We start from the raw sequence: 60,948 nt of genomic DNA, 5'->3' as shown, positions 1-60,948 counted from the left end.
ACTTCAAGTCCAACTTTCAGGCAGCCCTGGAAATCTGCATGAATAAACAGGCTCCCCAAGTGACTGGGGCCCATTCAGGCCTGAGGGCCACTGTTCCCACCTTAACAGCTTGTTGCTATGTGTTGTCATCTCACTGGATACTCTCATGGCTCATGAATTAAGAGGCATATCCAAGTCTCCAGTCTCTTCCTGCTTCCTATATTCCTCCATCCCCCCATAAAAACCCCTTCTTCTAGCAAAAGGAAGGAAAGTAGGAACCTTCTAATTAACTTCACAAAGACAGCAACCAAATGATGCAAGAAAATAGCTGTTCAAAGACTTTGATTTCATTTTGTGATCTGTGTTAAAACTGCCTCATTTTCAGTGCAGGTGACCCCTCCTCCCCAGGAGACAAGAATGGAAAGTGGAGGTCTTTTGTGAAGTCTCAGCCTCCCCCAAAGCCCCAGGGAAACGCTACACAGTTCTGAGTTGACAGGAATCCTGGCAAAGACTAACATGGGTGGGAGGCAGTGACAAGTGGGTCGGCAGACACCAGTCAGGAAGCTGGGGGTGGGAGAACCCCATCCTCGGTCCTGCTCAGCTTCAGGGCTGCCATGTGCGTGATGGTGAAGGGAAGTTTCCCCTCGACCTTGAAGCACCCCTTGGCTGGGCATGGCTTTGATTCCGCTCAGGTGAGAGAGGATCAGGAAGCTGTCGTGGGCTGCCTGCTTCATAAGGTGCTGCTGCTGGTGCCCCGGAGTCCAACGCCACGGACAAACTGCTCCAGGAGGCCACCGATGGCACCAGAGGGACTGGGGGCTGCTGCACGGAGCCCCACTGTGCTGCTATACGCAGCCAAGAAGGCTGAGCGCACCTCCTGTAGCCGGGTCTCCCGTTCACTCAGGGCTGTAAGTCTGTGGGGAGGGAGGGAAAGAGAGAATTAATGCATTATCCCGGGGCAGGATCCATCATCCTCATCCTTACGCCCCACTGCCTATCCTTCTGCATTCGCCAAGGCCAGCATCTGCCCCTGGCCATGTTGCCCTTGTGGTTCAGTCCTGTTCCCATCTTAAACTCTCCCTCAGGCTGCTGTTTCTACCTGGAGAGGCCAGAGCCCTCACCTTTAGTCACTGCAGTCCCCAGGGAAATGTCTAGGAAAGGGCTGGCTTTTCTAGCAGGATTTCCGTTCTGATTCTATCTGCTTTTCCTTTCCTGGCCTCTACAGGTACTTATCACAAGTCAAGAAGGGTAACAAAAAGTGTGAATTTCACATGAGGCTATCTGATAACCTGAAGGGTCATTCATAGAAAATGGCTGAGGTACCAACCACACAACCTCTGGACTCAAAGTTATAAGTCTAGGGGCAGGAGGGATGGAATTAGGGAAAAAGTCACAGACCTACATGAGATGAGCCCTCATGTTCCTATCCACCTAAGCAGCAAGACCAGCCCTGAACACCAACTCCCTCCAAAATTTCCCCTAAGAGACCAACGCCTGGGTAATTCCTCCTGTGAATCTGCCAGAAGCAGCAGCAATATCCCCAATTCCCAAGCCCAAATGACTTGTACCTGGGGCCTGGGGAGCCCATGGAAGTATGAGGATAAATGACAGTCCAGGGCTTAAGTATGGAGGCAGCGGACCCAGGAAAAGCAGACTGGTGGGAGTGGGAGGTGTGTATGTGTGCTTGTATGTGTGTGTGACAGAGAGAGAGAAATACCAGCAATAGCAGAACTAGCAGCAGGTTCTAGGGTGAAGAAAAGTCAAATAACTGTAGCGGCAGCACAAAGAAATGAGGCTGGTCCTGGACTCCTGCAATACCATGAACAACTCCCAAGTCTCTCTTGGCATGTGGGGGAGATTCGTGGCCCTAGATCTTCTTTTACTTCCTAATTAGTTTTCACATAGGCTGGAGACCATGTGTGCCTCTTTAGCTTTCCCTTAGAGCATATAACCAGGAGAAATTCAGAGTAGTAGTTCATATTCACAGGGACTATCTGAAGGTCCATTCTCACTGCCCCCTATTTTGGGAGGCAGAAAGGGGAAAGATCACAACCTCTTTTAGAAACAAGATACCTGGAGCCCAGAGAGGATATGTGATCTGCTTGAGGACACAAGGTGGGCAGAGCTACTACAGTGTCATTCCCTCTCAAGACATGAGCTAGCAGGCTCACCGCAGTCAAGGGTTCAATCCCAAGACAGAACTTGTAAACCTAACAGCTGAGATTTGGATTCAATTTCTTTCAGACACCAAAGCCAAAGCACTGAACCAACATACTATGTGATCTCACCAGTCATCAACCTTGAGCCCATGCCCACCCTGCAATCTCAGAGGCCATGGGATCATGGAGAACCTAGCCCTCCTCTGGGAACCACCCAGAACCTGAGGAATGGCTAGGAGCACAGAGAACTACCTAAGGCATTAATTACAGGATCCAGGGCTGAAGCTGCCCATTTCAGTGGCTAATGCCAGGTAAGTGAGGGTGCTATTATGCAGGGGCAGAGATGTCAGCTTCCTCCAGCTCTAAATAGCAAGAGCCTATGGAAACACGAAGAGAACTATGTCTAATTTTTCTAAGAGATCTTATTTCTGGCTTAAGGGAGTGGCTATAGAGAGAGCTGTGCCAAGCCCTAGAGGCCTTTGAAGTCCTTGGGCTACTCCTGAGCTGCAAGGCCAGGGCTTGTGAGGACCATCTGGGAATCCCAAGGTCTGGCCCCTGCCTGCCCTAGGCAGAATCCGTCTCAGCTCCCAAAGGCAACCTGCCTCCAACCTGTCAGCACTGGAGGGTGTGAGCTGATCCTGAAGGTGGTGACAACCACCCAGCACCTGAAGTTCATTCAGTCCATGTCAGGGGCAGTAGTGGGCAGGGAGTTGAAGGTCCTCAGGCAGCCACAGTCAAGAAGCAGATCCTGCTCCCCAGGCCACCGGAGGCTCCCTGCCATCTGACATCCGTCAAACAGCAGAGCAGGAAGGGGGCAGGGCAGCCTGAGAGGCAGCTGCTCAAGTAGATGTACTGCTTGAGTTGGAGGCCCAGTACTGGAGCCTTGGAGGGAGAGGAGTTTACAGGCGTGGGCTTTAGTATTCCCGTCCAATTTTCTTTCCTGACCAGAGGCAAAAGCAGATGACAAAAGGGGGCAGGGAACAGCAAGGAACCCTCGGTTCTGCTTGGGAGCACAGCCCTTGGGCTAACCCAGCTCCATTCTGGCTCTGTCTCCACCATACACCTACCTTCACTACCCCACTGTTCCGCTTTCAAAGGATTCTCATGTCAGGCAAAGCCTTGGACTGAAATAGCATCTTCTATAGTTAGAGTCCAGCCAGCTTTCCCTAAGGGTGTGCCCCAAGACATCCATGGATGGGTTTCCGAGGCCGGGGAGAGTGAACACATTCCAGCAACCTTCCTGAGCAGCCCATCAGCCCCCTTCACACCTCAGGGTGCAGGACCAGTGAGGTATACTTAGTGGAGACATTCAGGAGGGGCATGGAGCCCAGGCCAGCTCCCTCGGGCCAGCTGCCACCTCATTCCTGGCCAGCACTCGACTGCTTGCCAGCTTCTGACACAGGCGGGGGAAGGGGCATCCTGTCTTCTCAAGCAAGACACTTACAGACAATTGTTAGGGAGCTCATCCGGGAAGCTGAAAGGGAGAGAGGAGTCTGTGTGCAGGACAGCCCGTTCCTGAATACTGCCACAGCCTGTTACCATCTGCCAGCTGCCAAAGTCTGTGGAGAGAGAGGATCCGGGCAGGGGATGGTCCACTGATCTGGGGCAAAGAGGAGAGAGGGGAGATGATGTAGTCAGTCATATGCCTGACAGGGGAGGCCCTGGAAGAGTCGGGGTTGGGGTAGGGCTATGGTGGCCCTGGGACCTGGCCACAGGGGCCTACTGGAAGAGCATCTGTAGAGTCAACCACTTTCTCCCAAAGTGCAAAAACTGCTGCACAGCTTATGACCAAGAAAGAAGAGTCAAGACCATAAGGGAGGCTTAGCTGTGAGGACAAATACTTCATGCAAAGATTTATAGGAACAAAAGAACAAGAGCAAAGCATGGTGACAAAGGTGAGCAAGCAACCAAAGCCAGGGACCAGCGCATGCCTGCTCTGCTTGACAAAACAAGCAAGATCTCAACAGCACCACAAGGAGGGGAGCAAGACTGAATGCTCCAGGAGCCAGCGAGGCAGGATCACCTCACACTCCTGGCATGGAGAATGGCAGGGTGGGCAACGTGGAGCCCAGGATCACTGAGGTCCTATCAAAGAGATGAGAGGAGGAGTCTCCTGGGGATGGTGGACATGGTGACCTAGATGGGTGCCCTGAGCCCCACCCTCTTCCTCTGCAGTGCCTTCCAGGAGCCAAAGTTTGTATTCACAAGCATCAACCCAGCAAACTCACTGCATGCCCAGAGGGGAGGGATGAATCCGGCAGCCAACTTGACAGCTTCATCAGATCTTTTTCAAATAGAGGTTTGCGGGATGTGGGGAAAGGAAAGCTGCACTGGGAATATACCACTGCCACCAGCTCCCCACTCACAGCCAAGCCTTCTCTGCTGTCTCTGGACAGTGGCCCAGCTGGTGGGGGAGGAGGGGAGATGGGGAAACATCAAACAAGGCCCTTCCATCAGTGACACCAGGTCCCTGTCCCCAGAAGTGTATCATGTTTGATGCCTGACCCTTTATCCTTTAATTCAAGAACAGCAGGTATTCCTGAGGGACCCAGAAACAGAGCAGAAGCATGAATCGTGGTATAGGGAGTGGAGAACTGAAAAATGAACTGACCTTGGCCCACCCAGCTGGCTGGTGTAGAGGGCTCCTAGACTGAGGTGACAGCACCCCCGGGTCCCCAGGCCAGCTTTATCCGCAAGCAGTGGCCAAACTGAGTGCAGCTCTGGCCAGTGCTACATCTCTGCTGATCCTAAGCCATCTTCATCTTAGAGGCAGGGAAATGGCAGCCCGGGCAGAGGAAGACACTCGCCCAAGGCTCCAATACAGTTAGTGAGTACAAGAAGAGATTTTTATTTTTTAGAGCCAAGTTTGATTACAGATTTGTCATACAACAGAATCACCTTGAGACCAGGGAAAACAGATGGAATCTCCTGCAACAGAGACTTGCCATATTCTTTGCTCCTGGTCTACCCTGGAGGTGTGTGGCAACAGGACGTGGGTGAGGACAGGATGGGCTGCCTGCCGGAAGCCCTGGCGATGACGGAGCAGGCTTCCTTCTTCCTAGGTGGAGATGCTTGGTGGCCAGATGCTGCATCTTTGGTGATCCTTAACCATTTATAAATCAAACAGCTGACTACACGTAAGAGCAAGCTGCAGGCCACAGTTGGGGGCCGGTCCTGTGCCTCCTCTGGGTCATGCTGGGGTTCTCATGTTGGTGCAACCCCTCTTGAGGTTAGCCTGGCTCCACAAACCTTATCTATTGCTCCAAGTTTAAGATAGACATTCTTTTCCAGTTTTTGGGAAAACAGTTGTTAAACAGCAAAGTGTTGAGGGAACGAAACTAACGTGAAGTAGAGGAGGCTGGGGAAGATGAGGGACTTCTAGAACAGGGAACGTGGGGGTTTCCACGTTCCTAACTCCACTCCCCAGGGCTATCACAGACTCACATTTCCAATGGGAAAAAGACAGCCAGGTAGAATGTGCTTACAGACAGGTTCCTAGCAAGGGCTCCTGGTCTTCTAAGGCTGCCTTCCCTGTACTTGCCCTGTCCAGCAGGCAGCAGCACCAGGCAAGAGCCATGCTTGAAGCAGCCAGGGGACAGCTGTGGCATGGAGTAGGCAGCACAAATAGCAACAGGACGCATGGTCCCAGGGGTCACAAAGTCATCTCAGCAAGCAGCCAACCATCTTCTGCATCTTTTCCAAGAGTTGAGTACACAGGCTCCAAACGAACCTTTCTATTTGAGGCTTTTGTCAAAGAAAGGGTTGCAAAGTAACATAACCACTGAGTTTCTGGGTTTGAGAGCAAGGAGCTGTACGAAGCACAGAGGTGCTCCTAAGGGCCAATTTAAATTAGCTGGCAAGAGGGGACACCCTAAAGATGACAGGAAACAGTCACCAGAAGGAAGAAACTGCACCTGCCAAGTGAAAGGAGGGAAAACCTTCAAGTTAGCCCCAGTGCACAGGTAATACAAGCAGCTTTAGTAAGCCCCATGCCCTTCTGCCCTACACCTTAACTCAAGTACACACACAGCATCCACTTCCACCCATCTACCTACAGGACTGGAGGGGACATCGGGCCAAGCCATCCTCAAACTGGAAAATGGTAGAGCTGACAGTGCTTCTAAGGTCACCTCACTTAAACCCAAACTCATGAAGACAAAGATCACTATTCCTACTTTAATGATGGGATGAAAAAAATGAGCTCAGAAGGGAAGTGTTTGACCTCAGCAACAGCTAGGACAACATTTATCAGATTTGAAAGATCATCAAGTTTCCCCCAGCCTGGACTTCAAGCATTGCTATGTGTGTCTATGTGTGTGAACCAGGGACCTCTGCATTCATGCAGCAACCCAAGGAGAAGTTTTTTGAGGCTCCAAGTTTTCTCTTATCCATCTCAGTCTCAAGCTGGCAATGCCTTAACGCTCCTCACCACTCATCCCTGGTCTGGACCTGTAGCCCCAAGTGAGAACCCATCAAACATGGGACAGGAACCCTATGTGTCACAGAAAGCAACCTGGTTTTCCCACCTCATTAAACACAGCCGGGAACACAGCACATTGCTTGTAACAAGCAGTCAGTAGGTGGGGAAGGATGGGGGAGGGGCAGCTATCTGGGTAGCAGAGTTGGTGCCTATGTTGTCACTCAGCTATTCAACCAGGCTGCTGGATGTCACTCAGGCAAATTCATCTGCTCTTCAGGCAGCTTGGCCTCCAGCTGGGTTCAGTGATAGCATCCTCCCACCCTAGGCATGTACAGTGCTAGCAATCCCTGGCCCCCGAGATGTCTGACCCTGGAGCAGAGACCAAGACCATACGGAGAGGGGTACCTTACTGACCAGGCCTCAGCGAGGCGTCCTGCCTCTTGCCAGCCCAGCCCTGCAGATGATGAGAGATTTAACAGTGGTCCAGAAACACAACTCAGAAGCTACTGTAGTGACAACTAAGGACACAAAAGGGCCACCAGTCTTGCCAGTGAGGGGTATGGGGTTCGGACTGGATAAGAATCAGCACCCCACAGAACCTTCTTACTAACCCGACACCTATTTCTTAACTTTGGACAAAGCTCCCCCAGTTTCTTTGCCAGCAGTCCTACCTTAAAGGAGATATGCTAATATGGACATGGTGGGATGTGGGTGGGGAGGAGAGGGTGGGATGAACTGAGAGACTAACACTGAAACACATACATTACCACGTGTAAAACAGGCAGCTAGTGGCAAGCTGCTGTATCGCACAGGGAGCTCAGCCTGGTGTACACTTACAGCTGGCTCACACATGGCAGTATGGGAGAAACCAGCACAGCACTGCAAAGTTAACTATCCTCCAATGAAAAATTAAAAAAATTTAATTAAAAAAAAAGAGATACACTGGTAGAATTTAGGACTCTGCAGCATATGAAACCCAGAGAATTCATATTATTAGGGGAATTTCGGCTGTCACACATAGCTTTCCACACAGTTCCTCCTGCTGCATTAAAAAGCTGATTGGTTATTGTTACCTAAGAGTAGCAGGAAAGCTAATGACAGGATCCCTTAGGCACTTTAAGATAAGAAGGACTAAATTAATTTTCATGTTAATGGAGATATATAATTATAATTAGAATGCTCTAAATCAGAATCTAGTCTTTCAAGACCCCTGGCAAACAAGCATCCAATCAGGAACCCTGTCTCCTAGCCCAGCCTGTAGCCAGTCCAGCCTGGCTACAAGCAAGCACTGCCAGAACAGCCCAGCAGAGCCATCAGAAACCACACAGCAGTCCACCCCATGCCTCTCCAAGGCCTTGTGCCCCATTTTGGACCAGTTATTCCAGCCTCCTCCACCAGGCCCCAGTTCACAGGGTCCCAAGTTCAGGAGGACACCCCCGATTCTCCTCAGCCTTCTGGACCATCCTGGACCAGCCATAGCATTTGAGCCCAGTGCAGGTAGATAACCACCGGGGAGAGAGGGAAAGGACCACAAAATTGGAATGAATGTCAGGAAGAAGAAAATGATTAAGAGCTAAGGTGAGTGGTAGGGTGCTGCCTCAGTAGGGGAGCCCTAACAAGTGGACACTTAAGACCAGGAGAACCCAGGAGACTAGGGGAATCTTCTGGTTTCCTTCCTAGTTGTCCAGCAATGTTGCACAGGCAGAAAAGGAGGGATGGTGAACAGGAGCTCCAGCCCGCAGGAGTGAGGGTCACACCGTGCCACAGCAGCCCCACAGCAGCCCTGAGGAAAGCTGACACGGACATGGGGCGGCACCAAGGATGTGAGCGAGCACAGCTAGGGGGCTTATCTGCTGGGTGCCACCTCTGCTCAGCTGCTTCCACCAACCCGTGGGGACAGAGGGGTTGTGGCCTTTGCTTACCAGACTCAGCTACAGCACTGGCCGACATGGCAGTGCTCGGAATTGAAGGGCTCACCTTCAGGTGACCCCTCTGGACAATGCAGCTCCTACTCGCCTAGAGCTGACCCGCTCAGCCTGCGGGGGGAGGGTGCTCTTCCCCACCTCCCTCCATTGTCTGTCTTTGCCCAGAAAGGAAAAACCAGAGGATGGCGAAGGAAAGAGATTTTCCAAAGTTTCAGGTCTTTCCTTATATAATAAGTTTGACACCTTTGGGCTCAGTTTCCTCTTTGGTAACATGTCTGCTACAAGGAAAGACCTGAAATTCTGGAAAACCTGACAAAGCTGGGCTTGAATCTGGAGTGGACTTTAACACTTATGATCTTTCTGCTAAAGGTCTTTTCTCCCTGGCATTTGTTAAGGACCTCTTCAGTCTCACACTGCTTTGTTCTTTCCAGATGAACCAGACATTCTCAAGGCTTTAGAAAACAAAATAAATCACAGGGTTTCTTCCCTGGCTATGACATGGAAGGTATGAGGTCAGTGAGGAAATCCTTTCCCCAAATGGCAGGCCATCCCTCAATCCTAAGCCTGCCCGGTGCTCAGCTTTAATCTCACCAGAGAAACATGATTTCTGCAGCACATTCCAGGCCCACCTGTCCGTCCTGGCTGAGTTGCTCTCCTGCTGGGTGTACAGTCTCGTGAGGTTTGCCCCAGCTACACACATCTAGCCTGACGCCCTACTGGCCATTCTCTTCCATGGCCCATCAATTCAGACAAGGAATGGGAGAACCAGAAGCAACTCAAGAGGATCCAGCTCCATCTCTTTAATCAGAATGTGGCATTCACAGGGGCTGAGACCTAGCAAAGGCAGCAGGTGGTGGCAGCCCCAACTCCCTGCCCATCACATTGCAACTGCCCCACCTTCTCGACTCCCCATCGGCCAGGGCTTCAGGAAGGAGGAGTCTCAGACTGCTCCGTGAACCTGCTTTCACTCTGTACCTCCTAAAGTGGGTGAGCCTGCAAATCTGTCAATCCCCTCTGGTCTCCTGGATGTACCACCTACCAGGCCGTGTGCCCTGGAATCCCACACTCCAGCTGTATCAAGAGGGAAGAACTTTGGAGCTCCTCACCTGGGCTTGGGGACCTCCAGGGGACTGCTACCCATCCTGAAAAAGTTGTCAGAATGGTTCGAAGACGAGGAGCTGGAGGACTTGGCTTCCACCAGTCCCTGGTGGGGAGGCAGGCGGTCCTCGGAGGGCTGTGGCCGGTTCCAGAGCATGCTCTGTGGAGAGGAGGAGTGGCTCTTCCTCCTGTGGTGTGAAGACAGGGCTGCTGGTGAAGGGCCACCTCAGGCCCACCCTCTGCTCACCTGAGCTGAGTCTCTGGGCCCAGTTTTTACTTCCACTGGAAAAATGCCACATGGGAGTGGGCACACCCAGCACTCCCCTGGGCTTGGCCATGGGCCGCAAGAGCTGGGTCTTCACAGAGGGACTAAGCCGTTCACACACACTGACCTACTGGCCTCAGTGCACATGCTGGGCAACAGATTCTGAACTAACAGTTTTAAGGACTGCCCCTCCCTCCAAGTGTTGTACAAAATCTCGAGCCCTTTGTCCAGGGAGAAAAGTCATCTGATTCTCAAAGGAGCTGAACCTCAAATGAGCTCCCGATCAGCAACTTTCATTTCGTACTAAGTACTTTTTTCTTTTTCTAAGCTTGGCCTTACCTCCCAGGCAATTGATACAAGGGAGTGCCCCCATGAAGTTCCTTTAACACCCTCCCCTCACCCCACCCCGTCTGCCCAGCCCTGCAGCTTCTTCCTTTGTCCCACGGAGAGCACTGGCCCTTGATGCTCTTGGGCCAGAGTGGCAGCATCCCTCCCCAGCCAGATGGCTGGCCTCTGAGGCCCAGTGGAGACAGCAGGGCAGGTAGCTGAGCTCTCAGGCCTACTGTTGGGGCCCCTTTGTTCCTGGGGCTCCCTGGAGCTGGAGCCCTGGCTGCCAGCTGTTAGCAAGCTCAGTGCCAGCCTGGCCCTCACCAAGCTGCCTGAGTCTGTGCTCCTGCAGGGACCAGCTCCACAGTCTCATAGGTGAAGCTCCCGGCGGCTCCTGGGGAGCTCTCCATGACTAGAGAGAAGTCACTGCCAAGGCTGGTGGTGCTGCCACGGTCCTTCCGCCCTGAAAAGAGGCCAGGACCATCAGTTAGCACATTATCTTCTCCTATGAGGGATTCCCCACCTCCTCTACGCCATACGACCGGAGAGAGAAGATTCTAGAACAAACAATCTCTATGTGGTCCATACTCAGAAAGATGCACAGAGAAAGTTTGCTGGGGCCCATGACTCACTCAGCATGCAGATATCTTCCACGGTGAAGCCTGCATCCCGAGCTGGCAAACTCTTCCTCCTATAAACAGAAGCCAGAACAGTGAGCTCCAGATTGGACTGGGGGTATCCTCTGTCTCCCACTATGCTGCCCACCTGGAAAAGAAGCTCCAACTCAGTGGAAACTCATGGAGACAGGTCCTACCTAGCCTGTTGCAAAAGGCCAAGGCCCACTTCTGGGAGACCAGCAAAGCCTGCTTCCTGCCTGTCAGCATGGCCCCTCAGAAGCCAAGTCTGGCTCAACACATTAGGGGCCTGGATTTGGAAGGTGAGGGAACACGGCACAGACACCAACCCTCACAGGGGTCCTAAAGCAATCACCAGGCCAAGACCCCTGTGTGTGCCAAACTGGGAGCAGACTCTGCTCTGTGGTGGGGGGCTGCACAGACACACTTCTGCAGCAACTCAGGGAGGAGAACTTTGGCCTCAGAGGTGATGGCAAGGGCAGCCTGGGGGTCTCCCCATCCCTTTCCTCCAGCAATGAGCCCTGCACCCCTAGTCACAAGATGAGCCTCTTCATCCTCTGGCCCTCCCCAGTTATCCCTACCTGCCCTCAGAGGGAAGGCAGGGATGGAAGGCCAGCCTGCCCAGCATGCAGGGAAGCAGGGTGGGGAGAAGATGGCAAGCAAGACCACCTGCCCTAGCACGGCCCCTCCCAGTACACCTGACTTCAGCAAGAGCAGGTCTCTCCTTACCTCTGTGTCTTCAGAGCAGAGAACTCCTCAGAGATGATATGCTTCAAAAAATTGAAGCAGAAGAAAAAAATCTAAGAAACAGACCAAAAAGCAGCACACATGAGAAGATAGTCTTCCCCAGGGAGAAGGATCTAGGTGGCTAGACTCCCAGGAGAGGGCAGCCAACGACCCTGGTCACCCCTGCCAGAGAGCAGCCCCACTATGGGGACCCCGTCAGATATTCTGGTGTGGAAACAGAATGGGTGCTAGAGAGGGCGTAGCAGTTCGGGCAGGCATGCCGGGGCTGGGCAAGGAAGGAAGGGACTATGTTTCCTTCCTGAGAACACAAGACCATCTTCAAGTTCAACACATGTGTTCTCAAGCTACTGAAAAGGATGAAGATAACAGCCGCTTCTCCCCCTCAGTCTCTCCTGAGAATACCATGGAGAGAGGGTCACAGGGAAGGACAGCTGGGAGAGAGAGGATCTGGAGGCATCAAGACACAGCAGGAACACCACGGAAGGGTAAGGAATCAGATTTCGTAGGGGAAATACCCAGAAACAGTGTGGTTCAGGCCCATAGATTGCACTGCTCAGAGACCAGGGTCAGGATGAAGTCTGAGGCAGGTCAAGGCAGGGGGAGGCCCTGAATTCTGGCCGCACATCCACATCCCCGTCTCTGTAGGCAAATGCTCTCTTTCCTTCCAGCCAGCACCCACATCCATCGGGCCTCTGCAAAGTGCACACAATGCTCTGTCTCTGCAGTGATTCTGAAAGGTGTGGTCCATCCACCCCTCACTTGGGAGAAACACCTACAGAGTATCCCAGAGCCTGTAAGATTTCCTCAAAAAGAGGAGGGAAGGTGCCAAGGTCAGTCCAGTTTGAAAACTTTGTTACATAATTTCTTTTTTTTTTTGGCTTGTGGGATTTTAGTTCCCTGACCAAGGATTGACACTAGGCCCTCAGCAACGAAGGCATGGAATCCTGAGCACAGAGTTCTAACCACTGGACTGCCAGGAAATTCCCTGTTACATAAAATGAAACAGATGTTTTCATTACAGACTTTTCAGATTTTAATATGCTAATGCACTCGGAGAATCTAAAAGGCAAAGGAAGGGTACAGAATGCTGTTTAACAGGTCCTAGCCCTTTGCATGTTTTTAAAGTATGGGTAACTTGAGTGTGTGAAGTAGGAGGGAGGGAAGGGGGTGCTAAGAGAAAAGCCCACCTTCTGCCTGCCCTCCTGGCTGAGGAGACCCTCTTGTTTATGCTGAGACATAGCCAGGGTTTGAATCCAGAACCCACTGGGCTCAGCTGCATCCCCTACCCAGTCTCTGAGGTGAAATCTGGCCTGCAGGTGAAATCTGCTGGTGAGGGACAGCATGGCGGTGGGCAGGCAAGAGGTCCTGCGGCATCGGCACAAGGCAAGTTTCAAAACGAGAGGCTGCAAGGGATTGTGTGTGCAGCTTTCCGTGCCAAAGTCACCACCTCTGACAGAGTTCACGGAGGCCTCTGAGGAACAGGCTTATGAGCTCTGCAGTTCTGGCAGATGCGATAAGTGCTCAGAAGAGATTTACAAGGGGAGAGGAGCAGCTGAGAGGGAGGAACAAAAGAAGAAGGCACAAGATAAGATCCCAGAAAGAGGCAGCCTCAGGAGGGGAGGAGGATGCTTCAGGAAAATGGGGGGTGGGGGTGGGAAGAGAGAGCACTGCGTGCAACTCCCACGCTGGGCATCTGGACTCGTTCTCCTTGTGAGGCAGCAGGACGGACACCAGGAGACTCCAGGTTAATAACACTTTTCAAGATCACCCAGGTATAGGTGGCACGACTAGGGTTCACACTCAAGTCTGACTCTAGGTCTGCGTGTAGGGAAAACAGGGTGAAAAAAGAGTAACAAGGCGAAGGCTACAAAAAGGATGCTGTGTGGACAGGGCAGAGAGGAGGAAGGAGGGACAATGCCCAGACAGGAAGGGACCCAGGGCCCCTGACTGGGCCTGGGCCAGTGGTGAGGGGCAGGCAGGCCTCTGCTTGCATGGACAGCCCCAGGGCTTAAAGTTGCCGAGTGGGTGTGATGAGGACAGAGGACAGGGAAGAGCTTCTGGGTTTCAGCTGTAAGGGTGAGGGGCACACGAACGACTTGTAAATTGCTTCCAAAGCTGAGTGCAGAAAACAAAGTCAGCCGTAAAAAGGATGGCAGAGAAAGAGGGGAGGAGGACTGACACAGGAAGGTCACAGGTAACTGTCCTTCCTGAGAGAGCGGGAGACTGAGGTGCAGCGTGGGGGGCTGCTGGGCTGGATTTCTTCCTGCCACGCTGCCCAGCCCCAGCACACACCAGGCAAAGAGCTGCCCCAAAGTGTGGACACCAAACAGACCGTCATCCTGTCCCTCTTGGGAGTACAGGAGCCAGAGCTTGTGGAGCCCTGACACATGCTCGTGGACTGTGAGCAGTACCCACCTCCTCTCCTTTGCTGAGTCGATCTACCAACATGTGCCTGAAACAAGAAGGCAAGGAAGTCAAAGCCAGCAGTGTGCAGGCAGGAGGACGGGGAGAGCCCATGGCACCGGCCCCACAGCCTCAGGGGGCCTGACCAGTGCCTCCTGTCTTCCCAAGGGGGTGGGACTGTCTTCACCTTCGACCCTGTCACAGGAGCCCCCACACCCACGCACACACTTGGTTCCTGAGGCACTGCCCCCATCCCACGGCCTGCTGTCCGTTCCCCGAAGGCTCACCCAAAGAGGAACCAGTCGTAGGCCACTGTGAGGTAGAGGATTTCAGTGGGCTTCAGGGACGCGTGGATGAGCCCGTCCTGGAAGAGACGTGTCCAGATCAGAGAGAGGCCCCCTCCTGGCCTCAAGGGCTGAACCACACCCATAGAACCCCGACAACCAGGCTGCCCCACAGCCCAGGAATATGGTCAAACTTTACATCTCCTGCTCTGGACACCTGAGGTCCCTCAGGCCAAATCCTCTCTGCTTCTGGGGATAGGCTCAGCGCTTCCCAAGAGTAGACCCTGGAAGGCCCTGAAGGCTCCCTGACCCTCAGCCCAGCCCATGTGTACTCACAGCCCACAAGGAAAGGCGCAGGAGAGAGATGAAGAGGGGGGTCCGGTCCCAGCCTGAGATACAGTGTACCAGCAGCCCGCTGTCGTCTACGCAGGACACAGGACAGGTGGCCCAGGAGAAAAGCAAACACAGGCTGATGAGAAGGGGATGTGTCACCGCCCAGGTCTACGGTGAGATCCAGGCTACCCCAGAACCACAGCCTAGCCCCAGGTGCAGGCATGGGATGTCCCACCAACCCCACCAGAGTTTAAGGATGGGCACTTGACCCAAATGGAGACAATGAGTGTGAGCTCTGGGACAGAGACCGTGTCTCTCTTCTGGAGGATTCAAGGCGGCAAGAGACAAGTCTGAAATGACTGCTGGTTTTGAGCTAACTAAACAATGGATATGAGACAAGGAGAGACTGTTTCTGCTATTTGTCTCCTGGCTCTGCTCTTGGGGCTTCTTGGTTATATTGTTCAAGCAAGTGCAACCTCACACAAGTCCTGACTGATAAGGAGAAGTCAGTCAGACTGCCCTAGGACACTGGGCATCATGGGCTCATTCAACCAAAACAGTCAGACCAGCTGGAGCACCATCCAGAGAACAGGCCTGCCATGGGCTTGTGTGTGACCAAGAAGCAGCCAAGACTGACTTTCTCTCAACTTTCTGAATGGGAAGAGGCCACTGTAGCCCCACACAAAAGGCTGAGGTTCAAAGCTCAAAGGCCAGCTGAGCCAGTGTAGGACACCCTGTGTGTACTTCAGACTGTAGGAAGTTCATAATTTTGTTTTCTAGGGTTTTGAGAACATGGAATAAATCAGCCAATGATAAGCGAATCCCCATATCCTTCTCCCATAGAGCAAAAGGTTCCAATAATCACACACTGGTGCTGTCAAGACCTGGGAACACCCCGAACATCCACTGGCTTGAGGCAGGCCGAGGCGGACTCACCATCATTGTTAATTATGAAAAGCAGCAGTTTCAGGTAGTTTTGTGTTTGTTGCACCAGGTCCCAACTCTGTTGGAAAAGAAAAAAAAAAGGATTCCAGGAAAAGGTATTAACTCAGAATGGGAATTTATACAATATTTAAAAAATAAAAGACCAATAAAAGTTATTTTGGGGCAAAAAGTACCCCAGGTTCATGGTCACAGGCCCAAACCCCAGATTCTCTGTGACTTCATTCCCCACATTTCCCTGCACCCTTTCCCACGGGCACCCCCTCAGTGTGCTCTCACCCAAAGTGAGAGCGAGGAAGGGGAGCCATGCAGAGGCCCAGGCAACCCACACCCCCACACCCACTAGCAATAGCTGGATATTAACCTCCTCTGTGTCCTGGGCTCCACGCACAGCTGTCCAGGGAGTTAACAGAAGTCAACAAAGAACCTCGAGCCTGTGGCCATTGTCATCAAACAGCAAGAGCTACTTCATCTGCCATTATATCACAGAAACTAAGGAAAATATCAGCCTTCTCATCGATCGCTTTTTTTACTGCTACTCACTATACCATCTTTCGATGAATAACAAATGCAGTCTGGCAAACAAAACTTTTAAAACAGGAGACCCATGAGGTAGGAGATAAAAAAATAAGCAAAAGCTTATTAGAGATCGGAACCTCTGTTCTAGCCCAAGCAAAAGGTCTAAACCAGATGCTCTGAGAAACAGCCCACTTTGGAGTCTGGAACTCCACGGAGGGGCCTGACCCAGTTCTGTGGGCCCCGCCTCCCGAGCTGGGGACAGCCTCTCAACACAACTACTTCTCAGTGTTTGGGCTGTGCAGAGAGGCTGCGGTGAATGCCGGCATGAGTGCTCCCACAGGGAAGGTGAACACAGCACCTGTAATTGGAATGGTTTTCCCAGGAATTCAAAACAGGCTCATTTACCTGACCCTCCCACAGACCCTGGAGAGTCCTGACCCACTTTCAGTGGCTCCAGAGAAAGCTGCTGCAGCGCCACATTAATAAAGTTATTACCCATGGCAGCTTGGGGGTCTCTCTGCTTGTCTGGTTCAACATGTCAGACACACCACTGTCCACAGATCTCCTCCTCACTGTGAGTCCCAGGGGAGAAAGAGCAGGAGAGGCAGGAGACTTGCGGCAGATGCGCGGGGTGCTTGGATGGGTGGGGGGAGGGCTGCGGCAGCCAGGAGAGGGCAGGGGGCCACCAAGGACGAGCCTGCAGGGGCCCCCAACCACAGCAGCTGTTTGAAGGGGACACCAACGACCAGGGAGCGGCAGCAGATGCTACTGGCCATGGCGCCTAGGGCGGGGGCAGGAACCACAGCCTGGGGAGCACTGGGTTGGCGGAAGCCTGAGGTCACACAGCTAAGCTGAGCTGGGGTCTGGACCCAGGCCTGTGGTCAGTCACACGCTACACTGTGATGTCTATTTCCTCAGATACTAGAGTGAGGAAACGAACGTCTAACGAGAGTACAGAATGTGAAGAGGACCCTGGAAATGCATGAAAATCTACACTCATTTCTGATTCACTCCATGTGTGTCGTGAAAAAGCCTCCAGGTGCAAAGCCGAGTACCACATATCTGGCTTACATCTGTATGCCTGGAGTAGTCTCCCCTGCCTGGCAAACTCCTACTCATCCTTCAAAGGCCCAGCCCCATTATCTACGTACAGAGTCTTCTGTAGCCACTGGCCAATAATCTTACTACGCAGATGACAATTATGTGTTGTCTCTTCTCTTAGACCAAGTCCAGTGAGGGCTCTGCATCTATAAGGCTTAGTGCTTAGGGACTAGGAGGTACCTTTGGAAAGTTCCTTCACTGCCTGTTCATGGTCAGGGGTCTGTGTGAGGAGAAGCAGCCACTGGAAGGGGTCTTTGGGCACAGAATGAAAGAGCAGAGCTCTAGGAGATTCCATTTGGCTACTCAGAGGGCAGCACTGCTCCTCGCGCGCTGGGAACACTGCTGTGGACACCACTGTGGGCCTGGCCCTGGGACACAGCAGTGAACACAATAATGCCAGCTCTCGGGGTTGCAGGGAACAGAAGCCAAAGTGAACTGCTGCAGGCGTGCTGACTAAAAGAAGCCCTGTAAGATGCTGTGGAACCATGTAATGGGAGGTGAGCCTAGCCCGATCCTTGGGGACAATTAGGTAAGGCTTTTAAGAGATGGTGACATGCATGTGAGAAAAGGGTTTAAGGAAAGCACCCAGTATTTCTGGCATAGAGAAGAGCATGTGCAAAGCTGGAGAGCATCTTCCCTAAGGAAGATGGCCAGGGTGGCTAGAAGAGAGGGAGGGGACAGCCAATGAGTCACCAGAACAAGCTTGGGCCACGTGGAACTGGTAGACCACGTGAGAGTCCTTGGACTTCTGAGGATAACAGGAAAAGTCGGATGGAATTTGGAAGGACGGAGTGACAATGACAATCTTGGCCTGTCACCTAAGTACTGCTCTCTGCCAGGCCCTGTTCACATGCTTTACGTTCCTACTTCCAGCTGGCTGCCCCTCAGTGTGGCCCCACTCTCAGCCATTAGATGATGGTAGCCTGCATTAGGCCAGTGACATGAGACGGGAGCAGGAAGGACTGGAGAAAATCCCTGGGGCAGAGACTTAGAGAACTGATGGGAACTAGCCATCAATGTGAGGGATAAGAGCCACCATCTCCAACATTCTGAGTTTGAGCATCTGGGTAAATGGTAGAGGGCCTGGGGGTGCTCCAGGTTTTGACAATTCCATTTTGGGCAGCTTTTCAGGTGTCCACATGACTGGACACTTGGGAAAGACTGTAGGTGCGGATTGCCTAGTGAGGCCTGGGTGGCCTGGCAGAGGGTGAAGGGAGTGGTGATGGGTGGACCTGGGAGCTGAAGAGTCAGCACAGGGGCTGAAAGGACCTGGCTGAGGAAGAGGACGGCAAAGCGCAGTGAGGCCAACTGGCTAACACCAGAGCGCAGGCAGAGCTGGGGGAAGCCCTGCCCCCTACCCTCGTGCCTGGGGCTTTATGAGTGCTCACTCCCAAGTTAGTAAGCCAGGAGTCGCCCCCAATCATCATCACTAAATTGGTCCGGCATTTCCATTAACAGGACACTTTCATGCAGTGATCATATCTGAACCTCGCCACAACTCTGTAACAGGTGCTGTCAATTCTGCTTTCAGAGGGAAGTGAGGTCACTTGCTCAAGATCACAGAGCCCCATGAGAACAGCCAAAGGAGCTCACACTCAGGGCCTCTATCCACTAAACACAACTCCACATACAAGGGACCCTTCCCAGAAAGACAGACTTTCTTGGCAGCATCAATACTGTCAACATAGTAGACAGCATTGATGTACAGTTACAGGGAATTTGGTGAGGAAGTGGTTCTCAGATCTGTATGCACAAGGGCAAAGAACGGTGCCAGCAGAGAGAGAGGTGGTGGCTAGGTGGGGCCTACTCGAGGCCTCTGCACACAGCAGATTCAGGAGGAGGCCTGCCGCTTTCTCTGGCCATGCCACCTGTCTAGGGACAGACTGGGGCCTGACAGTAGGGAACAAGGCTCCTCAGCTTGTTCCATCTTTCTGAGACACAACAAACAACCTATTGGCTCTCCTTCTGAAGTCCCCTCTCTTGCAAAAACACCTACACAGAGAAGACCCAACACCCCTATAAATGGCTCATGCCAATAGTTATGGAGCATCTGCCTTGTATCCGGGGGCACATATATAAGAAAAAAACAGGGTAAGCATGGCCTCTGCCTTTACAGACCATCTGCTATGAGGATAACAAAGTCCAAGGTGATACTGGAACACAGAGCTGCATAACAGCGGGGGCTGGGCCTCTGGGAGAGGGAGATCTCAAGGCTGAATGGGAACTGTCCAGACACGGGAGCAGATGAAAAGAGGACGGAAGCAGGATGTTTTCTGGGTACTCAGTGGCTCAGCCTTCTGGCTCCAGGCCATTTTCAGTTCTAGGATGCACAAGTCGTGGTTCCCCATCCTCCTGGTATTCAGTCTACAGAAGATGGGGAAGCAGCTCTATTATAAATCAGTAACTAGAGCTCAGTGGAAAACTGCAAGAGAGACACGCCCAGGGATTAATGGGAATGTAACGCAAGCATCCAACTCCCCAGGGATGGGGACAGGAGGCACATCAGGCAAGTCTTCTTGGAACGGACACTCAAGCCAAATCCTGAAGGCACGGTGTCAGCCAGACAAAAGGAGCCTGGGGGAGGGGGCAGCCAGGCAGAGGGAATAGGTGTGGGGAAGGCAGTGGGCAGAATGAGGCTCCCTGTCCTGGCTGAAGCAGGTGGCAAGGAGACTGCTAATGGGGCATGGGCTTATACAGTGTGGGCCAGACGTGGTAGACAGATGGGTTCATCCAGTAAGATTGGTGCCCCTTCCACGGCAGACAGTAATAAGAGAGACGCACAATGGAAATAATTTTCAGGTTTCTATGAGCAAATCAGGTCAGGGAGCGCTGCACTTCCTCTGATGGAACACGCATTTAAAAGGTAAAATGAAAAAAGTCACTAAGTCCCAGAGCTGGAAAAGCAAACTCCATGCAGTCCTCCTCTGGAAACAGAACCCCCTGGTGGATGCAAATCTTTCAGTGAGTCATGTTCAGAAAGCTTTGATTTTCTGGGCCAAGAGCAAATCAGGAGAGAGTCAGAGAGACTAGCAGCTCCTCCTTTCCCAGGCTGTCAGAGGTTGGAGGAGAGCCAGGCCTTCAGACCTCTGCCTGAGCGGCTTGTGGGGTGGGCACCAGGGGTCCCCTCACCTGATACTGGCTCCAGTCAATATTCAGAGAGCAAGTCAGAAAGTCAGGGATGCTCAGAGGGGCATCGACGTAGTCCTGGGGACAGAAAGACACTGTGAGACACAGGCTGGCCACCAGGAGACGCTATGGTGACAGGCGGAGGCCCTGAAGTTGTCGCTATCATGGGCAGGCAGCGTGTCCCCCCGACAGTGCTCGCCTTCTCTAAGCCAGATGCCTGTGCCAGCCTGAAAGAGAAAGCTTGAAAAATCAAAGGGACCAGATATTGCTGCCAAGTGGAGTTTCCAGTTGGCCATTTGAGTGTTTGCTGCTGAGACGGAGGTGATGGACTGGATTCAGCCTCCAGCAGCTCCTGGGCTGCTCCCACCCACTGGGGAGGACCAGTAGGCTGCCCCCTTCTTCCCACAGGAGGTGGTGGAGCAAAGATGAAGCACTTCTCCTATCCTGTCCCTGAAAACTTTTTTAAAGAAAGGGAGAAACTAAAGGGGGAGAGAAAACAGTATGTGATAAGAGTTTAAACATGTATATCTAAGAAGAAGAGGGAGAGAAAAAAAATGAGACTCATTCAGGGAAGAGAAAAGAAACGAAAAGGGTAGCTGTTTTCCCCTCAAAATTTTCTAGCTGGTTTCCCTTCACAAAGGAACAGAAGACCCAAGCTGACAACTGGTACTGTTCATACCTGCTTCCAGTTAAAAATGAGCCCTTCAGCCATGTAATCCCGATCCTTATATTCCTTGAAAAATTCACAGCCTGGAAAAGAAGGGCAGAGTTACACCATCACCCTTCCTGGCCCAGAGTCCTGAGACGCCCCTGGGCGCTGGAGGACGGAAGTGGCCACCAGCCGACACAAGTGGGGACCGGACTGGGCGGGCGGGCACCTCCAATGCGCCTCCGGTTTCCAGTCACAGACCCTTCCTGACAAGGTGCCGCCTGCCTGCACACGTCTCTCTCTCCATCTGTGCTCACTGGCTGCTGGTCACCTCTCCTTTCATTTCCAGTTCCTCTGTTCTATACGCCCCTGAAGTGCCAATAACCAGAGAACAAAAGCATGGCATACAATTTGAACCATGGCAGCACTTTCTCAGCAACTTATCTAGTCACATAAGATCACCCTGCTACTACTCCAATAAAACAAATACTGCAATAACATAAGCCATGTGAATCTTCTGGTTTCCCAGTACATATTAAAGCCATGCTTACACTGTATTATAGTCTATTAAATGTGAGATTACATGATGTCTTAGAAAACCAATATACCTTAAATATAAAAAATACTTGAGGGAATTTCCTGGAGGTTCAGTGGCTAGGACTCAAGAGTACTGCTGTGGGCCCGGCTCAACACCTGGTTGGGGAACCAAGAACCTACAAGCCATGTGGTGTGGCCAAAAAAAAGGCTTTATTCCTTAAAATTGCTGACCAAAATCTAGGCCTACAATGAGTTGGAACAGTAAAGTCAGAGACTGCTGATCGCTCATTACCATAACAAGTGTAGTAATGATGAAACCTTTGGAAGTACTGTGAAAGCTATCAAAATGGGACACAGAGACATGAAGTACACAAATGCTGGAAAAACGGTACCAACAGACTTGACGCAGGGTTCCCACAAACATTCCGTTTATAAAAGATGTAATATGTAAACAGTAGTGAATTGAAGAGCAGTAAAACGAGGTCTGCCTATAGCAGGCCCACAGGCTCTCAGTGAGGACTGAGCATTGTAACATGCAGGAAAGGACCATGGGCAGTGAACGGCACAGGTGCTCCAGACATACGCCCATCTTGACAAGTGAAACACTGTAAGAAACACCATCAAGGTAAGACCTCAGGAAACGAGAGAAAACGAGTGAAAAGGGCCTTGCCAACGTTGCCAGCCTCTAACCTCAGCCTTTAGCTTAGCTCTGGGACCGTGAACAAGTTAACATCTCTCAGCCTTGACTTTCTCATTTGTCAAGTGGTTAAGGACGAGATGAAATAATACACAGAAAACAGCTGGCAGAGCACTGACAGCCCTCAGGAGACAGCATACCAGTGCCACCTTCCCGCAGAAGCCGAAGCAAGAGCCCCAGCACAGCCCTGCAGCTCGATCCAGGCGGAATGAGGCCTGCCCTCACCACACGGCCAGGACGGCCAGGGCCGGGGGGTTGGCGGGGAAATTCCTGGTTTCCTCTCAGGTCCTCTGCCAGAGCCAACACAAATTCTGAAGGACACAAGCCTTTGGCCACAGGTCCAAGTCTGAGGAGGTCCCCAAAGACAACAGAATAACTGCCTGAATTCTGTCAAGGCAGCCACAGGCCATCAACATTCCCATGGGACTCTCCAGCTCCTCGGGCCACCCTCAGCCTGAGGTCACTCCCGGGAACAAAGGAAAGGTTCCTCTGGTGGGGGGAAGTCTGGAGACCGAGCCGCTGTGTCCGAGACGTGGCTCTTACCCACCCCCCACCTCTGCCCTCATTCACTCCAAGTCCCCAGGCCCCTCTGTAGACAGGGAAGTCAAGCCACAATACTCAGCCCTAACACTTCAGCCTATTCCTATGTGCCTCACTGGGAGAAAGAAGAAATATAAATATCAGACAGAGGCCCTGAGCTTATCAGCCCAGGTTTAGAAGAAGGACAACCAATTATTCCTCAGAGCTCCCATGAAGTGCTCTGCTTTCTTAGACTTAAGCGCTCGAATCAACACCGCAGGCTCCAGGCCCAGCTCTTAAGCAGCGTGTGATACAGACGCAACTGACTGTGAGAAATGGAGGGAATTAAAACAACCTCGGTACCCAGGGCAAGGCCTGACATTCATTACCTCAATAGGCTTCTAAGCCTATTGAGAGGCAAAGGGATGGCACCAAAAGTGAAGTGAGAGCAGGCGCTCACTCGAGAAGGAAACAAATAAGACTTGCGCTGGGGAGTTTTCGGCCCTGTCTATTTTGGGGCCTGAGGGAAGTGCTCCCAGAACACTTCTCATTTTCAAGGGCCAGTCGAAGCCTAAGTTAGTCTGACAGAGAACTGATACCACCACAGTTCCTGTCTGGGCTTCAAACTCATCAGAGGGCTCAACGGAGACCCCCGAAATGGCAGCAGAGTGCATTTCAGGACTTGGTCTGGCTAATGTTAATTTTGTTATGAATACAGGCAGGTGAGGAAATTCAAGAACATAAGCACAGGAAGTAAAAGGTGCTTCTCCTGTGCCCTCACATGGCATCTCCCCGACCCCAGGCTTCTGAATTTTTATTGATTACCCACCCCCCTTATTCTCCCCTCAACACACGCACGACTATCAGATCCAGTCCATGATATTCTGGGAAGAAAAGAGAAAAAAATTCAGAGATAGATAGTATCATCTTACCATTTTGGCATATTTCTTTCTTATCCTTTATATAAGTACTTTTCCTCTCACACAGTTGAGATTTTACTATTTCATTTTGTATTGTGCTTATTATTAGCACCTTAAGCATTTTTCTATTACTGTGTAGTATCTCATTCTACAATACTATGGGTGGCTGTGCCGTTATTTACATAATCATTATTCTGATTAAAGAAAATATTACCCATGTTGGGCTGGGTATAAACGGATGTGATGAAGGACCTCCCTTGGCGGTCCAGTGGTTAAGACTCTGCCTTCCAATGGAGGGGCATGGGTTCAATCTCTGTTTGGGGAACTAACATGCTGTGTGGCCAAAAAAATAAAACTCACATGATGAACATCTGCAGGCCCAGCCTGGCTGGATTACAGCCTAATGAATAACTGGGTCAAATGGTGTTAGTTTCAGGAGTCTTATAACAAGTTGCCCCATGACAGCAGAAAGGATACTGTGCCACTGTTCTGGCACAAAACAATTTTTTCTAAACCAAGTCCTACTGAGAACCTGAATACAAATACAGAAAGCTGACACCTGGGTCCTCAGTCAACACAGAGCTTTCCCATTAGGCAGAGTACTTCAGTCTGCGGACCCCAAAGCATCTCCTGAGAGTGGGGAGCCTGGTCTGAAAATCAACCTGAAAACTACACTACGGAAGCCCTCATGTAGACCCCCAGGTGGGACATCTTCTTGACAGCTCTGATGTTGCCGAGCCCAGGCATCACTCTTAATGGTTCAGCATCTGGCCAAAACAAGCCTTTCCTCCCACGCACCCATCACTCGGCCCAGCGTCAGCGAGCACCTGTCAGGGCTGGACCTGGCACATCAACCAGAAATAAACAGCGTTATCCTCATTTATCCTCGGAAGGGTTAGGGGACTTGTTCAAGGACATGGTGCTGCAGCTGAGATGCACGTCCAGCCCTACAAGCCACCAAATGCTGAGCTGGCAGAGATTAGGAAGGAGAGGCCCTGACGGAGGCCAGAGTGATGGAGGCCAGGCCACCGGGGGTCGTGGTTCAGGTACCACCGGCTCACACTGATGAGGATACCCTCTGCCCACCAGGCACCAGATGAACCTGAGCTTCTAAAGAGAAGGCCTTGTGGTTTGACAGCAATCTGGGGTCACCAGTCTGCTCTTGCCATTGGCCCTATGGATCCAAGATGAAGAGACAAGATCCAGCAGAGGACTGAAGGCAGGGCTAGTGTTTGAGGAGCAGGAGAGAGGTTTTAAGGACAACGAGCTCACTTTTTGCTGTCTGTTCACAAAGTCTGGCACTGAGGTTAGGGCTCTCATACCTCCCCGAACAAGCAGGTGTTGCTAGAAGGCTACAATGCTACCAATGGACCCACGCAGTGCAGAGAACACTGCCCTGGCTACAGGTTACATACAGTCTGTGCCAGAGACACACGTAGCCAGCTGCATGCTCACCACAGCACTCTGCAACGTGACGAGGCCACCAACCACGTACAACTGAGAACAGAGTGCTTACGTCACCACAGTAACAGCCAGCACGGCACGACTGGTGGCTGACCCCAAGAACAGCACGTTAGTGGCACAGAGCACGCTGATCAACCTGACTTCACCTAATCCGACAAGACCCTGAGCTAAGCCTCACCGACTTCCATGATACTTGAGAAAACCTGGGACTGGCACGGTGAAGGAACTCGCTCAAGGGTACAGCAGGGTGGGTGTGAGTCTAGACTCCATCCCTAGGCCCCTCCCAGGGCAAAGCCCTGCCAGGACAGTGTCCTACCCAGAGCTGAGAGCCACGGACCGGGAACCACACTGTCCTACACTGAGCAACAGTGTATGCTATTGGGGAGCTCCAGGGCACCTGAGCACCTAAGTGGCCAGGGCCTGCAGGTGGCCTTCGGAGCCCCAGTCCTGGGAAGCCTGTCCCCTGACCGGACCCTGGAAGGAGCCCCTACCTGGATACGGGATGGAGAGGAGAGTGAAGTCGGCATAGCGCTGGGCTTTGTCCACCTTCTCGGAGGAGGTGACACTACAAGACAGGATGCAACGTGTTACGGCACCACAGCCCATGTGTGCCATTTCCCACAGGCATCGCCACAGCTCAGATAAGCCTCCTGCTACAGAACCTCTCAGAGTTGGGATGAGGCCCTTCTGTCAGGCTGACTTTGAACAGTTAAGAATGGGACCTCTGTGCTGCCTACCTGAAGTCACCAGGTGAGAGTGCTGACTCTCCCTGATACCACAGCACCTGCGATGGGACATAAAGCCACAGAACCACAATCCGTACAAGCCTCCCAGATGAAGGAAGCACAGACACTGTTGAGGAGGGGCCCCGAGGGGGACTCTTCTCTCCACCATCTTCTCCAGCATCGGCTGAGGATGCTCCCCAGCAGCATTTGAGAGACGGAGGACTACTCTGACAGGTGACGGAGGGACAGGGGGACCTACAGAGAGCTGAGCTGTAACTTAGCCTCAGCGTGGCTTATTTTCTAAGATAAACATGGCATAATTAAAGGTCAGTATTATGAAAAGAATAAACAAGCTACACTTTGGGAAAATTCCCCAAATTCATCACCCCAACCCAGGCTCCATTTTTTCTCATTTTTCTTTGTCCTATGAACATTTGGTCCATACGGGATATAAAAATTGAGTGAATACTGATTTTCTGGATCCACCCTGTTTTTTTGGATCCACTTTAAAAGAGATGCTAATCCACCAGAGATGGCGGAGCGGCAGCAGAGTACACGAGACGTTGGTGGCTCCCTTGGTGCTTACTGGACTCCCCCAAGCAAGTGACTTACCCTTTCTGGCTTGTTTCTCCCCTGCATGAGGGGGATACAAGAACCTCCTCACAGCGAGGGCTGTGTGAGGATACAGGGAGAGGATGCTCAAGGCCTGGCACCCAGTGCGCCCTGGTGACTGCTTTGCACCATCCCTGAGCCCACGAGCCTCTGAACACATGGCCTCCACCCACTTGGAGGGGGTGCCCTGCACTCACTTCATGCCAAACTTCACCTTCTTGTTCTCCACCATCAGGTCACAGATGTACTTGACTGACAGGTACCGGAGCAGCTTGATGTCATAGCCTCTGACCTTATCAAAGAGATGTGTGTCGGAACTTCTGAAACAGACGGCCAGAGAGAGAAGCTGCACTGAGTATCCATTTCCGGAAGTCTAGGTGCTACAGGAGCACTTGTTTCCCTTCTCCAGGAGAGGGAGGCTGGGAAGGCCAGACGGGACAGCAGTCCCAGTGAAGGTGAGGGAAGGTGACTTTCCAAGAGATTATTCTGCCCTCTGGGACACATTTCAAAGAGAAGCAATATGCAGCTGGGGCAGGAAAGGGCTTTCTGGCGCTGCTTGACATTAAGCCAGAAGATTCAAGATAATCTCCAAGTTCTAAAAAGCAGCAGGCTGGTGGCTGATCGAGTCTCTAAGCTTCCATTAGTTTCTCTCTCTACCCTCCTCCCTCTCCCCCATTTATGACCATTTTTAGCCATATGACTTGCTCAAAATGTAACAGATTGGAATTCTCATTGGGAGATGGACTTTTTAGAGCTATTTTATCAACTGATTGTGAAATACTAGCAAGTGAATTCCCTCTGCTTAGGCGGCCTCTGAAGCAAGGAGAAAGATGAAATTTTCCTAATCCCCAGGCTGCCTTCTGATCAGTCATAGAGATAAAGGCAAAAGTAGAACAAATAAACAGTCACCGTTAATTTATTTTTTTAATGCCCACTGCTTTGCTGAACCCAGCAGATGCCTCGCTGATAACAGTGCGCAATGTGGAGGATGGCCTGGCTGGAGCAGAGGTCGTCTGATCTCGGGGGAAGAGCCAAACATTCCTGTGTGCAAGCCAGAGCCACTGCTCATGGAACCAGCAGGCAGAAGCTGGGCACAGCGAGATGCTTTTTCAAGCTCCAAGCCATGATTTTGGGCAGCTGATCTGACTAGGGTGCTGATGTGCATTCCAGAGATGCCTGACGCCAGTTAAAAGACTTTCCATGTGGCACAGACCATGCAAAGGAGCTTTTCCAAAATACCATTACTGTCATTTCCTAAAAAGTATTTAGAAAGGAGGTAGGGAGAGTGGGAGCCAGCCCCCTCCCTCTCAGGGGACCTAAGGCACTCCTGTGCTGTACTCCCTTATGGCGCCAATCACACAGCTGTGGAACTTCTGGTGCCCGCATCTCTCATGTATTGACCACAGTCCTCAGGCCAGGTGTGTCCAGCATCACCTGGTACGCTGGACATCAACATCCTGGAAACCATAGGGCTTGAAGACACACAGATGTCCGTGCCATGTCTTGGGCCTGCAGTGCCAGGAACCCCAGGACTGGGGCACTCTTCCTGGGGTCCTTGTGAGCAGCCAGGATAAAGACAAACTGCTCAGGCAGTTCATAAAGTCAGCTGCGGGGTGAGGCTACGGGGTGGACTTCAACAACTGTGTTTCAGAGATGTGGACGAAGGAAGCCAATCCACTCAGCTGGACCACTGATGATGTCACGGCCATCAGTAGAAAATGGCCATCACTGGTCAGATACCTGCCCCTCACCCAAGCCCAGACCCGTAATTGTCTGGCACTGACCGAAGACCACAGTCCTCCTCCGTGAGATCCTCTGCATCTGCCCAGGCGTCGTCTGCACCCCCTGTGGGAGGAAACTGTGGTCAGCACTTGGGCCATGGCATGGTCTCCATGCGAGGGCTGCTTAACCAGTCTACCCCTGGTTCCACCCCAAGGACCATGCTCCTCCCTCTCCCAGGACCTGATGTTCCACGTGCCTGGCATTCTTCTCACCACAAGCATCTTCTCAGGTGATGAGAGGAAGGGCTCTAGATGCCCTTGCCCCTGCCCCAGGTTGCTGCCCACCCCATAATCACCACGACCGTTGTGGCCCTGGGTAGCTGTTCTCCATGACTGGGCTCCTGTTCTTAAGTCACAGAGGCTGCAGCTCAACGCTCACCTGAGAAAATATAGTTGTAGCCAGTGCGTCCATACAGCTCCCCCCATCCAGCCAGTGTGGCTGACCTGCAAATGTGCTGGGAGAGAAACCACATTTTCAGGGTCAGATGGTTTTCTGGAGTTTTTTGGTTCTACTTTTCCCTGCTTTCTTGAGATATAATTGACCCATGACATTGTGTAAGTTTAAGGTGCACAACATGCTGATTTGTATCAGTGCTGCTGCTGCTGCTGCGTCACTTCAGTCGTGTCCGACTCTGTGCAACCTCATAGACGGCAGCCCACCAGGCTCCGCCATCCCTGGGATTCTTCAGGCAAGATCACTAACATACTGCAAAACCATTAACCACCACAGAGTTAGCTAACACCTGCATCAGGTCACATAATTACCATTTCTTTTTTTGTGTGGTAGAAACATTTAAGACCATCTCTCTCTACAACTTTCAGGAACATAATAACAGTATTATTAACTATAACCACCACGCTGTACATCAGATCCACAAATCTTATTCATCTTGCAACTGGAAGTTTGTACCCTCTGACCAACAGTCAGGTGGTTTTCTGAAGTGCACACAGTAGGGGGAAGCCCTGGAACTCTTCTGATCATTCCAGACCAGCGAAATGGGTGCAAGAGCACTGCCCAAAGTCTCAGCATCAGGGCCACTGTGACAGCAGTCTCTCTGAAGCAAGCCTAGATTTTAACCTACAGCCTCTGTCAAGCGTTTCTCTCCCCCAAACGAGAGGCACCAGAGTGTCACTAATGGTAATGGGTAGACTCAGTGGCTGTCACATATAAGTGGTCTTACTTGGGTTAAGACCTGGAGATTATCACATGTGTATGTCAGCATGTCAGTGAAACACAAACACCACCTTTCCACTGGGTTTTCACAAGCCCTTAAGGCAAGTGTGGCTGGGGGCAGGCACTGCTGCTGCTTCACAGATGAAAAGAGCAACAGGCGCAGGGAGATGAAGTAGGGCCTGAGGCACCGCAGTGAGGAATAAGAGGGATCTGACCGAGCCCACATCCCTCCAGAGCTTCTGTGCTGTCACTGCAACTGCTTAGCACAGGGAAGGGAAACCTTTGGAGCAGGAGAGTCAATTAAGGGAGAAATGTTTGGGGGCTTTTTTTTTTTTTTTTAAGAAATTTTACCTTCTCTCTCCTATGTACTAAAGGAATGTAGTAACTGTAACTGTGCTTAACTATGCTTTTACTCTTTGCTCATCACTGAAGCAGCATTACAAGAGCTAGAATTCTAGAAACCAGGCAACAGGTGTGAACTTCATTATCTAATTTTTTTTTTTAAGTTTATTTGGCTGTGTTAGGTCTCAGTTGCTTTGCAGCGTGTGGGATTTCAACTTCCCGACCAGGGACTGAACCCACATCCACTGCATTGCACAGCACATTTTTAACCACTAGACTACCAGGGAAGCCTCTCACTATCTGATTCTAAGGATGAATCTTTATAAATCGTGTTTGATGAGTTCCAAGAAGGGTGGGGGAATGGGAAGAGGTATCTGGGATCTGGTTACCCCAGGGTTTAGCTACAGGCTGGGAGATTAAACTGGGGGCTGGGGGGGACATTTCCGAATGGGTCATGTAGCCTGGCAGTATAAGGAGGGTCCCTGGAAGACTGCAGAATATTGCCAGAGGGCGTCTCCTTCTCCACCTGTAAGACAATGGGAAAGAAACAGTTTTGCTGCTACAGGAAAGGGGCATGGTAGGAACTGGCAGGTCATCACTGGCAGCTTAGGACAGGGGGCAAATCATAGAAAAGCAACCTGCTAAAATCCGGGGGGTGCTTTTCCAGTGCTGGGGGCAGAACGCACTTGAGGTAGGGCTGTCCTGGAAGCCTGTAAAGAAGGGCTTGGGCAGAGACTCCTGCTAGCCTGAGGATGATGCACTCTATGGGGGAATGTTTCACTTTCTCTGGGTCCAAAAGGATTTTGCAAATCTGATCATAAAGACAAACTGTCTCCGGATAAAAATGTACATGCCAGAGTTTACTTATATCTCCAAGTCCATCCACAGATCCCTCTCCAGCCTCAAATAACATCCTCTACTCAGAAGAGACCAGCCCAGTAATTAGGAGTTGCAGCAACGGAGTGTCAATTTTCAGGTTGAGGACCCTCAAGATTACAATGGTATTGGGGGAGGTCTGATTCATGAGCAAACAAGTGGGGGGGCGGGCGGGGGGGAGTGGGTAGTTGTTTGAGTTTGACCAGCACATGTTACCATGTCTTCCTCCCCCATCATCCAAGCTGCGGCACCAAATCTCACTCTTCTTTCCATTATTTCTCTTAAATCTTTTTCAGGCAGACACACATCCCCTCTTGAGCTGTTGAGCTCTGAGCTCTTTTCAAGGCTCAGATTCTTCTTTCTGCTCCCCAACTTCCCCAGATCCCCTCAACCTGTCCCTGTCTTTTTGGTCTCAGAGGCAGCCACACCCAGCCCAGGGGACTCATCAGGTGGAGGAGGATGGGCGAGCTAGCTGGCTTCCCAAGTGAACCACCAACCTCCACAGGAAGGTCCCGAGAGCTGGAGTCTGGGGGAAGCCGTATCCCACGGGTGGGTCCACGCCTGACCTTGCTCCTGGGCTCCAGTGCACAGCACACCATTTCCGTACTTCAAGCTTAGCTCTTGACTGAAAAAGCAGGATACACTCTGAAAGCTATCCATTTACCTAATTAGGAGTGGCCTCTAATGTTGCATGAGGAAGATGGCTCTGTAGGATTTGTAAATGTAGTACCAACTTTGGCACGCAGAATAAAAGCAGCTGATCTCTGCTCCCCATTTCTTAAGGGAGGAAACAGAGAGAAAGGGGAGCTGTTCCAATTTTAATTGCCTAGAAACCAGATACAAGTGATGGGGGAGAAAATGGCACATGAGAACAGCTTACTCTTAAATGCTTGAACTGAGTTTTATTAAAAAATTAATAATATATCTTATTTAAGCCTGTATGTCCCAAGATATTACTATGTCAACATATAATCACTTTTTAAATTATTAATATTTTACATTTTTGGGATTAAGTCCTCAAAATCCAATATGTATTTTATAATTACAGCACATCGCAAGTAGGATGCTTTATTTTCAGTGTTTAAAGGGTAATGTAGTCCTACCTCAAAAGAAAATTGTGTTTAATCAAAAAAAATTCTACACTGCTTCAATCAGAAAATGGAAATTAACTGAAATGAAACAAAATCAGACGTTTAGTTCCTGAGCTGCACTAGCCACAATGGACTGAGTTTGGAAGGAAGCAGGAAGTCGGCACCTCTGAGCATACATTCCCCAGCCCAGCTTGGCTGGGTATGTTGACAGCAAATGCTGCTGTCACCAAACTCATTAGGGCCTGCTGGGAGACCCACCTGAGAACAAGATGCCCACCTCACAACAGAAGACCCTCTCCTGTTCTTCCCCATCTCTTGATCCTCAAGTTTATAGCTCTGCCTTCCCCACTCACTGAGCTCCAGGGTGACAGGACTGTCTCAGTCACCTGTCCCCCTAGAACCCAGCACAGAGCCCACTACTGTGTAACCCAAGAGCAGTGTCTTCCTAGAGAGCCTGCCCACACCAGCTGGGTAGGCAGCTGCTAGACACTGGGAGGATAGCAGTAATAAGACACGGCTTCTGTCCTCATAGGGATTACGGCAGAGAGGAGATAGCAGACTTCCAAACACAATAGGAATAAAATGTATGTAAGTAGGTATTAAGCCAGTGAACACGACTGAGTCAGGGGAAGCTACAGGGAACACAATGGGATCACATCAACAAACAAGAAGGTGCAAAGGGAGAAGAAAGCAGGATGAATGGTAAAGCCCTTAGTGTCAAAGCCTCCTCAAAATAATACCACCCCTGCCCCCCGCAAAGGAATTTGCTGGCAGTCCAGCAGTTAGGGCACTCATGCTTTCACTGTCCATCAAGGCCTGGGGTTGATCCTCCCACAAGCCTTGGGGTATGGCAAAAATAAAAAAATCATCCCTCCAACTCTTCACCCTCCCTCTGAAATGTGTTGCCTTGGGGCTCTTTCTCTCAGTCTCACTGCAATTTCCCAAGTGCATTCTGGAAACTCCCGTCTCAAGGTCTGCAGAGTGAGAAAGGACAACACCACACAGATTCCTCTGCTTCAGGACTTTTTAGAGCCTTTCCTATACTGACGTACACTTACTTGCCAATGTACCTCCTGAATCTGGAGCTCAGGGGTCAGGGTGAATCTAGGGTGCGATGTCTCTCAAATCTTATTTGAGAGGGAACGCTTCGCACAAGGATATCCTTAAACTACTGTTCTATGGAACACACTGTGGGAAGTACTGGTTTGAGTATTTCCTACATAATTTCTAGTGACAAATACGATGATCCACATAGCAGTTATCTAAACTGGAGCTGTCACAGCTTAGAGCAACATGAAATTTTCCAAAGGAGAAGTGGGAATAAATAAGCTTTAAGATGATCAATTTCTGGAACTTCACTCCCAGACATACTTTCCCCTAAAACAGACCAACCCTATGAAGTCTGCGGCTTCCTGACTCACCTGTCACATTTGCCCTGCTTCCATTTACAAAAGAAAAGCACAGGAGAAGAAACAGACCTACCCTATGAAAGTCTGTGGCTGCTTCTCCTTTCCTATCTCCTCCTGTCACATGAAGGCACAAAAGGAGAGGAATCAGGCTAGCATTTCTCTTTTGCACTGCTGTGCCCCAGCCCTTGCCTGCATGCCGGGAGAATGGACCAAAGTCCCAGAGGTGCCAGGACCACAGCACACGCAGGCACCTACCAGATGAACAGAATAGAGGGCAGACATTTCTGTTCTCCTCCCCTTAGATTAGCCTTTCTCAAAATGATATTTGTATTCTGTATTTCCCTGCCCAGAAATCACAGAGGCTTGTCTGGCAAATGCAAACACCTCAGCCAGCATCCAGCCTCCTGCATGCAGCCCCTTCCATCCTCAGCTCCGCCACCTACCTCACTCCCATCAGGTCGTCTCCCAGCCTTTCTCATGCCTGCCTCACTGTACGCCCCCAGGCAGGCACCTGCCTGGAATACCCTCCCACTCTTCTTCCAAAGCTTGTAGCCTAGTCCCGCTCACTTAATGAGGCCATGCCTGTCAGTCCACACCACTGCCCATCTTTAGTGGGTTCCTCTGATACCACACTATGTGACCCCAAGCTATAGTGTAGTAACTTGAGGGCGTTTTGCAGAAATCTCAGCTCTCAAGTTGTATAAACTTGGGTAAGTTATTTAACCACTTTGAGCCTTCATTTCATCTGCAAAATGGGATTATAAAAATAGGTGAAATGAGACCCTATTTGGGTACCGAATTAACAACTCAATAGAATATAAGCTTGATAAGGATGTGAATTTTTGTTTATCATATATGCTGAGGTACCTTAAGGCCTGAATATGATACATATTCAATAAATACTTGGTAAATTACTCTACTGAAAGAATGGACAAACTACTTATCTGATCTAATCTATTCATAAACTTGTGATGTAAGCATGATTATTTTTCCCATTTGACAGAGGAGGAAATGGAGGTCTTGCACAGCCAGGAAGCAGCAGAGCTGTGATCAGAACCTAGCCAGCAGGGCTCCAGGACATAGGGTGGAGTCCTCCGCTGTGACCATCCCTTTCCTACCTAGAGTCACCCTTGAAAAAAGTGGTACTGGAATTGGTTTGATTCTCTGGCCTGCTTCCCACCACAGCAGGCACCCGTTAACCACGCAAACTTGCCTGGCAACAAGACAACTGTCAGTTTAGTTCAGTTCAGTCGCTCAGTCATTGTCCGACTCTTTGTGACCCCATGGACTGCAGCACACCAGGCCTCCCTGTCCATCACTAACTTCTGGAGTTTACTCAAACTCATGTCCATTGAGTCGGATGCCATCTGATCATCTCATTCTCCATCGTCTCCTTCTCCTCCTGCCTTCAATCTCTCCCAGCATCAGGGTCTTTTCCAATAAGTCAGCTCTTCACATCAGGTGGCCAGAGTACTGGGAGTTTCAGCTTCAACATCAGTCCTTCCAATGAATATTCAAGACTGATTTCCTTCAGGATGGACTGGTTGGATCTACTTGCAGTCCAAGGAACTCTCAAGAGTCTTCTCCAACACCACAGTTCAAAAGCATCAATTCTTTTGCACTCAGCTTTCATTATAGTCCAACTCTCACATCCATACATGACTACTGGAAAAACCATAGCCTTGACTAGACGGCCCTTTGTTGGCTAAGTAATGTCTCTGCTTTTTAATATGCTGTCTAGGTTGGTCATAACTTTCCTTCCAAGGAGTAAGTGTCTTTTAATTTCATGGCTGCAGTCACCATCTGCAGTGATTTTGAAGCCCCCCAAAATAAAGTCTGACACTGCTTCCTCATTTATTTGCCATGAAGTGATAGGACCATGATATTAGTTTCCTGAATGTTGAGTTTTAAGCCAGCTTTTTCAGTCTCCTCTTTCACTTTCATTAAGAGGCTCTTTAGTTCTTCTTCACTTTCTGACATAAGGGTGGTGCCATCTGCATCTGAGGTTATTGATATTTCTCCTGGCAATCTTAATTCCAGCTTGTGCTTCTTCCAGCCCAGTGTTTCTCATGATATACTCTGCATATAAGTTAAATAAGCAGGGTGACAATATACAGCCTTGATGCACTGCTTTTCCTATTTGGAACCAGTCTGTTGTTCCATGTCCAGTTCTAATTGTTGCTTCCTGACCTGCATATAGGTTTCTCAAGAGGCAGGTCAGGTGGTCTGATATTTCCATCTCTTTAAGAATTTTTCCACAGTTTGTTGTGGTCCACACAAAGGCTCTGGCATAGTCAATAAAGCAGAAATAGATGTTTTTCTGGAACTCGCTTGCTTTTTCCATGATCCAATGGATGTTGGCAATTTGACCTCTGGTTCCTCTGCTTTTTCCAAAACCAGCTTGAACATCTGGAAGTTCACAGTTCATGTACTGTTGAAGCCTGCCTTGGAGAATTTTGAGCATTACTTTACCAGCATGTGAGATGAGTGCAATTGTTCGGTAGTTTGAGCATTCTTTGGCATTGCCTTTCTTTGGGATTGGAATAAAAACTGACCTTTTCCAGTCCTGTGGCCACTGCTGAGACAACTGTACACTCTGCATTAAGCCAGGTACCTCCAAGGGAGGGAGAGTGAGGCTATGGGGAGGTCTTACCTTGCCCTTGAATAGGATCACTGGGCAGACAAACCGTCCTCTGCACCTGGCTGTCTTGCTGCGGTTGACGAGGTCCTGCAATTTGGTCACCTGCACAGTGCTCTGAAACCTAACACAAGGCAAGAGAGGTAGGTCAGGCTGCTTGTGCATGAGTACTGTGTAACCCATGCTAGGGGTGTGTGTGTGTAAATATTCATTTCAAATTGAATAAATGCTCAGATTCCTAAATTCTAGATCACAGACATTTTAAGCTTTCAAGAAAAGAAAAAAAAAAAAAAAAGCCAGATTTATAGGTACTAAAACTGAAATCATCCTGATTTCAAACCCTTTAAGTTCAAAACAAAAAAGTGAGCTACTCTGAAGACATGGTACTGAAAATGAAGAAACACAGGAAGCAAAGTGAATGTTGATTATGTCTAGGGTACTCAGTTTTTCACTCCAAAAGTAGGACAAATATGTTGGGGACCCTCTATGGCAATAATGGGGCCATCTTTGTGATCTTTCAGAGGGCAGGATATGATGAAGTTCACATTCCACATGGTTACGAACCTCTGATACATCATCAACATTTCAACCAACACTAACAGTCTAAAATGTCAACAGGGCAGGGAATGCTGGAGCAAAGGTGGTGAAAGAGAAGCTATTTGTGGCCTTGAGAAGCATGGAAGTTAACACACCCAGCTTTGCTAAGGGAGCTTCTAGAACACACACACAAAAACACATTTGGAAATGAGTTTAAGCAAGTCACACCTATAGCAGACCCTTAAAATAAGGGTCTACTGTCACAGATTCACCCACGATTCTTAACAAAAGGCTCCGTATCAGCCAGTAAGAACTTCTGGTTCCAAAAGAAACAGGAGGCAGGAAGTTCAACAGTGGGAAGCTCTCCCGGCTATGCAGAGTAATGGAAGAAAAGGAAGGAAGATAGTTAAGCTCCTTTCTTACAAGGGTTGAGTTTCCAGGCCGAGTCCGAGAGGGCGTCATCCCTCCTACATCCCGGTCCTGCTAGTGTCATTGTATGACATGTGCACACAAATAACTGTTTCAGAATGAGTATACCACTGGTACCTTTTTAAGCATATCTAAATTCTGTTGGCATTAATAAAAATACAGTCTTCTGAAAACACTGCTGCTTTCTTAGTAGCCTTCATAGATATATTCTCAAGCCAGTTACTAATAAAATAACTACTATCAAGTGAGGATTTGAAACTGAAGTTAAAACAAGGTCTTCAAATAAAAACCTGATACATGGAGTCTAGAAAAATTGTTCTGATGAACCTATTTACAGAGAAGAAATGGAGAGACAGACATAGAGAACGATCTGGTGGAAACAGCAGGAAGGAGAGTGTAGGACAAACTGAGAAAGCAGCAGTGACATATATATACTATCATGCGTAAAATAGCTAACAAGCAGGAAGCTACTATATAACACAGAGAGCACAGCCTGGGACTCTGTGACGATCTAGAGGGGTGGAATGCAGAAGTGAAGAAAGGCTCAAGAGAGAGGGGATATATGTATATATATGTTTGTGCATGCACGTGTGTAAAGTTACTTCAGTCATGCCTGACTCTTTGTGACCCCATGGACTGTAGCCCACCGGGCTCCTGTCAATGGCATTCTCTAGGCAAGAATACTGGAGTAGATTGCCATTTCCTCCTCTAGGGCATCTTTCCCACCAAGGGACTAAATCAGCATCTCTTATGTCTCCTGCATTGGCAGGCAGGCTTTTTACCACTGCTGCTGCTAAGTCACTTCAGTCGTGTCCGACTCTATGCGACCCCAGAGACGGCAGCCCACCAGGCTCCCCCGTCCCTGGGATTCTCCAGGCAAGAACACTGGAATGGGTTGCCATTTCCTTCCCCAATGCATGAAAGTGAAAAATGAAAGTGAAGTCGCTCAGTCGTGTCCAACTCTTAGCGACCCTTTGGACTGCAGCCTACCAGGTTCCTCCATCCATGGGATTTTCCAGGCAAGAGGACTGGAGTGGGGTGCCATTTTTACCACTAGCGCCATCATATATAATTATGACTGATTTGCACTGATGTAAAGCAAAGACTGCCAGAACACTGTAAAGCAATTATTCTCCAATCCAAAACAGAGGGAAAAAAAAGACAGAAAAATAAGAATCAATCAGATTTGAATAATAGGATAACTGAAATAAAATATACAGTAGAGGGAATCAATACCAAATCAGATGATACAGAAGAACAGATGAGCAATCTGAAAGACAGTAAAATAAAAAATAAAAATCACCCAATGAGTACAGCAAGAAAAATTTTTTAATGAGAGGAGCTTAAGAGACCGCTAAGACAACATCAAATGTACTAACATTTGCATTATATGGGTCTTAGAAAGAGAAGAGAGAGAGGGAGAGAAAAATTATTTGAAGAAATAATCACTGAAAAAATCCTCTTATCTGGGGATACAGGTTAGAGAAAGCAGGTACAGGAAGCATAAAAAAAACTAATAATAAAAAAATAACTTGGACCAACAGTTTGGTGATTGTATAAAGAAAACAAGAAGTTAAAGGAAGAGGACTTAAACTTTCCATGGTGTATGTTTCTGTAAGGTATGATTTAAGACTTTTTCCCCATTTTTATTAAGCATTTTGTTTTAAATCACATATTTATTACATCTTTACTATAATTCAAATAGAGAAGTGACTACATAAGACTCCTTTTCTCTTTTCTTTCTTTTTAGCTGCACTGTGCAGCATGCAGGATCTTAGCTCCCTGACCAGGGAGTTAATGGCCCCTGCAGTGGAAGCTCAAGAGTTTTAACCACTGGACCACAAGGGAAGTCCCCATGTTATTTTTACGACCAAGATTTTTTTCTTTTCTGAAGGAAGGAAGAAGGCTGGAGTGCCTCTTCACGGTACGTACAGAGTGCTGCGCTTGTTGCTCAGTTATCTCCGACTCTGCGATCACATGTACTGTAGCCCGCCAGGCTCCCCTGTCCATGGGATTCTCCAGGTAAGAATACTGGAGTGGGTTGCCATGCCTTCCTCCAGGGGATCTTCCCAATCCAGGGATGGAACCCAGGTCACCCGCATTGCAGGTGGATTCTTTACCATCTAAGCCATGAGGGAAGCCCAAGAATACTAGAGTGGGTAGCCTATCCCTTTTCCAGGGGATCTTTCCAACCTAGGAATCAAACCGGGGTCTCCTGCATTGCAGGCAGACTCTTTTCCAGCTGAGTTCCCAGGGAAGCTGCACAGGCCAATTAGTCAGGCCCCAGAAAAAACATGGCTCACTGGAAGTTCTACCACCAAGTTCTACCACCTTCCCCTCACTCTGTGAAATAAAAAGGTAACTGAGTACAAAATAACTGCCTAGTTAAACTCAGATGCCAAGAGAATATACAACAAAATACACATAATACTGCTTACATTAGTCTTCTTCCCACCTTTTGGTGGCCCCAGGTCATTTGCACAGATGAGATCAGCACTATCTGCTGAGTTTAAAAAAAAAAAATTATTTTTATTTATCTGACTTCATCAGGTCTTAATTGAGGTATGTGGGATCTTTAGTTATGGCATACAAAACCTAGTTCCCTGACCAGGGATTAAACCCAGGCCCCCTGTACTGGGAGCCCGGAAGTCCCAGAACAGTCTGCTTTAACTGACTCTGAGCTCACACCAGCAGCTCTAAATCCCTTGAAATTGCATTTGAGTCTCCCAGGCTGAATACTTCCATTCAACAAATGTTCCACAGAACCGAAGGAGAGAACACACCAGCATTTCCATCCTCAGGGCTCTGGGCAGTCTTATGTGGAGGAAGGCACACTTTTTTCATTAGGCTAGCTGGTGCTTTATTGTCCTGGGTCCCCTACTCAAAGAACCAACTCAGTTTCTGTTCTCAGTGGTTCCTGTTTTTATTTTTATTACTTCTTCCCTTAGGATCTTTCTCTTACCATGCTAAGCACTGGGCTGTGTCTGACACATGATAAAACTTTTATCTGAAGGAATGAAAGTGGGCTATGTGTTTATGTTTGTCTTGTGGGACTGAGCCCTTAGCCTGTAAGATCTGAAGCTATCTCTGGGTAGGTGGTGTCAGAGTCGAGTTGAACTGCAGAACACACAGCTGGTGTCTGAAAATCAGTGGTATGAGGGAAGCCCCCTACCCTACGCTCATACACCAGTAGGAATTATCAAGTGCAGGAATTTAACTCTATCTCCCAATGCCTCACCTATACCTGCCCTAATTCTGGCCTTTGTTACAATCATTGCTCATTTATTGGTCTGTGTTACCAACCAGACCTAAAGGTAAGGATTTCATATCTCTGGCAGGGTCTCCAACTAGATCCCTGAGATGTGTCCCATGGCAGCAGTTTGTCTTGCTGACAAACACATGTCTTGGCCATTCAGAGACCCCCATCCAGGCTTCTCTTCCCAGATGATGGGCTAAACTGGGGAGGTGGATTAATAGAACCAAGCCACTTCCTGAATCCAGTTCTACCCTGTGCAACTCAGTCTAACTAGTGTCATAGTAACACCAAATCCAGGCATGTAAAGAAGCAAAAAGTTCTATTTCTTCTCACCCACACATGCACATATTCCCCTCTCTTTAAGACATGGCCCACTTAGTATCACTTTGAGGCCTTGCAAGAAGTGAAAAGTAAAAACAGATTATAACTCCACTAGGGTTAGTGATATACTGTGGTGGTCCTGGCCTGGAAGGAGAGACTCTGCTAGGCAAAGTGGTAGCTTCCTGGCAGTGATAGAAAGAAGAGGCAGGCATACACGTGCTATGATCTACATACAATTAATTCCCCCAGTAAGTTCCTTTTTCTCAGGGAACTCCACCTCGACCTGGTTAGAGGGCACACTTATATGTCTCCCATCTTACACATGAACAAATTTGTCTAAGCCCTCTCTGGCTCCCTGTGGTTCCAGGTTATAGCAAAGGAGTCGTCTCGGAAGCTCTCTGTGATGTAGAAATTCTGATTTAGGGCCCCTGGAATCTGTGATTTCAATGAGTGCTCAGAAGGTACTAGCCCAATAACCACTAACACCCACAAGTCCGCACTCCTTGGACCAATGATCAAGACCTTATACAAGCTAGTCCCTAACTAGGGACATTTAAGGGACATTTCTACTTGTCTGTGCAATTCCAGCTGAAAGGCATCTCCACCACAGGGTCTCCCCAAACACTCACACACCAGGCAGGATCTACCTTTCTCCCCAACTTGTCTACAGCAGCACTTCTCCAACCTCTATGTATGTATGGGCAATCTTGTTATTCTGCGATTTTGATTCAGTGGCTCTGGAGCCCAGGACTCAGAATCTCTAGCCAGTGAGCTCTGAGCAGTGCTGTGAGCAATGATGGCCTGCTACACCCCGTAGAATGACTCTACTGTAGCCCTTCTCATAACAGTGCTTCCCTGGGGCCAGGGTTTCAGATATTGTTGGCAACACCTCCTGGAATTCCCTTAAAATCAACAGCAAGCAGGAAGTCTAGCAGAACAAACTTTGAGATCAACATAAAGCACTTCCTAGAGCCTTATAAGCCTCTAATAAGTACTTATTATTTCTTATAAGCTTTATAAGTAATAAGCGTGATTACTTATCAGTGTCCAACAACTGCTACCGTTTACTTACTGCCTACGGGCTGCATCCTGTGCTGGGTGCTCTGTGTCAGTAGTACCCGGTGAACTGTTACCTCACAGGAAAGCACCCAGGCTTTGGTAGGTCCTCAATAAATAGCAGCACTTATTTCTAACTCTTAGAACACACACATCGAGCTTGGAATAGTCCCATTTATCACCAGGGATTGCACTAGTCACTTTTCTAAATAGAGATAGGAACTGATGAGGAAACTAAGAGCCAAAGCAGTTCAACAACTTGCCCAAGTTAGCGATGCAGCCAGCAAGTACACTGACCTCAGGCTTTTAAGCTCTATGCATGTACATGCCCTTAAGCATGTCCACAAAGCACACCGCCCACTCACTCTTAAAAAAAGGAAACACTGAGGTTTAGGGAGGTGGGGCATGACGTCAGCTGTCTTAGGACAATGACCGATAGGGTGGGAGTAAGACAGGAGACCAGGACTGTGACTTTCAGCTGCTTCTTCTATGCTGTGCTATCAGGATGCCAAAAAGGCTTAACATCTGGGAAAAGCGAGTCTGTCTTGCCCAACGACAGACTTTCCTGACCCTGGGGATGAGATGTCAAGGCGTTCCCAGAAGGGCATGCCTTGGTGACATGATGCTCACGTGTCTTTCTCCTTCTCCGAACTCTCATACTCCAGGAACACGATGTGCTGTGGGTAGTGGCCGCAGATATCCCCATTCACATTCTGGATCACGCTGTAACAGTAGTCTCGGCCAAACAGCTCCAGACACTTCTTCTCAATGCGTTCAACCTGCACAGAAGAGGAGATATGAACATAAAGAAGATTCTGGGATGAGAATTAGGTGGGTCCTGCCTGCACCCCACTCCAGCACTCTTGCCTGGAAAATCCCACGGACGGAGGAGCCTGTAGGCTGCAGTCCATGGGGTCGCAAAGAGTCCGACATGGCTGAGTGACTTCACTTTCACTTTTCATTTTCATGCACCGGAGAAGGAAATGGCAACCCACCCCAGTACTCTTGCCTGGAGAATCCCAGGGACGGGGGAGCGTGGTAGGCTGCCGTCTATGGGGTCGCACAGAGTTGGACACGACTGAAGCGACTTAGCAGCAACAACAGCAGCAGCCCTGGAGAAATCTCTGGGAATAACTGTTTCCTCTATAATTATAATTCAATACAAGGAAGAGACCTGTTGCTAGGCCATAGGCCCTAAATGTGTAGTTCATGAACCCATGTAATAAACTTTGGTGGGGGCAGGGAGGGACTCTGAAGCCCTCAATGTTGTGGTGAAACTGTGTTTCTTAGGCATCCAAAGAGGATTACACCTTTCACAAGATTCTCAAAGGGGTCCACAGCCCCTAAGTATTAAGAACCTTTGCTCTAGGTTATTTTAACCAGCATCAAAATATTATCTTCCTTTGGCTCCTGATGCTTCTTAATTCTCCAGTCATAGAACAGTACCTAGAAGCTCTAATTAGTGTAATGAGTAGAAGCTGCAGACAAAGGTGTCTCCTTACAATTTGCTTATGAAATAGAAGGAACAGCTCCCTTAAAACTGCTCTTATTTTGCTCATTTCAGGAAAGGCCCCCTAGAAGAAGGGCAGAAAACCTGTAACATCTCAACAAGCCTGCAAAAGATCAGAAAGTTTAAGGCCAGCTGGAGTTAAAGTCAGACATAACTTTTTACAACACTGATCTTCATGGGTGTGTAAAATGAAAAGAGGCCCAGGAAAACCACTGAACCTGTAACCACCCAAAAGATCAATGGGGTGGGAAAAACTCACAGGAATGAGGAATCCTCAAATTGCAAGGGACATGAACATCATTAAGAAGCCTATTAAAAATTACAAATTCCAGGTTCCCAACCTCAGAAATTCTAACTCAGTAGGACTGGGTGGGACCAAGGAAGCTTTATTTTTAATAAACACCCCAGGTGATGCTGATGGTCTGGAGCCAAACCAGAGTTTCATGGCCCTGCATGGAAGAGAATTCCATTGGAAAACCTGATGCTAAACTTGCCAAAACCACGTGAGGAATGAAAGATGGTAGGGTCAGCAAGATTCCCATCAGACTGCCAGGCAGTGCCTAAGATGGAAATGGCGTGACCAGACTGGAAACTTTCCAGGTCTAGCAATAAAGAGACTGAAGGGAATCCCAAGGGTAGAAAAACAGAAGAACTAAGACTTGCTTTTGATAAAGGAATAGAGAGTGTGGGCTGTCTTCCTACTCTACGCGAGAAGGAAAGGGATGGATCTAATTCTAAGTCATGCTGAGACTGTTTCAGGAGGCAACACAACTCGGCTTACCTCTTTGCTCCATTCTGCACCACCCCTCCAGCCCCTTCACTCTAATCTCTATCTGACTTGCAGAAATCCTCTACCCTTTAAAAAGTCTAGACTTGAGGGCTTTTGTCCCCATACCTGATGCAAGAGAATTATCCCCACCCTTCAGCTCCCCCTCTCTAATCTCTGAACACGGTCTCTCAGGGCTGATCCCTGACCTCCAACCTTTCTGTCTCAAACCAAAATGTCCTCCTTCCTTGGTTCACTCTGACCCCAGTTCCTCCTTTCAAAGTCCAGACCCTGGTAACTTCCCTCTCTTTCCGTCCTCTCACCCCTGACCTCAGCCTTTCCTCAGTTACTTCCCAAGGCAGGGACCTTCTCTTTCTGCTCACTGCTGCTCCGTACTCACCTTAGAGCCGCCCGTCCCACTGCAGTCTTTGGCCCGGTACTGAGTCCGGGAGAACTCCTCCAGCAGTTCCCCGAGTCCTGGCTCCTGTGGCTGTGGGCTGCCCGAAGAAGCCGAGGACCCCGCCGAGGCAGCAGCGGCGGCCCGAGCGCCAGCCATGGCCCAGCCTCCCGTCCCCTTCAGCGCCCCGCGGCCCCCTCAGCGCGGCTCAGCCCGGCACATGGCACCTGCAGGTTCCAAGTACAAGTCCGGAATCTCCACAGCCGCCTCAGCCGCCGCCTTCGCCTTCCACTTCCGGCCCCGCCCCACCCAGACGGATGTTTACTCCAGCACTGACCAATCGGAGCCCAGGACTCGCGTCTTGCCCCAAGATTACCCGCCCACTCCCGACGCGGAGCGGTCCAAGTGGTCTCCGAGGAGGGGATTGCGGCCACTCGCGGAAACCTCCTGCTCCGTCCCACGGGGTTTCCTCCGGAAAGCCAGGCTAAACCATTGGGACTGCGTGGGGGGAGGTGGACAGCGCGGGAACTAGGAGGAAAGAACCACGGAAAGACCGCGGAAGAGTGGAACGAACCATTACAGAGAGAGGAGGATGCTGCAATAGTCAACCCAATTTATTGAGGGAAAAGGGAGGGGGGTGGCGGATCATGACTGGCTTGAAATTCTGTGATTAAGAAGCCCCATATTTTTTTTTTTACAGACCATTTCAAACATTCACAGAAATGGAGAGAATATATAATGAACCCTCATGTATACATTAGCTCGTGTCAAGAATAATTTAAATACTATCCATCTGTTAAGTCAATCTTTCCCCATCCAATAGGATTGTTTTAAAGCACATCTCATTATTTAATCTGTGACTACTTCAGTATTTATAACAGATTAGTACTGTCCAGTTCAGTTCACTCAGTCGTGTCCAACTCTGCGACCCCAGGGACTGTACCACGGCAGGCCTCCGTGTCCATCACCACCTCCTGGGCTTTACTCAAACTCATGTCCATTGAGTCAGATGGCATCCAACTATCTCATCCTCTGTCGTGCCGTTCTCCTCCCGCCTTCAATCTTTCCCAGCATCAGGGTCTTTTCAAATGAGTCAAATCTTCACATCAGGGGGCCAAAGTATTGGAGTTTCAGCTTCAGCATCAGTCTTTCCAGTGAATATTCCAGACTGATTTCCTTTAGGATGGACTGGTTGGATCTACTTGCTGTCCAAGGGACTCTCAAGAGTCTTCTCCAACACCACAGTTCAAAAGCATCAATTCTTCAGCGCTCAGCCTCTCACATCCATACATGACTACTGGAAAAACCATAGCCTTGACTAGACGGACCTTTGTTGGCAAAGTAATGTCTCTGCTTTTGAATATGCTGTCTAGGTTGGTCATAGCTTTTCTTCCAAGGAGCAAGAGTCTTTTAATTTCATGGCTGCAGTCACCACCTGCATTGATTTTGGAGCCCCCCCAAAATAAAGTCTCCCACTGTTTTCCCATTTATTTGCCATGAAGTGATGGGACCATGATATTAGTTTTCTGAATGTTGAGCTTTAAGCCAGCTTTTTCAGTCTCCTCTTTCACATTCATCAAGAGGCCCTTTAGTTCTTCACTTTCTGCCATAAGTGTGGTGTCATCTGCATATCTGAGGTTATTGATATTTCTCCTGGTAATCTTGATTCCAGCTTGTTCTTCATCCAGTCCAGCGTTTCTCATGATGTACTCTGCATATATGTTAAATAAGCAGGATGACAATATACAGCCTTGACATATTCCTTTCCCTATTTGGAACCAGTCTGTTGTTCCATGACCAGTTCTAACTGTTGCTTCCTGACCTGCATAAAGGTTTTTCAAGAGGCAGGTCAGATGGTCTGGTATTCCCATCTCTTTAAGAAGTTTTCCATAGTTTGTTGTGGTCCACACAGTCAAAGGCTTTGGCATAGTCAATAAAGCAGATTTAGATGTTTTTCTGGAACTCGCTTGCTTTTTCCATGATCCAATGGATGTTGGCAATTTGACCTCTGGTTCCTCTGCTTTTTCCAAAACCAGCTTGAACATCTGGAAGTTCACAGTTCACATACTGTTGAAGCCTGACTTGGAGAATTTTGAGCATTACTTTGCTAGCATATGAGACAAGTGCAATTGTGAGGTAGTTTGAGCACTCTTTGGCATTGTCTTTCTTTGGGATTGGAATGAAAACTGACCTTTTCCAGTCCTGTGGCCACTGCTGAGTTTTCCAAATTTGCTGGTATATTGAGTGCAGCATTTTCACAGCATCATCTTTTAGGATTTGAAATAGCTCAACTGGAATTCCATCACCTCCATTAGCTTTGTTAGTGGTGATGCTTCCTAAGGCCCACTTGACTCTGCATTCCAGGATGTCTGGCTCTAGTTGGGTGATCACACCATCATGATTATCTGGGTTATGAAGATCTTTTTTATATAGTTCTTCTGTGTTTTCTTGCCACCTCTTCTTAATATCTTCTGCTTCTGTTAGGTCCATACCATTTCTGTCCTTTATTGTGCCCATCTTTGCATGAAATGTTCCCTTGGTATCTCTAGCTTTCTTGAAGAGATTTCTAGACTTTTGCATTCTATCATTTTCCTCTATTTCTTTGCACTGATGACTGAGGAAGGCTTTCTTATCTCTCCTTGCTATTCTTTGGAACTCTACATTCAAATGGGTATATCTTTCCTCTTCTCCTTTGCCTTTCACTTCTCTTCTATTCACAGCCTTTTGTAAGGCCTCTTCAGACAACCATTTTGCCTTTTTGCATTTCTTTTCCTTGGGGATGGTCTTATCCCTGCCTCCTGTACAATGTCACAAACCTCCCTCCATAGTTCTTCAGACACTGTCCATCAGATCTAATTCCTGGAATCTATTCGTCACTTCCACTGTATAATTGTAAGGGATTTGATTTAGGTCACACCTGAATGGTCTAGTGGTTTTCCCTACTTTCTTTAAGTCAGAATTTGGCAATAAGGAGTCCATGGTCACATGAACTGCCAAAGTCAGCTCCCATCCTTGTTTTTGCTGATTGTATAGAGCTTCTCCATCTTGGGCTGCAGAGAATATAACCAATCTGATTTCGGTATTGACCATCTGGTGATGTCCAAGTATAGAGTCTTTTCTTGTGTGGTTGGAAGAGGGTGTTTGCTATGACCAGTGCATTCTCTTGGCAAAACTCTTTTAGCCTTTGCCCTGCTTCATTCTGTACTCCAAGGCCAAATTAACCTGTTACTCCAGGTATTTCCTGACTCCCTACTTTTGCATTCCAGTCCCCTATAATGAAAAGGACATCTTTTTGGGGGTGTTAGTTCTAGAAAGTCTTGTAGGTCTTCATAGAACCGTTCAACATCAGCTTCTTCAGCATTACTGGTCGGGGCATAGGCTTGGATTACTGTGATATTGAATGGTTTGCCTTGGAAATGAACAGGGATCGTTCTGTTGTTTTTGAGATTGCATCCAAGTACTGCATTTCAGACTCTTTTGTTGACTATGATGGCTACTCCATTTCTTCTAAGGGATTCTTGCCCACAGTAGTACTGTTAAAAAAAAAATGATTAAGGGGCATTCCCTGGTGGCCTAGTGGTTAGGATTCCATGCTTTCACTGCCATCACCCAAGTTCAATCCCTAGTCTAGGAGCTGAGATCCCACAAGTTGAGCAGCAGGTCAAAAAAAAAAAAAAAAAAAAGATTAAGGAAGAAAATGTAAGTGTTAAATATACTCTAATTCTTCATGAAGTGACAAGTGTTTGTTCCCAAGGATCTAAAAAACTGCAGAATGGGGCTGAAACTAAAGAATAAAGAACAAGGAAGGGAAAAATAGAAAATGAATGAAAAACCATGAAGTAAGTATAGAGCCCAGGGCTGGCTAAGTGTTTGGGGATTGGCTGAGTAGATATACTGTGTTTCTGGTCAAGCAGAACACTAATAGAGACACCAAAGTTACTGAGTTTTGGTCTGTTGCTCTGGCACCCTGGGCAGGAGTGGTTCCAGTATTTTTCATACAAATTTATGTCAGTGTTAGTTGCTCAGTCGTGTCCAACTCTTTGTGACCCCATAGACTGTAGCCCACCAGACTCCTCTGTCCATGGGATTCCCCAAGCAAGAATACTGGAGTGGGTTGCCATGCCCTTCTCCAGGGGATCTTCCTGATCCAGGGATGCAGCTCGGGTTTCCTGCACTGCAGGCAGATTCTTCATCATCTGAGCCACCAGGGAAGTAATTCTCCCTCTTTTCATCCTCTTGACCATTCACAAGGTTTGGTCAAAAATATCAGTACTGGACTTCCCTGCTGATTCAGTGGTTAAGAGTCTGTCTTCCAGTGTGGGAGACGTGGGTTTGATCCCTGGTCCAAGAAGATCTCGTGTGCTGCAGGGCAGCTAAGCCCATGGGCCACAACTACTGAGCCCACATGCCCTAGAGCTTGTGCTTTGCAACAAGAGAAGCCACCACGATCAGAAGCCCACCCATTGCAGCTCGAGTGCAGCCCTGGTTCACTGCAACTGGAGAAAGGCCACACATAGCAATGAAGATCCAGGGCAGCCAAAAATTAAATAAATAAAAATGTTAAAAAAGTGCCAGTACTAGCATGACCCTCAGTCGCCATTGCCTCTTCTGTTCTCAGTGTAGTAGGCACAAGAGATGATGTCAGGTGATGTCTTGGAGCTGGTTCCATTCTTCTATTCTCTTTTTGTCCTTTCAGTCAGAGAGAAACCATCTGTTGGCTAATCAGTGGCTCCCTACGTGCATTTAAAACTTTGGGAGACCCCAGATTATTAGGGAGGCAATAATAATTACTAGAAACAAAACAATAGTCATGGTTTGGAGAGTACTCCTGAGCCAGGGTCCCCATGATCCAATCCAGCTAGAAAACTGGGGACGTCTTTAAACCAGTTGACTTGTTTATATATTTTGTGTAACTATGTCCCCCTTCCCCAGAAATGTTTATGCAGTGAGCTTGTTCCAGAGAAACAGGGGTGTTGGAAATCAGGGAGAAGTTTATGGCAGCCAGAAAGGACAAGATCACCAGCATCAAAGCCAGTCCAAGAGTCAGTTTACCCTTCTTTGTAATGACCCGAGACATGTGAACAATTATCGTTTCAGGCTAGAGCAAGGCAAAAATAGGTGGAGAGAAGAATCATGTAAGAATTTGAAAAAAGATGGTAAAGGAAGAAAGGAGGAATGGAAAGAAACGTTCTTAATTTGACTTCTTGGAAGAAAGCGGTCTACCTCAATGTTGCCTACTTCTCTCCATAGTCAATTGGATTTTGAGGTCTCCACATTTACACAGGGCTGGGTGTTAGGTGGGGTCTTCTTCAGTTGTGAAATACTGTGTACCCAAGTTGTGACACCCTGTAATTCGACAGTGATGATAGAGGTCAAGAACACTCCATAAAGTCCTCTCCAGGAATCTCATCTTTGTAAAAGCAACAAAGTAAAAAAGTAAATGCTTGTAAATGACAAAGGACTGTAAAATGCCCACGACTGAAGATCTGATGAGAGTTCATTACAATGGAATCAACAAAGGAATTTGATTATTTCTGTGACACCCAATATTTTTAAGATAATAACTAGAATTATGGCTGATAACTTTATAGAAGGCATATCAGATTTATAGAAAGTTTATAATTCCTGGAACACTTAGGCTAATAATGTACTACCCATTCCAGTATTCTTGCCTGGAGAATCCCAGGGACAGAGGAGCCTAGTGGGCTGCCGTCTATGGGGTCGCACAGAGTCGGACACAACTGAAGTGACTTAGCAACAGCAGTACAAAGATAAGCTAAATATCACTTGGCAGTGTTTCCTTTGTAATTTAACATATCAAATAAGCCTAATTAGCTTAACATTTTTCTTTTTACAAGGACAGAGAATAAATATTCTAGGGGTCCTTTGGAAAATCCCAGAGTTGGTTCCAGGTCAAAAAAAATTAATTTAGAATTTGATTTTGGGTAAATTTGTTGAAAATATTGATTCAACCAAAGTAACATGTAAAGACTTTGAAGGCAAGCACAGAAAGTTACAGGGTTGTAAAAACCCTAAACCCTTAGTCTTTTAATATTCAGGGTTTTTTATTTGCAGATTAACTGTCTTAAAAAATAGGACTAGGCTTTTGTGCATGCCTTGGCAGCACATATACTAAATTAGAACAATACAGAGAAGATTAGCATGGCCCCACGCAAGGATGATATGCAAATTCGTGAAGCATTCCATACTTTTCTTGTTGATGTTTGACAGAAAACAACAAAATTCTGTAAAGCAATTGCCCTTCAATTAAAAAATAAAGTGGCAAGCAGCCTGAAAAAAAAAAGATTTATTAAAAAAAATATGACTAGGCTTTTGAGAAAAAATAAAACTGCTAATAATCTCGAAAACCTTGACATATCAAAAGTGTTTATTTTTTGGCATTACATATAATTTTAGAGTTCTTTCTCTTCATTAAAAGCATAGTCTAAAATAATTGGCCTCTAGTGCCTATCATTCTTTAATAATTTTGCAGTGCTGTTGTTAAAAATTGTCAAATTTAAGTACAATAACTCTAGTAACTACAATGTTATAATCTAAGTACACATTATAAATAAAACAGCATTTGACAATAAGTTAAAATTTTTTGTACAGTTGGCAAAAGGAGGGTGGCTGGTATTAAGTTCCATTTACATTATAGAATAGAATAATGAATTTTTTGTGGTTTGATAAAGAGAAGTTACTTTTTATTTTGATAACTTCATTGGACTGTCAGGCAAATTGGAAAAATAAAAATCAAGTGAAAAAGCCCTCTTGTAGCTGATAAGACAGTGCTGGTTTGGTTCAATAAGCAATGGGCTCCATGTCTGATTTTATTTGAGCTAAATAAAATTTTTCATTGATAAAAAATATTGAGTTTCCTTAAGATAAAGATAACATGAAGTACAGTAAATTATTTTGGTAAGACACAAAATCTTTGCTTTCCAGGCAGATTATTTAAAAGGTACCTTTCCTCACCCATAAACACATACTACTTTCCTTTTATAAAGATGTTCCTTATATTATTTCCAGTAATTTAAATTATGCATTTGTTTTAGCATTCTTAATTCCTATTGAAAACTAAGAAGTAAGCAATCTGTTACATTAGTATTTTGTGGACTGGTTAACTTATAGATATATTTCACAATTTCTGGAAGTTTATTCTTCCTCATAATAAATTTTTCATTGTGGCACAAAACACATTTATTAACAAAACCAAGTATCTTTAGCTCCTCTGTAAAGGAAGCCAAAGTGGGTAAACCTATGTCCAGAAGTTAATGTTTCAGTATTGTATCATATTTGGAAATGATCTAGATATGCAGTGAATATCTATCATTTAACTCAACTCAGTATAACTTCAGGGTTTCAAGTTGTCCAAAAAGATTTTGGAAACTGTTTTTAAGTAGACATACCATTGTTGTTTAGTCGCTAAGTCGTGTCCAACTCTTTCGTGACCTTATGGACTATAGCCTTCCAGGCTACTCTGTCCATGGGACTTCCCAAGCAAGAATACTGGAGTGGGTTGCTATTTCCCTCTTCAGGGACTCTTTCATACCCAGGGATCAAACCCACATCTCCTGCAATGGCGGGAAGATTCTTTACCATTGAACCACCAAAGATGCCAGACCTACCATAAAGAGTAATTATTGTTGAAAATTTCATTTGTAGGGAGTTCCCTGGCAGTCCAGTGGTTAGGACTCTTTCATTGCCCTGGCTGGGGTTCAATCCTTGGTTGGGAAACTAAAACCTGTAAGTGGAGCTGCACAGTCAAAAAAGAAAAAAAGAGAAAAGAAAAAGTTCATTTGTAAACTTTTACTTACATCTATTTAATTTTCTTGTTTTTAACAATTATATTTGGATTATTCATGAAAATTTTGTGAAACATTAAACTGACCATCATCTTTGGTTATCTTTTTGGCTAACAAAATCTTTAACAGGTGACAGGCACTTATTTGACTTTTAGTAATCCTATGTGGAATAAAGTTGTATGTCTGAGTTGTATTTATTGTGAATAACTCTAAATACATGCCTGTTTTAAATAAACCAGCAAATTTAAACTAGCTTCCCCCGTCAGGATTACCCTAGATCATGTGACCTTGAGAAATATTTGAATTAGTTTCTATATTTCTGAGAATATATTTGGTTTATATAAATATTTAATTTCTTTAAGCCAATTAAATTCAAGTGAAGTGAAGTGAAAGTCACTCAGTTGTGTCCTACTCTTTGCAACCCCATGTACTGGGGCCTGTCCATGGAATTCCCCAAGCAAGAATACTGGAGTGGGTTGCCAGGCCCTCCTCCAGAGGATCTTCCCAACCCAGGATTGAACTCATGTCTCATTATGTCTCCTGCATTGCAGGCAGGTTCTTTACCACTAGTAGCACCTGGGAAGCAAAATAAAGGACTGCTGCTGCTGATAGGTCGCTTCAGTCGTGTCCGACTCTGTGTGACCCCATAGACAGCAGCCCACCAGGCTCCCCCGGCCCTGGGATTCTCCGGGCAAGCACAATGGAGTGGGTTGCCATTTCCTTCTCCAATGCATGAAAGTGAAAAGAGAAATTGAAGTTGCTCAGTTGTGTCCGACTCTTCACGACCCCATGGACTGCAGCTTACCAGGCTCCTCCATCCATGGGATTTTCCAGGCAAAAGTACTGGAGTGGGGTGCCATCGCCTTCTCTGAAAATAAAGGACAGTTCAGTTCAGTCGTTCAGTAGTGTCCAACTCTTTGTGCCCCCATGAATCGCAGCACGCCAGGCCTCCCTGTCCATCATCAACTCCTGGAGTTCACTCAGACTCATGTCCATCGAGTTGGTGATGCCATCCAGCCATCTCATCCTCTGTCGTCCCCTTCTCCTCCTGCCCCCAATCCCTCCCAGCATCAGAGTCTTTTCCAATGAGTCAACTCTTTGCATGAGGTGGCCAAAGTATTGGAGTTTCAGCTTTAGCATCATTCCTTCCAAAGAAATCCCAGGGCTGATCTCCTTCAGAATGGACTGGTTGGATCTCCGTGCAGCCCAAGGGACTCTCAAGAGTCTTCTCCAACACCACAGTTCAAAAGCATCAATTCTTCGGCCTTCTTCACAGTCCAACTTTCACATCCATACATGACCACTGGAAAAACCATAGCCTTGACTAGACGGACCTTAGTCGGCAAGGTAATGTCTCTGCTTGCTATCTAGGTTGATCATAACTTTTCTTCCAAGGAGTAAGCGTCTTTTAATTTCATGGCTGCAGTCACCATCTGCAGTGATTTTGGAGCCCCCCAAAATAAAGTCTGACACTGTTTCCACTGTTTCCCCATCTATTTGAAGTGATGAGACTGGATGCCATGATCTTCGTTTTCTGAATGTTGAGCTTTAAGCCAACTTTTTCACTCTCCACTTTCACTTTCATCAAGAGGCTCTTCAGTTCCTCTTCACTTTCTGCCATAAGGGTGATGTCATCTGCATATCTGAGGTTATAGATATTTCTCCCGGCAATCTTGATTCCAGCTTGTGTTTCTTCCAGTCCAGCGTTTCTCATGATGTACTCTGCATATAAGTTAAATAAGCAGGGTGACAATATACAGCCTTGACGTACTCCTTTTCCTATTTGGAACCAGTCTGTTGTTCCATGTTCAGTTCTACAGTTGTCTTCAATTTCTCTAAGACTTGAGTTGCAACCTGAATGACATCACAGGCTCACCCACCCACCCAACTACTTTATTTGCTTCTTTGTATCGGGGATAAGATGTTCAAATAATCAAGAGATTCCTATGTTCTAAATTTAGAGCTGTTTTTGGAATCCCCCCACCCCCCCACCCCCCTCACCTTGGCTGCCTTGGCTTCTGGCTTGAGGGCAGCTACATCCTTTGGAACCCAAGAAAAAGAGAAAGGGCTCCAAAATCACTATGGATGGTGACTGCAGCCATGAAATTAAAAGATGCTTGCTCCTTGGAAGAAAAGCTATGACAAGCCTAGACATCATATTAAAAAACAGAGACATCACTTTGCCAATAAAGGTCCATTTAGCCAGGGCTATGGTTTTTTCAGTAGTTGTGTATGGATGTGAGAGTTGGATTATAAAGAAAGCTGAACGTGGAAGAATTGATGCTTTTGCACTGTGGTGTTGGAAAGGACGCTTGAGAGTCACTTGGACAGCAAGGAGATCAAACCAGTCCATACTAAAGGAAATCAGTTCTGAATATTCATTGGAAGGACTGATGCTGAAGCTGAAACTCCAATACTTTGGCCACCTGATGAGAAGAACTGACTCATTGGAAAAGACCCTGATGCTCGGAAATATTGAAGGCAGGAAGAGAAGGGGAAGACAGAGGATGAGATGGTTGGATGGCATCACCCACTCAATGGACATGAGTTTGAGCAAACTCTGGGAGATAGAGAAGGACAGGGAGGCCTGGTGTGCTGCAGTCCATGGGGTCACAAAGAGTCGGACACGACTTAGTGACTGAACAACAACATCCTTTGTTTGTTCATATGGCAGGTGACACTTTTCAAGCACCTTGGCAACAGTCAGTAGGACCATATCTGACCCACATTTTTTGGTCCAGCCTAATTTTGGGGCCCCCAACCTGCAAATGTGAGTGATGCAACTTGCATGCCCCAGGCAGGCAGAAACCTCAACCGAGATCTAAAGACACAAAATTAAACAGACAAGAAAACAATAGCAATAAGAAAGAAAGGACTGATAACCAATTGGTACCCCGAAACCAGTTCACAAGAGCATCGTGCCTTCCTCCCTCAACCAGGCACTACAGAGATCCAGGGAGGCTGACACTGATCTTCACTTTTCTCAGGCTTCTGCCAGTTTTCCCAGCAGCGCATCTTTAGGCTCCAGAGCAAGTGAAGTTTAGAGAGTGCATTCCAGGTATCTACAAAAATCTGACATGGTTTTCCGTTAATTTCAAATTTAGTTTCCCTTTGGCTTTTTAAGGAAATAACTGGTAGCAGTTTACCAGAAAACCCCTTAGAGTCCCACCAACCCGTGGGAGGGGCTGAGATAGGGATCATCCTTCAAGGTTAAATGTGGGAGTGAAGGAGGAAACAGACAGAACAGGCTCCATCTTGGGCCGGACTGTGGACTTTGAGCTATATGCCCAGTATTTATGGAAATGACATACCAACTGGAAAACCAGACCCCTCTCACCCGATGGAAGGGCCCCAGGGCTCGTATCTAGACTCTCCATCGCCTAAAAGAATACACTAATTATCTGTGTAACCAAATAGAATCATAAATTCTATTATGCTTATTGGGGTATGACCACAGGCCTATTGATAATTGTCCACTGTTAACTACCTGGGCTTAAGGCATACGAATCACGGGTTTAAGGCATATGAATCACAGCTTAACTTTGATTGTATCTTTCTTTTCCTTTGTTCAGACTAGTTTCAGAGAATTAGGGGAGGTGCGTTTGAACATGTACACTTAGGGAATATAAGGTTTTCACAAAACCTAGTCGGGGTCCTTGGCTAAGAGGAGACTCTGCCTTGGGCCCGCCGGTGTAATAAACTGCACTCCACTATCTGCATTATCTTCCTGAGTGAGTTTGTTTCCTGGAACGCGTGGCTACAACATTTGGTGCATTGGCCGGGAAACGCCTCACTTTGAGGAGACAGGTCTCATTTGAGGCCACCCTGAGGCTTTGTGGCTTGAATCTCCTAGAGGGGGGAAGGCGCCTCGCCCCTCTGGAAGAATTCTGCCTTTCAACGCCCAGTTTCTTCACTTTGGCAGGTAGTGAACGGGCAGCAAGGGAACTGAGCGCTCAGGTGAGGAGGAACCCACCTAGTGGGGTAGAAGAGGGGGCCTGATCACTCCCCTGGGAGGGACTAGAAGGGGCACGGACCCACAGGAGACTGGAATAGACAGATGGCAGCGATTGCTTGGTACACAGGTCAACGAGCGTGTTAGGGCTTAGGAAGGAAATTTGTGAAGGTCATTTAGGAGGTGGTGTCCATGCCATCTCGGGGAAAATTATTACCAAGCAATCGCCAGGGGATTTTTAGGAGAAGAAACTTAGTCCTTGTGTGCTCGGATTCTACCCTCCCCCAGGAGGTGTCCCATCTGCTGTGAAATTCTTGACCCCCTCGGAATTGTCAGGCTAGAAGGAGGGGAATACATAAGTGAGTATGAATTAACTTTTCCGGAGATGGCCTAGGACGTGGGATATTTAACCCATCTGTGTTTTCATCCGCACCTGATCAAGTCCACCAAGGCAGAACGGACTTTAAAAGTTAAGGGAGAAACAGTCTTGGACCGTGTGGTGTTCTGGTACAGCCGTGCTGACGGGCAGGTGAAGACACGCTGATCCTCCTTCTCCGTCTGGGATCTAGCAGGTAAGGCTCTTCTCATCCCAATTAGGAAGGAGACAGAATGGCAATTTAAGTGTTTCATTGCGTGGAAATATCAGAAGTACATAGGGTACTGAGAACTTCATAGACAGAACGAAAAGGAAAAGTAGAAGAAGGTCCGAGAAGGTAAGCAAGATGGGGGGAAGTGAATCTAAGGCAACTGTATTGGAGGGCATGATTAAAATTTTAAAGAAGGGATTTGGAGGAAACTTTGGGGTGAAGATGATGCCTAACCGCCTCCACATACTCTGTGAGGTCGAATGGGCCCCTGTGGGAGTAGGATGGCCACCAGAGAACACCGTGAGCTTAAAAATAGCAGAAGCAGTGTATACAGTAGTCACAGGAGAGCCAGGACGCCCGGATCAATATCCATATATTGACTCATGGCTAGGGTTAGCTCAAGACCCTCCTGCTTGGACAAGGTTCTGTATCCAGAAGGGAAAGGGAAAAATACTAATGGCGCAAAAATTGACTGATGATAAAAAAGGTAATTTTACAGGATTTGGATGGCAATGACCTGACCCCTCCCCATACTGGATAATGACGTGCCTGCCTCCCAGTGCTCTACCAGGACTGGAGGCCACCTTATTGCCGAATCCAGGGCCAGGTGAAGTCTGCAGCAGCCGCTGTCCTCTGCCAGCTCTCCCAGAGTTCGTAGAGCCACCATTTCGGCAGGCTCTGATCCCAGCGATGAAGACCTCTGGTCAACACCCTCAGAATTCCATCTCAGCTGGACCTCCTAGATTGTATCCACTTCTCTTGGTGAGTACTGATGGAGAGGGGAAAGAAAACACAGGAATTAGACAGAGGCTGTGCTCCGCCAAGGAACAGGGGGAAAGAACCCCACTACAGATGCCCCTCAGAGAGCCTCCGGTTCAGGATTCATGTGGGCACTACCATCAGCCCCCTGTAGCCTATTATTATTTTCCTCTACAGATATATTAAACTGGCAAAGACACAGGATCCTAACTGAGGTCAGAAAATGGTTAAGAGAAATGGCACCTAAGGGTATTGCAAACCTGCAGCAGTGGGCAGAACTAGCCACCCCCGATGAGAGGCCCAAGTGGGACTGTAACACAGAGGAAGGGAGGGGCCACCTGGAGAGATATTGGGCAGCTATTTTACAAGGCCTCAAGAGGGGGCCCCCAAAAACCTATGAGTATGGCAAAACTCTCCAAAGTGATTCAAAGGGAAAGCGAATCACCCTCTGAGTTCTACGATAGACTGTGCGAGGCCTGTAGACTTTATACGCCAATAGATCCAGAGGCTGCTGTGTCTCAGATGGTGATAAATGCAGGCTTTGTGTCTCAGGCCTATCCCGAAAATGTCAGATGGGGAGACACCAAGTGACTCATGAATTTTTATACATCCCTGAATGCCCAGTAGCTTTGTTGGGAAGAGACTTGCTAAATTGGAGGCACAAGTGACCTTCCCCGCCACGAAAGACCCACTCTTCGAGTGGGATCAACCACCTATTTACTCTTCCTCTCGGTAACCCCTCAAGATGAATGGAGGTTACACGATCTCCCAGAAGGGAAACTGGACAGACTAAACCGTTGAGAGAGAATGAGAGCTAACTCAACAATTCCCTGAGGTCTGGGAGGAAGACGACCTCCCACCCGCCCTCAACACCAGGCTTGCAAAACAAGTCCCACTGGTAATAGAACTCAAATGCAGTACAATTACATCAGCACCCGCCTTGGGCCTGCCAGACCTACATAGACTGTTTATTCTTTACCTGACTGAAAAGGACAAGGTGGCTATGGGAGTGTTGTCCCAGACTATGGGGACATGGGGCAGACCCGTGGCTTTATCTTGAAATGGCTGGACAATATTGCCACTGGGTGGCTGGGATGCTTGCAGGCAGTTGTTGTAGTTGCCTTATTGGTCCGGGGGGCAACCAAGCTGACTTTGGGCCAAGATTTGATCATGAAAGTTGCACATGAGGTCAACACTCTCCTGCGAGGGGACTCCCATAAATGGCTGTCAACATCCTGGATTACTCAATACAGGGACTGTTATGTGAAAACCCCCATGTTACTATTGAGCCTTGTCAGGCCCTGAATCTGGCCACCCTCCTTCCTCTGGGAGAAGGTGGGCCCTCACATGATTGCAGGAAATATACCAGCAGACCTGACTTGAGAGACCAGCCAATCCCAGACCCAGATTTGGTCCTGTACACCAATGGCATCAGCCTGGTGAAACAAGGACAATGACTGTCGGGATATGCAGTAGTCACGGAAGAAACCATCGTTGAGGCTAGCTCTCTGCCATCACACTGGTCTGCTCAATGGGCCGAACTATATGCTCTAATCCAGGCCCTCCAGCGGTCAAAAGATAAGAAGACAAACATTTACACAGACTCCAGGTATGCTTTTGCCACAATATATGTACACAGGGCTCTGTATAAGGAGAGAGGCCTTTTGATAGCTAGTGAAAAAGATATTAAATAAGGAAGAAATTAAGACCCTATTAGATGCTGCCTGGGAACCAGAAAGGGTTGCAGTCATACACTGCCGAGGACATAAAAAAGAGGATACCCCCCCGGGCTTGGGGAAACAGAGTGGCTGATAAGACTGCTAAACAAGCAGCCGAGGGCTTGGGGGTGACAAGTGAAGCTCCTATTAAAGCTCTCGTATTGGTGGAGCTGCCTGAGTTAACGCTGGACTCTCTAAAATACACTGAAGCCCACAACCAACTAGTCAAAGCAGAAGGGGCCATCAAGACTGAAAAGGGATGGTGGGAATTGCCAAGTGGCCAATTATTGGTACCGGAGGAGCTGGCACCCATTCTGATAGGCCAAACACACCAAGCAACCCACCTAGGCCACGATAAACTGGAAGAACTAATTCGAAAATATTTCCTGGTTCCCCGCCTCTCTTCCCTATGCAGGACAGAATCTCAGAACTGTACTGCCTGCTCACAGGTCAATGCTGCCTCTGGCACAAACAGAAATCTCTGGGGATTCAGCTAAAAGGCACACTGCCCTTTGAACACCTGGAAGTGGACTTCACTGAAATGAAACCTCACCAACACTACCGTTACCTGCTGGTCATGATATATACGTTCTCAGGATGGGTAGAAGCTTTTCCTACCTGGACTGAAAAAGCTTCCAAAGTAGTCTGGTGCCTGCTTAGGAAAATAGTTCCCAGATTTGGATTTCCTACCAGCATTGGATCAGACAATGGCCTGACTTTCGTAGCTGATTTAGTACAAGTAAACAAAACTTTAAACATCAAATGGAAACTGCACACTGCATATAGGCCCAGAGTTCTGGGATGGTGGAATGAACCAACTGGACATTTAAAGAGACTCTCCAAATGGATCATAGAGACTGACTGCTCCTGGGTGGACTTGCTTCCGACGGCTCTCCTCAGACTCAGGATGACCCCACGGTCCCAAGTCTATTCTCCATATGAAATTGTGTATGGGAGGCCCCCTCCCATAATAAAACAGGTGTCAACAAATTTACCTCAGGTAAGGGGGGATGGGATTTCACAGCAGATGAAACTGGGTAAGGTAATAAATTGGGTAACTAAGTTTGTACAAGAAAGGGTGCCATTCCCCCTTGGGGAACAGATTCATCAGTTTACACTTGGTGACTAAGTATGGGTCAAAGATTGAAAACATGATATGCTAGCCCCTTGGTGGAAGGGCCCTGATATTATTCTAACTACCCCTACAGCAGTTAAAGTTGCAGGTATTGCCCCTTGGATTCATCATACCAGGGTGAAGAGAGCAGACCCAGAAAATGCTGAGTGGATTGCACAGAGGGACCCCAGTGACCCTTGGGAGACTAAGACCATCCTTAAGAAAAAGGAAAAGAAGATCCCGGACGAGCCCCTTCAGGATGAAGCCACATGATCAACCTCGACATGCCAACTTCCACAATACCTCCAGCTGCTGTGTATGTGGGGCTATGCCCCTGTCTGTGATGGGTAGACTTCCTTGGTGGCTGTCACCGCTCCGCCAAGGAGACTTTAAACCACTCTGCTCTTTTCTGGGACACAATCATAATCTCTCCCTGCTCTTGCCAGACCTACAGTCAATAGCCTTGGGTCACGGGGTTACATACTATGTAAACACCACTTTCATAAAAGTAACAGAAGCGGTAATTCAAATTAAAATGGTTTTGGACATGCTCACAGCTGCTCAAGGAGGTACCTGTGCTATAATTAAGGTTGAATGTTGTGTATATATTCCTGATTTATCTGACAATGTATCAGCTGCTTTAGATGTCATGAAAAAACCAGGTAAAAACAATGTCAAATAAAAACACTCCTTTCTGGACTTTGGTACCATCTTGGGTGAAGGGTGATTGGCGGAAAATTAATTTACCATTGTTATAGTTGCCTTGATAGTTCTGTTCTGTGGACCTTGCATTTTACAATGTATTATCAACTTTGTAACCCAAAGGTTGGTGTCATTCTCCCAGATTGGCGGTTGGAGAGCCAGGGTGCAATATATCCCTATGAGTGATGCTCATACTATGAGTTAAGAGCATCAAGAGTGGGGAATGAAGGAGGAAACAGACAGAAAAATCTCCAACTTGAAAGCAGGACTCCATCTTGGGCCGGACTGTGGACTTTGAGCTATATGCCCAATATTTATGGAAACGACATACCAACTGGAAAA

General features: G+C 48.1%; 1 protein-coding gene and 1 non-coding gene across 7 annotated transcripts; one reads left to right on the top strand and one right to left on the bottom strand.

The window, feature by feature from the left end:
• Positions 1-304: 304 nt before the first annotated feature.
• Positions 305-44,248, bottom strand: MTMR14 (myotubularin related protein 14). Of its 6 annotated transcripts, none has more exons than XM_052649065.1 (19): positions 43,973-44,248; positions 41,927-42,075; positions 35,713-35,821; positions 28,547-28,622; positions 28,171-28,231; positions 26,584-26,706; positions 25,541-25,614; positions 20,943-21,013; positions 20,267-20,341; positions 15,512-15,578; positions 14,579-14,664; positions 14,246-14,322; positions 13,971-14,007; positions 11,538-11,608; positions 10,806-10,864; positions 10,498-10,636; positions 9,590-9,769; positions 3,583-3,738; positions 305-893 (listed from the first exon to the last, which is right to left on the bottom strand). In XM_052649065.1, exons 1-19 carry the CDS (start codon positions 44,126-44,128, stop codon positions 710-712), a joined length of 1,950 nt encoding a protein of 649 aa, XP_052505025.1. In that variant the 5' UTR covers positions 44,129-44,248; the 3' UTR covers positions 305-709. The 6 variants fall into 6 exon arrangements, with proteins under 6 accessions (XP_052505025.1, XP_052505035.1, XP_052505044.1 ...); XM_052649075.1 differs by having other exon boundaries at positions 26,584-26,703; XM_052649100.1 differs by having other exon boundaries at positions 766-893; positions 3,583-3,733.
• A 5,829-nt stretch (positions 44,249-50,077) lies between these two features.
• LOC128058065 (U6 spliceosomal RNA) lies at positions 50,078-50,182 on the top strand. The gene has a single exon (XR_008200396.1). It is a non-coding gene; the product is annotated as a U6 spliceosomal RNA (small nuclear RNA).
• The last annotated feature ends 10,766 nt before the right edge of the window (positions 50,183-60,948 follow it).

This window comes from Budorcas taxicolor, chromosome 1 (assembly GCF_023091745.1).
Source record: "Budorcas taxicolor isolate Tak-1 chromosome 1, Takin1.1, whole genome shotgun sequence".
Classification (NCBI taxonomy): domain Eukaryota; kingdom Metazoa; phylum Chordata; class Mammalia; order Artiodactyla; family Bovidae; genus Budorcas; species Budorcas taxicolor.
The sequence above is the reverse complement of the archived record's forward strand: the minus strand, read 5'-3'. Positions and strand labels throughout refer to the sequence as shown.

Bases quoted from the DNA above. Each gene is read 5' to 3' on its own strand.
- MTMR14 (XM_052649065.1), bottom strand. From the start codon at position 44,128: ATGGCTGGCGCTCGGGCCGCCGCTGCTGCCTCGGCGGGGTCCTCGGCT. The intron at 26,707-28,170 runs GTCAGTGCCAGA...CGTCTGTTTCAG, and splicing joins GAGGAGGACTGTGGTCTTCG to AAGTTCCGACACACATCTCT. The intron at 20,342-20,942 runs GTATGAACAGTA...TTCTGTCCCCAG, and splicing joins TCATTTTTAACTGGAAGCAG to GACTACGTCGATGCCCCTCT.